Source organism: Triturus cristatus, chromosome 8 (genome assembly GCF_964204655.1).
Source record: "Triturus cristatus chromosome 8, aTriCri1.1, whole genome shotgun sequence".
Taxonomy (NCBI): Eukaryota; Metazoa; Chordata; class Amphibia; order Caudata; family Salamandridae; genus Triturus; species Triturus cristatus.
The window spans coordinates 1,561,203,547-1,561,275,635 of record NC_140591.1 but is presented as its reverse complement, the minus strand read 5'-3'; positions in this window follow the sequence as shown (position 1 = coordinate 1,561,275,635).

Below are 72,089 nucleotides of genomic sequence, written 5' to 3'. Positions count from 1 at the left end.
GCTGCCCTGGTGGTGTTAAGGGCCCTTTTCCTGGCCTGCCTAATCACCTTACTAGGATAAGCACGCTCCTCCAGTTTTTATGCCAATTCTTGTGATTGTTCTGTGAACCTCTGGGTCTGTGAACAGTTCCTGCGATATCACAGGAACTGGCCCACCGGCAAGTTGTCGCGGAGGGCACGGGGATAGTATGACCTGTAATGTAACAGGGAATTTTCGTCAGTGGGTTTCTGGTGAACATTTGTCATAAGTTTCCTATTCTCCGCACAGACATCAAGGTCCAGGTAGACTGCTGAGTTTCTACTGTAGGTCCACGTAAATATAAGGCTGGGGTCCAGGTCATTCAACCAGTTGAGGAAAGTATCTAGATCTTCCTATGTGCCAGTTCAGATACACAACACATCATCTATGAATCTCTTCCAGAGACAGGTGTTAGTCTGGAAGGGATTCATAAGGTGGTAGATACAGTTTGTCTCAAACTGGCCCACATAAATGCAGACCAGACTGGGAGCAAAAGTTGCCCCCATTGATGTCCCCGACACCTGTAGGTGCAACTGGTCCTTATATGCAAAAAACATTTTAGTGAGGGCAATTTCAACACATTGTAAAACAAATGTTTGGTGGACATCATAAAACCACTCGCAATCCCCCAGGGCCCATGCTGCTGCCACCAGCGTGGCCTCCTGGGGTATGCTGGTGTATAGGGACTCGATATCGATCGTGACCAGAGATTGCTGGTCCGGATTGAAGTCCACTGTGTCTAGGATATTCATGACATCGGACTTATTCTGGATGTACGAGGGTTGTGAAATAACATATTCCCTAAGGATGAAATCCAAAAATTGTGACAGCGGCTCCAGGACTGATTGAATACCCAAAACTTTTTTACACCTCGGTGGAGGCCGCTGTGCTTTGTGGATTTTGGGCACAATGTAAAATGATGGTACCCTTGGTTTCAAATTCACTAAGAAGTCTACCTCCTTACAGGTCAGCCATTTCTTCTCTTTGGCCTTTGTAACTATTCCGCTGATGAGCTCTTGTAGTTCTCCTGTGGGGTCCCTCAGCAGTGGTTGATAGTTCTGGCGGACCCCGAGAAGCTTAGCTATTTCTGCTTCGTAGTCCACAGTATTCCTAATCGCCACCGCCCCACCTTCATCAGCGGCTTGATGCTCACTGACGTGTTGTTCTGTAGATTTTGATAGCATTCCAATCAGTCCTACTCATATTGGTGTGTATCTGACCGGTGTCTGTATGTTCCAGGTTCCTATTATCCTGTAGGACCTCCTGTTCAAACACCTGGACTTCGGGGCCATCCATGTTATTAGCTGGGCAGAACTGGGAGGGGCGATGGAAATTAGTGGCAAAGACTGAGGGTGGATCTTGTTCTTTACCCTCAAAGAATTTACGCAGCTTTAATTTTTTCTCATGAGTCCATTTAACTGGTCTGATAAATTGACCATTATATTGTTCATGGGGGTATTTATATTGGGGTTCTGCCCCGACTGTGAGTGATTCTGAGGGAGAAAGCCTGCCATGTTGGATATAAATTGTGGTGTGCCCGTCCCCTTCCCCTTACTCTGTGGCTTCCCCCTCTCTGATCTGTTTGTTGCTGCCCTAAAAAAGAACAAAACAGTGCTCCCAGGTCTTTATTAGATCTTTCCTCTGGATTAAATCTCACCCTGCTGTGGTTGGAGGTAGAGGGTTGTTCGATGTAGTCGTCCTCTTCGCTACTCGTGTTTTCAAAGGTCCAATTGATGGGGGACCTCCTCCCTTGACGATGGCCTCCTCTTTGAACTTGTGTCTGATGTGTCTGTTCAGGGGCAGATTGATAATATTTGTCCTCAGTGTATGGGAAAGCCCAGGCCACTTGTACCTTTCCAAATTTCGTTTTAATCCCTTTATTTTTTGGTTGACCATATACGTCTTGTACTCTCCCAGGTCACTTTGTATTCTGGCTAGCTGTTCTTTGGTATCAATAATGGTAGTATCAGCTTTGATGGACTCTCCACTTTCAAGTATTTCTTTGAGAAGGTCCTCACTGAGCCTCTTGGCTGTATTTATTATTAAAATGAACCAATCCCTTGTGCACTTGTTGGCAATGTAGCTCCACTCCACCCGAAATTTCCTATCTTCTAAGAACATTTTGGGTTTCAATGCGGACAAGAAGACTGGCTGGTGCTGCACCTGCATGTAAATACTCAGTCATTAAAGCGCCATGAAGCGCTATTCTTATTTGGTGCTTTTTAATGTTGGATAATTTCTCCCATTCCTCCCGGGTGGTCGTGACGCCTTTTAGTGGGGCATCAGGCAGCAATAACGGGCCTGAGAATATTGCGGCAATATGATTCTCAGTAAATGCTAGGCAATATTTGTCCATAATCTGTGAGGCAGGATGTGTAAACAATCTATGTTGTACCGATGCGTGTGTGCCTGAAATTCAATGGGAATGTGTCCCTATTGTTTGACACAGCTCTGACGGCTAGTCTGCCATTCGCTACACTATTATCACAAGGGAGCTGAAGGGGTTTTAAGGAACAGGCCGCCCCCCACTCAAAATATATAACACAATAAGTCCTGGTTCTGATCTCAGAACAGTCAAACTTGGATTTCTAAGTATCACTATGTAGCTCCCACAATTTTGTGTACTGTGCTGGCAGTTATATATTTACTGTCTCTCACTGAGAATCCCTGTTCAGTTTTCTTTAAAAATCTAACTCGGCTCCCCCTGTTTACAACCCAGTGAGTGGTGTAGGAAAGAATAGAAAGGGTATGGAAAAGATTAGAGAAAAAAGATTAGATCACGGAAAGAACACCATGGGAACCCACTGTTAGGTTCTCACCAGTGGGCTCAGGTTCTCACCATCAGCACTACCAAACCATTACAGAAAACGTGCAATAATTGTGAACGTTGATAAATCATGTGGTGAGTATAAAACAGTTGTGACGTAAGCGCTAGGATGAATCTCCCTAGTGCTCACTGTTTCTGACCCCTAACTAATAAAGTGGAACCTAATACCTTGGGACCACCTCATTAAATTAAGAACGAGCTAAACCACCACTAGCTATCCTTCTTTATTTTGTGCCGTGGGTCTGCTCTCATGAAAAAGACACTCTGTTGCCTTCTATCTCCACAGAGGGCCAACATGTTTCATTGCCTACTGAATTTGATGGCGATTTCTTCAGGGCGAGGATCAGTTTTCACCACACTGCAGAAAAATCATGCCTGTATTTACCTGGGGGAACACATAAAAACACAAAAAACACACCGTCAGTACAACATTGGGGGATCCGCAGATCCCTGAACCATGTCCATTGAACACCCATCCTGCTGATGTATATTTACCACTTCATTGCCCCAACTGGGCATACCGGTGACCCCCTCTCAATTTAAGCGTTTATGTGGTCACACTCCATCGGTATGTCCCCTGGACTGCTTGTCATCAGCCTGCAAGTCAAATAAAAGTAACGATGAAATTTACCCTCCGCAACTGACTAGCGAGTGATTGTGATACCAAAGGGGATGATGGACGGAGCATTAGAACAAATCAAACACTCACCGAATTATTGTACCAGGCACAGGGGCTAATATCTAGTAGCCTTGCCCAAGGTTGCGAGGTCCAAATGAGGTCTAAGGTGTGACCTTTAAGGTGAGCAGGACGTCAACCAGTTGATGAAGGCCCATCGAGCTCATTACTGACTCGAATTGGCTGGCCGACGGTTCTCTCTGTATTTTATCCCAGTGATAGTTGAATTCGCCCAATCGTTCTCAGTATTTTATTAGCTTTCAGTTTTTCTTTAACATTATTGCTCAGAATATGACTATCTGAGACTAGGGTCAGAAGATCAGCAGCCCCTGATAGCCCAATTTTGACCAGGGGTTTTAGCCCCTGGCCCCAGTCGGACGCGGACGGGTGCAGACGGGCTTGCCTTAGAGCATTGGACCACGTTTGTGAAGTGCTGAGAAACTGGGGGGTGCTGGCGGCGAGGAACAGATTCTATTCAAGTTTACACGAGTGCAGTTTCAAGTAAGGACAAGTGCAATACAATGATTTTAAAAGAAATGTTAAAATGGTAGTTTTCACTTCAATACCAGTTTCTAGCAGCAAGATCAGGCTAAAACCAATTAAAATTGCAACATGAAAAAGGTGCTTAAACAGTGTTTAAAAACCCAACTGTCTGCATACCATGAGAACCGCCTTGTGAGCTTTGATGTGTCTCTCTTGCGCTGCGGGTCCGCTCCAGCATGTCAATTTCTGTATTCCCTTCCACCCACCAACCAATCAGCTCTGCTGAGCAGCAGCTGTTCTCCCCCTAACACTAGACCGCGTTCATGAAGCGGAAGTGCTGAGAAACTGGGAGGCGCTGGCGGCAAGGAACAGATTCTATTCAAGTTTACACAAGTGCAGTTTCAAGTAAGGACAAGTGCAATACAATGATTTTAAAATGGTAGTTTTCACTTCAATACCGGTTTCTCGCAGCGAGTGAGGCTAAAACCAATTAAAAGTGCAACATGAAAAATGTGCTTAAACAGTCTGTCCGCATACCATGAGGACCGCCTTGCAAGCTTTGGCGTGTCTCTCTCTTGGCTTGTGCGTCTTCTCCAGCATGTCAATTTCTGTATTCTCTTCCACCCACCAAGCAATCAGCTCTGCTGAGCAGCAGCTGTTGTCTTCCTGAGCACTAGACCGCTTTCGTGAAGCGGAAGTGCTGAGAAACTGGGAGGCGCTGGCGATGAGGAACAGATTCTATTCAAGTTTACACAAGTGCAGTTTCAAGTAAGGACAAGTGCAATACAATGATTTTAAAAGCAATTTTAAAACTATAGTTTTCATTCAATACCAGTTTTTAGCAGCAAGGTGAGGCTAAAACAAATTAAAAGTGCGATATGAAAAAGGTGCTTAAACAGTGTTTAAAAACCCAACGGTCCACATACCATGAGGACCGCCTTGTGAACTTTGATGTGTCTCTCTCTTGTGCTGCGCGTCCGCTCCAGCGTGTCAATTTCTGTATTCCCTTTCACCCACAAACCAATCAGTTCACTCTGAAGTTTGTTTGCGTTTGATTTTAGACTAGAAACTTTATGAGTTCCTTCTCTTTCTTTGTTTTGGCTTAGATAGATTGACACAAACCAGAAACCACAAAAGTAGCATGTGGTGCATTATCTGTGATTCGATAAAGGTAAAGAAATGTTCAGATGAGACTGAGATAAGATTGAGTGCTCACAAATTGAGTGGTCTGTTTGGTAACACATGCCCCTTTTTTCTTTTTATCTCTTCATTTCAGCTTCAGCTCACACTCCAGGTCCTGAGGATAACCCGAAAATATCTTTGGGTTTGAAACGCGTTAACCGTTAGGTTGTGTCCAAACAAGCAGTTCTTGTCAAATTGTGATATCTATAATGTGGTTTGACAACTAATGAAATTGATTTTTCGCATGACCTGAATATATACCTGTTTGGCCAGCTTCTTTTCCCCCCTGGGTTTACGTTGCACCAAAACAAAGTGGTGTATCCACAGTCTTTCAGCATTTCCCTTGGGTGTCTATTCTTTTTCTTTTCTTTTTCCATGTTTGTTGGAATCTGAGCTTTCCCACACTTCAACATTTTTTAAGAATGTATAGTGTTTTTGGTGTAATTTAATTACTCTATGTTATATGTTTGTATTATGTTTGTGGTCCTATGAATGGTTTAACCCCTTGCATGCTTATGACGAGCCCAGCTCGTCATGAGGCACAGTGGAGCTGTGCTCATGACGAGCTGGGATTGTCATAACAGTCGCGCCACTCCCATGCGTAATTAATTTCCCGCCTGTGCGGGAGAATCAATCAGTGGGCGGAGTTGTGACGAGCCCAGCTCGTCATGAGCACAGCTCCACTGTTCCTCATGATGAACTGGGCTCGTCACAAACACAGCGCCGCCGCGGGGGAATTACCCCCGAGGTGAAGGGGTTAAATATTCAGAAAAAATAACATGAACTACCCTTCATAAATAATGTTCTAAAAAGCTAAAAATATTTCAAAAGAAAATAAAACATTTATTTGTTTTCCAATTCATGTTGCATGTTAAGTGTGCTTGGTATGAGTGAACTAGAGAAAGAGTATCAGTATTGGCAGTTGTGTTGTTGTATCGATTAGAGATTGGTCCAGCCCTACTGATTACGGGCCAGAACCCTTTATTGATTTTCACTCTTCTCACATCACAACACATGGTCAATGATTGACTTCTGGTTGATCTTCAAGGATGTGCAGACCTGGAGCAGATCAATAACTCGCCTGCCACAAACTCCTTCCGACCATGCACCGGTTAAACACATCTTACAGGTTCCTTAAACTCTATCTTAAAAACTCACTTGGCACCTGCCACCGGAGGAAATACAGATGAAAATCATTCAATACTTTGAACAGAACACAGGCTCTGTGCAGTCCCACTCAGTTTTATGGGAGGCTTTTAAGTTGGCTATATGAGTTGCCTGCATTGCTAACCAACATGGAATCCTCAAACCTATACGTAGGTCACTCTTCAGACTTGAGGCTGATATTAGCGCCATAGAATCAGATTTTTCTCATGCCCAAGATGCCTCCGTATTGGCCAATATCCATGACAAAATGACAGAGTATCAAGAGTAATTGACTCCTAAAGCACATTATCTTGGCAAAGAGGCCCAAGCTCGACAATATGGTGAGGGAGGACACTGGAAAAATGTTAGCAGGGCTTCTTCACAAACCATATACCTCCACTTATGTTTCAGAGCTCCGTAATGCAGAAGCCCAAATTAACTCCTCCCTAACTGAACTCCTGAATGTTATATCCTCTTTTTATTCTCAATTATACACCCCCACCCCCATAGTCATCTTCAAGGAGCTCAACGCATTTCTAGATACTATACAAATATTATTCTTAGATGGCGCCCATCCTAAATACCTTGACTCACCCATAACGGTGAAGGAAATCTCTCAGGTGATTGGAGTATGCCTGGAGAGAAGGCCCCTGGGCTTGAAGGCTTAACAACACCCCAATCCTACCTCTCAGTCTCCTAGATATGTACCAGGATTCCCTGGTTGTGGGCTTGCTCCCCACTTCATTCCAAGAGGCTGTCAAAGTTACATTGCTTAAACCTGACAAGCCAGCCTCACATTGTGACTCTTATCACCCGTTTTCAATAATAAATATAGGTAAGATATTTGCAAAAGTTTTGGTGAACTGGCTGCTACCCTAATTGTCATTGATTGTGAGGCCTGACCAGTCTGGCTTTGTTCCGGGCCGATTGACATCACACAACCTCTGCACCATCTTTGCGGTGATAAACCACTTGCACCCGCAGGTATCAGCCTTGGCCACGTTATTAGACACCACAAAGGTGTTTGACTGTGTTAAGTGGGCATAACTTTTCCCATCGCTTGAGTGATTGGGCCTTAGCCATCAAGTTATTAAACAAATCCAACTCCTATACCCCCCTCAGGAGCCCCACGTGTAACTCAATGGTCTTATGTATCTAATCACGTGGGGCTCTGGGCAAGGATGCCCATTGTCATGGCTTTTACTCTCTATCGCCATAGAGCCCTTATCTACAATGCTACATCTACACCATGCAAACAAGGTTATGGTATTCACATCCAGGGGATTAGTGATATCCTTATATGCAGAAAACATCATCCTATATGTACATGAACCCCAGACTAACCTGGCCCCACTTACATGCAAGGTGGTGTGATACGGAGGATACTCTGGTATACAAATAAAGTGGTCCAAGTCTGTCCTTTTTACATTAACCAATGCCACCCTGCATTTCACCACAGAATACCCCTTGAAATGGGCAACTGGTCTGACCAAATACCTGGGAATATGGCAATGCAGGGACCCACTGGAGGTGTGGAAAGTCAATTATAACAGCACAATCATCTGGTTGGAACACCAGGTCCTGGTGTGGTCCAAGTTTCCGTTAACTATGCCAGGTCCGTTCGCGATAGCTGAAACGATTATACTCCCTAAATTCCTCAATCTACGAGGCGGGGAGGCAACATTGGGCTTCTTATGAATAGCTTACATTACCACATTCACAAAAGGGCTTGGGTGCACCGGATATGCAGCTCTATGCCATGTGTGCGCAAGCGTAGTTCTTATATTGTTGGCTCCACCCCACACCATTTCAACCACACTTGGCCATCATGCTCGATAATGTTCCCCCGGTCGCTCACAATAGCACTGTTCCTTCCCCATAAGATTCCTAGGGCTGAAAACACTGTGGAAAGCATACACTGGGCTTTGGATGGGCTCAGACGGTGGGCAGGTACCCCCATACTATATGCCACTCATTCCCCTTAGCCAACACCCCCTTACTTCACCTACTAAAAGATAAGGGTGCAATTGGCCATGCAACCACAATGGGCATAAAAACCTTTGCGGATATGTACAATGGCAACCACTTCCTTCACCCACCAGTGGCTACAGCCACATAGGACCCTGCTCTCCTCAAAATGTTCTTTTATTTCCAACTGTGAGTGACATGTCATGTTACCATTCCTGTCCGACTAGCAACTCTCACTGCTTTGGAATACATATATACTTACCCTCACAGCACAAGCTGATAACCCATCTCCATACGCAAATGCAACACACCCATCAAATTCTTCTACCAAAGGCTTGCGAGGCCTGGAACTCTGACCTGGGCCACCACTTGTCACATTCCCAATGGGCTTTTTGCTGTGGCCAATTAGAATTACTGTCACCCAATTACGGGCTTCGCCATATAGACTTCAAATACATCCACCGGTTATACCGCACACCAACACAGCTTTCCCAGATGGGGCTGTTTCCTGATTCTCACTGTCTACCCTGCCACGCACTACAGGTCACCTTCATGAATCTTGCATGGAACTGCCCCAAAGCTGCCGCTTACTGGTGCGAGCTCTACATCACACTGCATGATATCTTTGGAATGCCAATTCCCCTCAATCTGTTGATTGATTTACTTGGATACATGAAAGAGATACCAAAAGCCCACCACAAACTCACTGTTATACTACATCTATTGGCTAAGCGCAGGATTGCACTACATTGTGGAAGGAAAAAGGCACCAACAATTCCGGCCTGGCTTAAAGATGTGTCCTACTATTGCGAATAATTGTCAACATTTTTGGAACTTATACCATTGCAATCCATCCCTAAAGGTATTTGTGAATCCTTCAATGCCTATCTCCGACAAAGAAACACAGACTCACCTGCCATGGCAAGCACATTGCCAGAAATTGACACTGCTAATCCTGACTAAAGTTCCCATATTCATGTGCCATGCCCTCCTGTCCATGAGGCCCACAGTTCTTGACACACGTCATTATGCATGGTAGCCTACTAGTTGCCAAGCTCAGGGTGTAATGTATTCGTAGTGGTTCTGATGACCAGTTTTCTTCTGAATAAGACTGTGTAATATGTGTGGTATTTACTTATGTTCCTATTTCGCATGACTCCTAAAATTGGAAATATATCATGAATATGCAAACATGCCGACAAAAAAAACATGGAGGGAAAGTAAGCAACAAACTGCGTGACATGCCAGGTATGGGAACGCATGGAGAGAAATATTGCCTTTCAGCGGGAAATGGTTTCGTTCAAAGCTTTGTTGTTAATATAAAACCAGGTCCTTTGGTGGTCATATCACTGAAAATACAAGATTTGAAAAAAATGATTGTCTACGGTTGCTTGTGCATAACAATTTCTATGGACTGGAATCTAGAGAAAGCTAAAGTGATTCTGGTATTTTACTGACCTCTACTGGTCGTTTTCTATCAAGAAAGTTACATAGAGGCAGTTGGACAAACAGAAAGCAATTTTGGTATTTTACTGACCTCTACTGGTTGTTTCCATCAAGACAGTTAAACAGAGGCCTTGAATGGAAAAAAAGACCCTAACCAGGAGACAATCTCTAGGGCTGATCTCCAGAGCCCACAAAGTACATACACATATAAGTATATACTAAAGTATATACAAGAGGTCTCAAATGCTCGACATAAAAAAGGAAACAATGGGGAGAAGTAAGCATATTTCTCCTAAAAACAACTCTCTGTGGTAGGCATAATAATTTTATGCTTTACAAACCACAGTAAATTTGGAATTGCATGAAATCAAAGAGTGGATGCACAGGAATGCCAATGCTTCACCCATGGTACTCCTACCGCTAAGAAATGTAAAAACACAGCATAAGCTTTGCCATACATGTCCTTACAAAGCCCGGTAAAGTCAAATAAATCGATCCTTTCAAGACTTTATAAATACCAAATAAGCCTTTGTGTTGTCCGACGTCATCTCCAGCGATGCAATTGAAAAGTAAAGGCATACTAAATGTGGGCCATATTTATAGATGCAACGTGTATTGTATCTTGCTGAGCAGTTGCAGTAGCTCTCTGACTTGGGCAGGCACCTCCATAAGGCAGAACTCAAAGCAGTTGAGACACAGAAGGTCCTGAGATGAGGCAACATAGGTTCTCCACACCAAAGGCACTATAAACGTATCCACTCTTTAAAGATAATGGTGGTCCACCACCTGATCCAATGATTTCCTTTTCAAAACAAAAAGGGAACTGATTCCCTGGGTGGCAGATCCACAATATATTCTGATTTAGTGGTGGTTTGTGCCCAGCCTACCAGCAGCTCAGGCCTTATGCACCTACATGGAAATGTAGGTCCTTCTCTGATTGCTGACTCATCTATTTTCCTCAGGTAATTTTCAAACATCTCTGAGTCTTTAGGTTGTGCTGTGTGCCTCACTCTCTCACATGTGTTTTAGCTCTCTCTCTATCATTTTATTGTTTTAATTTCTCTCCATATCCCTCTCATACACATTACTTTGCCTTTTGTTCTCTCATACCTGAGAATGTTATATCTCTGTGCATGCTTTGAGAGAACTGTGAACACTTGAAACAACTCTTCCATTGTTATGTGCTTTGGTGGCATGTTTCTGTCCCTCGCCTCTGTAATTCAGCAATATCCTGCTTCCTATTTTCTCTTACTTCTGATCCTCTGATCTCTGTGTCTCATCTATGTGTCTATGAGGTGTTCTATTTCTGTTCCCTATCCCTCACCTTTGAAGATCTGATCCTCTCTTACTTCTTTGTATTTCACATCTCTTATGTATTAAGTTTCCCTGTGCCAGCATAAATCAATTGTTCTGTAGCCCCACTGCTTTGCACCTACTGATAGACCTAGCTAGGTTGCATTACACTGAAGGAAACCATAGGTCATGACAATGCCTCATCATCTCCGTTCATGATTAATATGCTTTCCTATTCTATTTGGGGAGTCTATCTTTGATATACAATAAATTTAGCAGCAGACATCAATATTTCATGCAGTGGAGCACAACAAGCCAACATACTATGCTGCAAGAAAGGAAAATTGCAGGAATGCACCATATTTAACATTATGCAGTGCATATCTGTTGTTTCCTTGTGCAGGCGCGCAATGTCGTGCCTAGCATCAATGCAGGCACCCTTGCACTGTGATGGCACTGTCCTGCACAAAAACAATCCTCTGAGGCACTTTCCTCTTTCTGTGTGTGCTGCAGAATAGAAAACACATGAAAAGGGGAAAATCCAGGAACATTTACGATATTTCAAAGGTTTCCTAGGTCTACCAGTAATGGCAAATCTGGGAGTGTGCCAAAATACATGGGTGGATATGTGGGAAGACCTATGCTTCACCTGTGGGCAGAGTAACGCAATGCAGCGACTGCGCTGCGTTACTTTAGATTTATCAAGCCACACAGGGCAGTGCAAGGTGGTCTTGTGTGGCTTGATAAATCCAACTTAGTAGTTGCATCCCCCTGGCACCCCCTTGCATGGCACAAGGGCGACACAACTTGTTGATAAATCTGCCCCTCTATCGCTAACTACTTGATTATCTTTTTACTAAATGACTTGAAGAAGTCCATTGACAATTTGTGATCAAAGCTCCATTTTTCTCATATTCAGAAGGCATGTTCTCTCAATATACTCTCAAAGAGTGCATTTAGTTGATGAAGGGACAGTTAGCTACATTTATTGGGATCAGAAAGAGCTGAAGTCCGTTATGATCCACATTCTGATTATTTAGTGGGACATAGGTATGCAACTCATTCCTAGTATCTTGTAGATATGTGGAGACAATTCCAGGCATTTCCAGAAGTACCATTGCAGACTTCACTGACTGACATAGAATTGCGAGGTCTGTTTTTATTATTTCCTCTGTTGCACCCTTTTCCTATCATGAATGTTTAACTCTTGTTTGCTTTCACAAGTAACAACAACTGTTTAACCTTCTTCTGCTTTTGCAATGTTTTTTGTTATTCTTGCTTTTTATCTCACTGCTTAGGCCCACTTCACAAAGGAGTTGTTTTGACTTATTCTTGTAGAACTCCTGGTTTAGTAATATACTTCAGGAGTAGGCCAGTAATATTCCTAGCTAGCGACAATACATTTAAACATGGGGTTCTGCAAAAGTAAGTCAAACCTACTCACTACATGCTAACAGGTGTAACAGAGAAGAATTATGTCTGTCAGAATATAATGTAGCAACATTTCAGGTGAGATAAATATTGTGGCTAAATATCATTTACAAAACCCTGGGGTCTGGATTTACCAAACTTCCATGCAACGCAGCAAGGGAGATTCTTGTGCTGCATTGCATGAGTTAGTAAACATTTGTAGAGCGCGTGATTGCGGAGGAGTCTTGGTGCTGACAGTTACTGAAAGACAAGACAGAATACCTATTATTGACTGGCCATGCTGTTGGTAAACAGCCTTGTCTTTAGGGACTTTCTAAGAAAAGAGTGGTTTGATTCCAGTCTCAGTTCCAAGAGCACTGAGTACCATAGTTTGCAGGCGACGAAGGAAACACGTCTCCCTCCCCATCTTTCTTTTTTTATTTTCTAGACAGAGAGGAGCCTTGAGGAACTCATTCGGAGAAGTCGGGAAGAGAAGATGCAATACAAAGATCTCTTAAAAGTGCACCAACGTCTATGGGCAGCTTGTGAGCTATACAGAATGCTTTGAATGTCATTCCTTTGCTGACAGGTATCCAGTGCAGATTCCTGATGCTCTAAGAGGCAAATTTGGGTCCATACAGGCAGTGGCATTTTGGGAGGGATTTGAGATTCAGAAACAAGCATGTATTTGTGTCTAGATACAAAGCATTGTAGTAATTTTGATGATACCAGAGTCACCACCGCTGTTTTCTGCAATTCTGATGGAGGGGAAAAGATGCAGAGTTGACCTGGTTAATTTGAGATGAGAAATGTAATTGATTATCAAATATTACTCCCAGTTTTTTTGCTTTCAGAACAGGGCTAGCAAGCTGACCAAGATTCGTTGGCCACCACGAGTGGCTGGAAATCTCATAAACATTGGATTATATCGATAACACCATTTGAGTATCATCTGCATAGGATACTGCCACAAACCGATAGGACAGGATGAGTTTCATCACAGGGTAACAAAGATGTTAAACAAGAGAGGAGAGAGCAGACATTGACCATATTTACAAAGATGTGGCACACTTCTGTCTGGTCCTTGCACTGGTTCACTTGTAGAAGCTAAGCACTGACCTGGCACCCTTGCCTCACAGCACAAGGATACCTGTGTTGTGGTAAGAATAGGTTTGATGCAAGAAGGTTACCTTCCTGCACAAAACCTATTCTTTGAGCATTCTAAAGAGGAAAAATTAAGATGTTTCTCCACATTACACCAAACTCAGTAGGCACAGCATGTTGCGGCCCGCTCCAGTTTACAGACTTTTGTCAATCTGATTTGCAGACTTTAGGAAATCTAGATTTGCCTCAGAATCCATAGTTGTATGCCCACGAATGGGCATGCTTCACCAATGCAATGATGGAATGCTTCCCGACACAAGGTAAGGCAAGATGATGCAATGTGTTGCTTTAATTCGACTAGGCTACGCAAAGCAATGAAAATCAGGCCTTGTGTGACTTAGTAAATTCAGAAATACAATCTGCATCAGGGCTGCGTCAAAAAAAGTGACACAACGGAACGCAAAGAATTCGTAAATCTGGGCGTGAGTTTCAATTATTATTCTTAACTTTAATTGGGTGATATTTTTGCAAGTGATATTTAGGACATGATATTTTGACTTTCACATTTTCGTACTATTTTAAGTAAAGGGAGATTTAGAAAAAAATGTAGCTCAATTTAAAATCAAGAGCTTGTACGTTACTTACATTAAAATCTTAGGGGCCTATTCTATTTTCAGTTAGTGGTACACTACTATCATTAGGTCAAAGTTTTGAGAGGAAGTTAGATGGATCCATCGTCAGTAAGTAGCAGGATTGATCACAAAATATTGCAGTCAAAAAAGTGCACCAGGTTACCCACAGGTTTTCGCAGTGTAGATGTATTCTGCAAGACTGACATAACGTGACTGGAAGAAATTCTTTCGTGTCAAGAATATTAATTCATAGGCCACGATTTATTAAGACTTTTCCGCTGTTCTTGCCAGGTAACACAAAGGCTTAGGTAATATTTACAAAGCCAGCTGATTTGTGTTGCCTTGCGTGGCTTTGTAAAGAAATGTATTGCAACTCAAAGTGGTAGGCGTTGCATGGGTAGAGTTTGGGTGTTCCTGTGCATCCACCCATGGAAGTTGATGCAATCCTGGAATTACTGAAATCAGTAAACCTGGAATTGGGCTAAAATGGTAGGCTACAACGGCCACAGCGTAACAAGGAGAAATATGTTTTTTATCCTTGTTTTTCCCTTTCGCTATGTTGTACCCAGATGATGGCTCCAAACTATCTTCCATTGGTGTCCTTCCAGGAGAAGCAGTTCTAATGAATATCCGGTACTGGAAACAAGTTCATATTTACTCACACAACAGACTGTAATTAAGTGTACATCTTCTGCCTCTTCTGAATGTGCGTGCCTTGGGACTGGCACGGTTTGGCTGATTGTTTATTCTTCCCATGGTTGAGCTGAAAACATACTTAAAGTCATACCAAGAGGACAAGCAGCACCAAGTGTTTTTTTCAGGATGGCACCACATCAGAAATCCTCTACATTTTAAGATTAATGTGAGGGGCAGGAGATGTAGCATTTCAAGACTAGGGTCAATTGCATTAATTGGTGTTCTTGTTCCAGTGTTACTCAAGCCCTTCAAAGGATAGCTTCAATTGACATGAAGCCCTTTTTATTTTAATCACTGCTTCTCGGAGTTCATGATTATTAGCTAACCTCACGTGTCTACTACTTCTCGCCTTTGATCTCTTGACATCCATCTCCTAGTAAACATATGTATTTCAAAATGTTTGCTGTTCTCAAAAAATTGAGCAATTCTTTGACACAAGAAATGTAGCTTATGCACCTGAATTTGGTAAGCATTATGCAGAAATATATTTGAATTTATTTTTTGACTACATTGTTCACATATAATGACTTCTCAAAATGTCAGGTTTGTGTCAGAAGGAAATGGATTTTAATTATTGGCCACACTGAAATAGTCTGACTAAGGACAATAATCTGTTTACTATATAGGATTGTAAATAACAACCCACAACTGTGTTCATGTGAACTATGAAATTGATCACACGTGTCACTTCCTTAACACAAGAATATTCCAAAAATAAAGAGCTTCAATAATTTTACCATTGGCCTATTAGGGATTGGATCAGTTGAGATGCTCCATCACACATGTGAGTGTATAGTGTAGGCTCTATTCCTACTAACATGGCCTAGTCGGCACTTATGAGACAGTTCATGTTTCAGACCTTACCTTGGTAAGGTGGTACAATGACAATATGATAATGAACATCTGCCCCAGAAGGACTGAGACCATGTGTACAATAGCATCATTCCTTATCTGAAATATGTCTGAATAGCTAACTTCAATTCTTTTCGTGTAGACTGTAGCAGATAGTTATGAAGCCTCAGTGTTTCTCTAAAGTGCAGGTAAGCCCGTCAAGGTCAACCAACATGCATTTTCATAACAGAATGTATAGATTGAAACAGACAGGAGTTTGTCCACATTGGTGACAGAGTCACACGTACACACAAATGACATTTAGATGTCCTTTGTGATGTTCAGATTTGAAAGTAATGATGTTGAAAAAAGTGATGCTTAATCGTACAATTGCAGACGGAAGATCCCACCACATGGAATTCTGGACTATCCCATTTTAATAAGTCAATATCAGGGACAAAACATGTTCCTTTTGGAAATGTGGAAACATTTGTGCTCTGTACTAAAGTGTCTTAGTAATCTATCCAGCCGTATGTATTTAATAATGCTGTCAAAGCTATTTGTCATGAAGGCAAATACTAGTGTATGAGAAACAAAAGGCATACATGATATGGGAGCTAACATGGGGATTTTCTAGACTGTGAGCTAATGGTGTGTTGAATACTTCCCTACAGGCATGAAAAACCGATGATTAAGAAGGCAAGTTTGAATGCCTTGAAGGAGGTTTACTATGTAGACTTGGAAATGATTTGTGATCTTTGTGCCTCTCTGCTTACTAATGTTTTTAATGTATTAACCCAAATAGGAATACCATAATGCTGGAAGAAGGCTGTCATCATCCCAATGAATAGAAATGGGGATATGACCAATCCTAAGAATTACAGGCCAATATCCCTTCTGGATAGTATAGACAACCTAATGGGGTGGCTAATCCTGAATAAGCTAGAAACTTGGGCCCAACAAAGAAACACCTTATCTCCTGCCCAATATGGGTTTAAAAACGGAAAGGGCACAGTTAACCAATGTTTAAATTTAAATTTGTTATTTGCCAAATACACCAAGGCTATGAAAGGCCTTTATGGACTTGTCAGCAGCCTTTGATTGTGTGATTCATGCAAAATGTTTCTTAATAATGAAGTCCATGGGCGTCAACAAGTCCATAATTAATTTAATCTGAGAGATGTACACTGAGACCTCAGCTTGTGTCTGTTATGGAAAACATGGTGAATGCACAAGTCACTTTAGGATCACCTGCAGTGTGAGGCAGGGTTGTGTCCTGGCACCGTTTTTATTCTCTTCATATACCAATGCTGTAGAAACAGTCCTGACTGGGTCCACGCGAGACGTCCCTATAGTCGGTCGGTCTCGTCACGATACTTTAGTACACAGACAATTTGGTCGTATTGGCCTGAACAGGCAATGCACTACAAATCTTAACCACTTGTTATTTTAAATTCATGCATAATTTGGGCCTTGGAGTTGAAACATTTCAGTCCTATGTGTTGGTGGCAGGGCCAAGATTGAAAATAAATCCTAGACTGACCATAGAAGGGAGAAGATTGGAGGTAGTGGAAATCTTTTCTTACCTGGGAATACTTTTTGATTCTAAAAATATATGGAAAAATGGTGGGGAACAGAGCTCTCCATATGCAAAGAATTTTAGGAGCATTGTTTGGCTTCATAAAGAAACTCAGCTCTAAACCAATTGTACCAGTCAAAAAAATCTATGATGCCAAAGTGACTTCTGTTGCCACCTATAGAGCCGCTTTATAGGGGATAGCTAATATTTCTATCCTACAAGGAATTGAGGATAATGTTATAAAGAGTCTAGCAGGAGTCCCCCAATCTTGCTCCACTGAAAACTGCCACTCAGAATTGAATGTACCATTTATCTCAGATAAAATCAGCATTGCCCCTATATTGCTAAGATACTCTGTTTGGAATAGAGATATACTTAAGACAACTCAAGAAATTCTCCAGGACTGCCTAAAACTAGATGGATTAACCATGATTGGGTGGCTTCAATATGTAGATAAACATTTATATATAATTGAGAAGGGGGAATAATTTGACAGTCGAACATTATGTACCACTATGTCGAAGTCTGAACTAAAAGAACTATTAATAGGAAAATGCATGTGAGAAAGGTGGATTAATAACTGCACTAAGTCTAGGGTAATTCAGTACAACTTAACACCCTTTTTAGATAATACTGAGAGCAACTGTCTAACTTTTACCATAAGGCCCCTACATAGATATCATTTGTTGAGGTTTCAGCTAAAACTGACTCCCTTTATGCTGGGTTTCCCTCCAAAATTGTATTCTGCTAATGAGCTCACATTGTGCCCTAGTGACGGAAGTTCTGACCAAGGAGACCCCATCTATTGTGTTTCTGCAGGAGAGGAGAGGAAAAAGTTTATTTTACCCTTACTGTGCACTCTTAACTTTAGCCAATGTAGCCCTGCTCTTTACTATTTACAATCATTAACAGAGCCATTAGCCTGCTATTTTATAGCCTCGTTTTTATGTTGTGCTTTTAAAACTAGAAAACAACTCTTTTACAACTATATCATGGTATTAAGTATATATCAAATTATAATGTTCATTCTTGCTACAGTTAACTATACTGATATAAAGAGTACTAATGCGTTCTCTACTGGGACTAGAAGATGGTACTAATACGTTCTCTACTGGGACTAGAAGAAGCAGAATAGACTATATTCTCATTGGTTTAGAGCTCTGGCCTAGACTTGTGGATATGATGGTACACAACAGACCGGAGAGTGACCACGACCCATTAGTACTAACCTTAGCTAGGACGGGGTTGGATCCCACACTGGCTGACATGAAAACTGCAATAGGAGAAGTAACTATGTCACAAGATTGCCGACGGCTGAAATGGGCCGTGGTCTTAGAAGATGTAGGCACTCTGACGCAGATTAAGGCAATGGTGAAAGAAACTTTACTAATGCTTGGCTCATCAGATTCTCCTGATAAATCCTTTTTAGATTTTAAGAAGGCTTATGAGGATTTATTTGCAAAACTGAAGACCCTGTTCACAAAAAATAGGAAACCAATTAGGCACTATACAAAAAAATTGGCCAACTGGTATAATGAGGCTTGCGGAGTTGCATTTAAGCATCTTTCAAAAGCAATCAAGAAAGGGGATCCTCAAGAGGTCAAATTAGCAAGGGTAAATTACAAAAAAGCACAGATACAGACGAAGAAGGATTTTGACGAGGACAGATGGGTGAGCTTAACTAATGCTAGTAATAGGAAGAATTGGCCAAATTTTGGCAATTAGTCAAATGGGGCAGTGGTGTGATAGGGCCCACACCAGTGAACAATGTACCTCCCGAACTCTGGGTGAAATACTATCAAGTACATGTAGGAGATTGCCGTGCACACCATTATTTGTACTCTTACTCATTTTAACACATCTTTCCAATTTTAATCTGTATGCGTGCTCACTGGATGACGTGATCTGCTCTCTTATCACGTAAGTAATAAACAGCGTTCAAGTATGGAGCGAACTTGCACTCCAGATCCAGGGGCACAGCTGAATGTCACCTGATGGATGACTTAAATCTTTCTTTTCCGTTGACATTAATCCAAAAATAATCCATGTAATCCAAAACTTTCAATTTAGTTTCTTTTTATTTGTTCTTTCCACACGTGATTGGCATTTACGTATTTTCAAAGCTTCTCATGCCATGGATATGCACATCCATGCCTTTTTCCAGGCACGTCAAAATACGTAAAACATCCTCAATTGCTAGTGAATATGGTACCCAATGCATTTCGGGCTTTCAAAGCCCTTCCTCAGGGGTTCACTAAAAAATAAAAGAACGTGACTGTTACAATTTGGTTTCGAACCTATATACCTAGCATGCCAAAACTGTGCTGTATATCGAGTAAACCCGTGTATGGCGCTTTCCCTCTAATACAGTAGCTACAATCTTACCATGTCTAAACATGAAGAAATAATAGTGCCACCCTTTTTGCCACCCTTTTTACCATAGAACCTGAACCTACCTTCTCTTTACATAACTACCCCTCTACTACATCGTTATTCTACTTTTTTGTCTCTGCTTTTACATTCCCTCAAATCTACCCCAAGAATCCCTTATACTCAGTCCCATACCTGTGTAACTTCGTTCTGTGTACTGGTTTTTCACCACTTTTCCCTCTGAATGGCAGCGTTGTAATGCGCGCCATTGTTTTCACCTGATTTATTGACCGCCCTCCCCCAATCAACCCCCATCAAGCCCCTGATGTCTGACTTGGGATGTACCTCCTTCTATGAGGCTGCGGGATTTGGACCCCTAGCCTACTGGAGGAGGCTGTGGACTACTCCTGAATTGACGTCTTACGCCAATGCACTAATGCATATTAGAAATGCCGATCTGTCCTCTAAAATCAAATGGCTCCAGAAGATCAAGGGTAATTTGTCTGACATAGGGCTTCGTCATTTGTGGGAAGATCCTATAGGGAACTTATTTCGCAATAAAAATGAGTACAAAGAACTCTACTGGGTTATGATTACTAAAAGGACACTGTCAGGTGTGAGCATTAGTTCGCTCACAGGTATCATTCTGGAGCACAAGCCTACAATGAAAGCAGAAGCCTACTGGAATCTGATTACAAAACCTGGTGATAGGAAACTATATCCCCAATTCAGAGTGGGCACTCTCCCCTTAAGATCTTTCACTGCAAAATGGAATGAGGCACCAGAATCCAACTGCCCTTCGTGTCCATCTCAGGTTGAGTCGATAACCCATGTATTGTTTGTGTGCCCAGCCTATAATGGCCCCCGTCGAAGGTGGCTCAAGCCATTGTGTTCCAATCTAGGTACCAGATCGTGTATGACAGCTTTGCGTATCTTGGTATCGAATACAAGTCCAGATATTGTGATCACGATGGCGAAATCTCTTAGCTGGTTCTGGGCACTGAGAAGGAAAAATTTGGAGGCTGGTCTGGTAATTGCACATATTATCTGACTATATTATTGGTAAGCAGGTATCCCTTTGGTCAACTTGTGTAGGAAATGGTTTTATGGATGTATTAACATATTTATTAAATTAGTCAATGATGTTAGGAAATTCGATAAAGCTGATATTATATTTTCTAAGGATGTAAGTTTTGAGGGTGCTATTATTTTTTTAATGACATTTTATGACACTTTTATGTTTGTATTGTGTCTTTTAAGATTGTAAATTATCGAATAAAGACTAATTGACTGACTGACTGAGTACTGGCATAACATATTTTATATTACGGAAACTTTTATGATTGTATATTGTAAACTTTTTATACCACTTTTCTGTAATGGTGAAATAAAGTGATTGGATCGGATTGGCTTTCTGAGGGAAGCTCATGTTCAAATCGCTTTACCCAGACACCCTATAGCTGTTCTATCTGTCTTTACAGCATCATCTGGGCAAAGCAAAGGTGACAGTGGCCATGTTGGTGGGGAAGCAGCTTCCCACTGTGGTCCTGGTGCAGACTCCACTGAAGGACCCAGTGACAAGGAGGGTGAGGGGACTGGAGTGATGGCCACAAGTGACTCAATATCAACTTTGGAGGCCTCAACTGACGACCAGTCCCTAGTGGTGGTGGATCATACTACTAGAGTTCCACCTGAATTGCATCCACCACTCACAATTCCATCTCCTCCCTCCCTCTTGCTCACCCCTAGGTGGCCGTAGCCTCTCCACTAAGAAGGACAAGGTCAATTTTGCTGCAGGCACTTTCGTCCCTGCCCCTGTCTCCCAGAGTGAGGACCATTGCTGTAGACCAGACTGCAGTACTGAATGCCATCCAGGTGCTTAGTGGTCAGATGACCCAAATGTTGGCTTACTGGGATGGTATTCACAATGCCATGCCTGGGTTACAGCGGTCATTCAAGGGCCTGGTCCCCTCACTGACCACAGCCTCCCACCTGCCCCAACCAAGTGCCCGAATAACCAACCCTTTCCCCATCCCAAATCACTCTTCCCAGCCCTATCCAGAGCCCAAGCATACCTTTCCACACACTCACTCAGACACACACAGGCAGCACATCCTCAAAACACATGCAAACACCACAAGAAACACAGTCACACACACACACAATCAAACACCACCCCCCACCACCACAACCACATGCACACCCACAAACACCAGACCCAACACAATACAAACACCTACACCTAACACCAGCACCTCTGCAGAAAACACACCCAGCATGACACAAACACCCACACCCACCACCACAACACACCCATCAAAATACACATGCCCTAGCATATCTGCAGGTATCACAAACACACACAGCACCTCTGCAGCAAATACAACCACACACTCTCCAACTGTACTAAAACACTCACACAACATCCACTCATTAATAAACCAAAAACAGAACATACACCACATACACCAGAACCTCAGCAGCCACACCATCAACAGACTCATGCACAACAGACTCTGCCAATCCTTCTACCTCCCAAGCCCAACTCCCTCCCGAGCACCCTAACCATTTTCCAAAGGGATCTTATATCTGCCCTGGACCTGGCATCTTCCTCATCCCAGACAATCCCCTCCCAAATGTCTTTCCTTTCCCTCCACATCTAAAACCAACCCTTACAAACCTAACCCCATCCCTTCAACATCCCAAACCACTCCTTCCAAAAACAAACCCACCCCAGCCAAACTAAAGCCCACCTCTTCCACATCCCTATCCACCCCTTCCAAATGCAAACCTACTCCTCCCAAACCCACAACTCCCAAATCAAAACTTACCCCTCTCAAGCCCAAACCCATACCTGCCAAACCCAAACCCACCCCTCCAAACCCAAGGAAGAATATTGAGGCACCTGCTCTCTGCCCCAGGTATGCCCCTGCTAGATGAGGTTTATTTTGGAAGTGTAAATCAAAGGCATGCTATGGTTATGCAATCCTGACTGAAATGGCCTAGTGCCTTTGGTTTGCTTTTATTTTTTTTGATTGATCTCACTCAAAATATAATAGAGAGTTATCTCATAGTGATAAAACACATTTTGATTTCAGTATACCTAGACTTATTCTCAGATTGTTACTAATTGTTTGTTATTCCTGCTAATGTGTGTGTCGTGCACGTATTCACATTTGTGACAGTGACAACAACACTTTGGACATTTCAGATATTTTAAAAAAAGCATGCATTAGTGTTGTACATTTGTGATGGATGTGAATTTTAGGGTAAGCATTCATCAAGTTACTGGCCACTTACATCAAATGTATATGTATTTCTGTTATTGTGACTGGAGAATGCATGTGTGTTTATTTTAGCATGATGTCTCCATAATATGCACATATTCAACACACAGGGAAACTGACACTTTACAGTTAAATTACATCTAATGTGTTTTATTAATTGCACAGACCAAGGGGACATGTGACCTTCATACATCTCTGAAATGTTTGCAGCTAATAGGTCAGATTGTTTGTACATTCTGTGTACACCCATATTGCAGTGCAATTGCTACATTTCATGGCTTTGTGTAGTTCCTATTGAGTATATCATTTATGTCTATGATCTGGTAGTTTTAGGAACATTTTTGCACACTCCTGTATGGACACATTTCTATTTGTAATTAACCCCTTTGCTGCCAGGCCTTTTCCCCCTCCTGTGCCACGCCTTTTTTTGGCTATTTGGGGTAGTGCACGCTGAGGCTCCTGTTACTTTTTTACCACATAAGGTATCCACACCAAATTTGCGTCCTTTTCCTCCAACATCATGGGGATTCTAAAGGTACTCAGGGTTTGTGGATTCCCCTGAAGGGGTCACAGAAATAAGCCAAAATACAGCAAAATTTAGTTTTTGGGGGGAAAATGGGAAAAACGGTCTGCAAATGAAAGCATCTGGGTTTTTCCCTACAAACGTTATCAAAAAAGGGTTTGTGGGGCTGAAATCACAATTTTCCCAGCTTTTAGGGGATACCAGACATTTGTCAGAAACCCAACATTTTTTACACAGTTTTGGCATTTATCTGGGACATAGCCTATTTTTGCTATTTTTTGTGCTTTTGACCTCCTTCCAGTTAATGGTAGAAATGGGTAAAAAAGCAATAATGGATCCTGGAAAGCTATACATTTTAGAGAAGTAGTCAAAATTCTGAATTCAGCAAGGGGTCATTTGTGTAGATCTATCAAGGTTTCTTTATAGAAACTAACAGTTAAATATAGGATAAATTGAAAATTTGTTAAAAAAAATCCTTTTGTGTCAACATTTTCACCTGTAACTTCTTCTAATTATGACAGCTGTTTGAAAGCAATATACTGTTACATCCGCTGGACATTACTGGTTGTGGGGATATATAGGACTTGTAGGTTCACCAAGAACCCGACGAACCCAGAGCCAAAAACTGAGCAGCAACTTGCAATGGTTTTTTATTATGTACCGGGTATATAGTAATTATTCCGTAAAAATTTGTACATGGAAAAATTGGTATGAAATACACCTATGTATTTCTGAGATGGGAACAAAATATAGAGTTTATAAACAGTAGATATTTGCACATTTCCGAAATTGGGAATACTCATACTAGCATGAGAATTACCAGTCATTTTTTAGAATGACTTCTTTATTACACAATGTCTTTCATTTAGAAGGCAGAAATGCATCGAAAGTCAATAGGTAATAACAGTTCCTTTACAAATCTGAATTACCCTAAGTCTCTCAATAAAAATGGTACCTCACTTGTATGGGTGGGCATAGTGCCCATGACAGGAAATGGCTCAAAACCCAACGTGAACACACCACATTTTCACAATGCAAAATTACCCTTTTTTAGCAAAGTGCCTAGCTGTAGTTTTTTAACCCTAGCTCTGCCGGCACCTAGGGAAACCTAGCAAACCTATACATTTTTGAAAACTAGACACCAGGGAAATCCAGGATGGGGTGAAATGACTGCCTCTCACCAGGTTCTATTACCCAGAATCCCTTGCAAACCTAAACTTTTGTAAAAAAAACACATTTTCCTCACATTTCTGTGGTGTAAAGTTCTGGGATTTGTGTGGATCCACAAATGTCCACCCACCCCGTGTTTCTCAAAGTCTTCCGAGAAATATGGTACCTCACTTGTGTGGGTTGGCCTAGTGCCCGCAACAGGAAACGGTGCAAAACCCAACGTGGACACACCTCAATTTCGCAGTGAAAAATGACCCTTTTTTGGCAAAGTGCCTAGCTGTAGTTTTTGAACCATAGCTCTGCCGGCACCTAGGGAAACCTAGCAAAACTATACATTTTTGAAAACTAGACACCCAGGGGAATCCAGGATGGGGTGACTTGACTGCCTCCCACCAGGTTCTGTTACCCAGAATCCCTTGCAAACCTAAAAAATTGCCAAAATAAACACAGTTTCCCCACATTTCTGTGGTGGAAAGTTCTGGAATCTGTGTGGATCCACAAATTTCCACCCACCCCATATTCCCTAAAGTCTTCCGAGAAAATTGGTAACTCACTTGTGTGGGTCGGCCTAGTGACCGCGACAGGAAACGGCGCAAAACGCAACGTGGACACACCTCAATTTCGCTGTGAACAATGACCCTTTTTTGACAAAGTGCCCAGGTGTAGTTTTTTAACCATAGCTCTGCCGGCACCTAGGGAAACCTAGCAAACCTATACATTTTTTAAAACTAGACACCGAGGGGAATCCAGTATGGGCTGACTTGACTGCCTCCCACCAGGTTCTGTTACCCAGAATGCCTAGCAAACCTAAAAAATTGCCAAAAAATACACATTTTCGCCACATTTCTGTGGTGGAAAGTTCTGGAATCTGCGTGGATCCACAAATTTCCACCCACCCCGTGTTTCCCAAAGTCTTCCGAGAAAAATGGTACCTCACTTGTGTGGGTCGGCCTAGTGCCCATGACAGGAAACGGCGCAAAACGCATCGTGGACGCACCTCAATTTCGCAGTGAAAAATGAACCTTTTTTGGAAAAGAGCCTAGCTGTAGTTTTTTAACCATAGCTCTGCCGGCACCTGGGGAAACCTAGCAAACCTATACATTTTTGAAAACTAGACACCGAGGGGAATCCAGTATGGGGTGACTTGACTGCCTCCCACCAGGTTCAGTTACCCAGAATCCCTTGCAAACCTAAAAAATTGCCAAAATAAACACAGTTTCCCCATATTTCTGTGGTGGAAAGTTCTGGAATCTGTGTGGATCCACAAATTTCCACCCACCCCATATTCCCTAAAGTCTTCCGAGAAAATTGGTACCTCACTTGAGTGGGTCGGCCTAGTGACCGCGACAGGAAACGGCGCAAAACGCAACGTGGACACACCTCAATTTCGCTGTGAACAATGACCCTTTTTTGGCAAAGTGCCTACCTGTAGTTTTTGAACCCTAGCGCTGCCGGCACCTAGGGAAACCTATCAAACTCACACATTTATGAAAACTAGACACCCGGGTGATTGCAGGGAGGTATGGCTTGCGTGGATCCCACAACGTTTCCTTACCCAGAATGCCCTGCAAGCCTCAAATTTAGCTGAAAAAAATCAATGTTTGTGTGGGAAAGTTGTGGCATCACCGGGCTGAAAGGCTGTAATGGTGGCGGGTGGGTGGGGGCATTGGCGTGCCCATTTAGAGCTGCCCCCACCCTAAAAAACCATAAAAATAAATCCCAGGTGTTTAGTGGGCTTCCTGCCCCTCCCCCCGAAGGGGCAGATTAGGGGCCACTGCACCATCTACCCCTGGGGGGGCCAAAAGACTGTAATAATTGGGGGGTGGGGTGGGGGCAAAAAGACTCAATGGTGCCACAATAATCAGGGGGGAGCAAAGGCCCTTGCCCAAGGGGCCTCCCCCCCCCTCCCTGGTGTCTAGAGGGTGGATCCCTGCTTTGGGATCGCCCTCCTGTGGTGATCCCCAAGCAGGGATCCACTGGAGAGGGGTACCATTGGAAAGGGGAGATTCTCCCCTTTCCAACGATACCTCTCACGTCTTTCTACATGATCAGGGGGATGAGATATGCCCCCTGCACGTAGAAAGCCTCTTGGCCCATTTCAGTTTCACTGTAATGAGGTCGGCACGACGTGCGCGCCAATCGTCATTACAGGGAAAGCAGGGGCGGGGGGGGCCTCGGGAGCTGGGGAAGCTCCCGTGGCTATTTTGAATTAAAGGGAATTCCCAGGGAATGCCTCATGACGAGCTGAACTCTTCATGGGCACACAAGAACTGTGTGCCAGTTCTCGTCATGGGCATTCAAGGGGTTAATGTGACTTTTTGAGCAAATGGCCATTTCCATGAAAGCAGTTTGTACTAGATTGGTAGGTGTTACTAACATCTTGAGGCATGTTTTTACACATTTTTCAAAGTTTGACAATTCAGACATATGCATTGCACATTATTGTAGTATTGCTTGCAGGTTTTTCTTAAACATGCTCGAGTCCAGTGCTAATGTACAGCTACAATTCCAATAGATATCAGGTTATTCAGTGACTTAAGTGCACCAGTAATATCGGGCTTGATTTGCCTCTTGGTCCAGATGCAGCAGCAAGGGCAGGACATCTGTGATCGGATTCAGGCATCAGGAGATGGTAAAATCAGTGAAAAGGTAAGGTTCATGCTTATATCACTCCCAATCCGTAAACACTTGTGTGGTGGCTTAGCTACCACAGTTAGTTTGGTGGGAATGCACATCGTGGTTGGCTTGGCAGTAAAAGGCTGCCCCACTGCCAGACGCATTTCCCTATGGTGCCATCGACACTGGCGGTGATTCATAACGATGACTGCGGTTCATCGGCGGTTCATCAACGGTCTTTTGTTTATGGGATTGTCAACATCTAAATCGGGCTAGCGGAACACCAAGTCGAAGGATGGGAAATCCAATGGGGGTTATTACTGCAAAGATCTAAATGAGGCTCTAAGTATATTATGGTTTAAATCTTGTTCATTAAAAAACACACAAAAAGTGTTATTTTAGCTACACAATAATAAGAATGTCATACATAAGAGATACCATTGTTGGCTAATGTGCAATCCACAAGTAAAAGATGTTAAGTGTAATAATGAATGGGCCTGGCCACAATGGAGGAGCACACAGCCTGAACCAGCTCCACAGCCGTACCAAGATAAACCATGACATCCTGCTTCTTATTGCCTTCCACAGGGCCCCTAACTGGGGAGGCTGATGTTGGGGACACTAGAGATCCCAGAGATGACAATACTGCCAACCTGGGCTCAGTGCAGTGCTGATCTACATACAGCAGGCCAGTCCTGAGTTTGAGGAAGTTAGAAAGATCCTAGGACGTGACAAGGCGATCTGCAGCAGCACTAGATGAGGGCCCTGTACCACATGAGTGTTACACAGTGAGACCAGAAAGTAGCTGCTATGCTAACAGTGAGGTCAATGGGAACCCTTGGCCCAATGTTGAAGTGTATTCAATTGGAGGGTCAGCTTCCCCAGAGTTGAGAGGAGCTGGCCTTTGGGACACCAAGAAGTATACAAAGAGAGAAGGATGGAAGGCTTGGATTGATCTCAGCCACTGACAATTACTTAAGCTATATCCCAAATTGTTCATGAATTTTTTTATGAAAAATCACAATGAAAAAATATAGACATAATGGCAATTGGCGACAGAGCTTTTATCTGTAGTTTATTTTCCCCTCATCACCAATTTACAAAAGTAATATACTTTTGTATCTATTAGACTGGAATATGTAGTAACCTACAATTACATCTGTCAGGCTGGTATATATAGTATTTGTTGGTTGTCCAACAACATGCAATGCTGAACTTTAGTATTTAGATTTGAAACAGCTACAGCCCTTTACAATACAAAATTGTTGAATGTGCTACTTTTAAATCCTACGTGCCAATGGTGTATTCTGAGCTACATACTATGGACTAACTGGAAAGTTAATGATGTCAATTTGGGCCTTATCTAATTTCACCATATTTTACGGGTCAGAGTATATATGTTGAGGACTGGAGGTGCGTACCACAGAGTGTTGCACTCAAAAACAACCAACAAATACCACCAAAAAGGGGGTGATCATGCAAAAACAGGTGTTTTCTTACATTAGTAAGTATATCGTTAAAGTGAGTTTAAGCAAAATAGTAGCTAATCGGGTAGAAGTGAAAATTGTAGTTAAATGAATAAGGTTTGCTGTCTTTGTGAGCAAATCAATGCTTATTAAATGACTATCATTCCTTTTGGTGTATTGGTAATGAAATTCATAAGAGATTTGAGACTATGGTAGCTGGGGGGTGGCGAGAGGCTGTAAAAAACCTGCAGGCTTCTTTTGGGGTAGTTTGACCTGGGCACAAACTGAATATTAAAGTACATATCTTTCAAAATTGTTGCTCACTTTGAGGAACTTCAATTTTCGATCACGATCGAATCGACCCGCCATTTTGTAACCCGCCACCATTTTGTGTTGCCATCACTCAGGCAGCACGGCGAACGAAGTCTATTCTGCTTTTCCCGTAGCTTGGTGTCGAAATACATCCTCGGCCTTGTTTGTGAAGCTGATGTTTGGACTAGCCGAGTACACTAATCTGTGTCTGGCTTTCCTAATCCCTGTTTCAACTGTCTGTAGGCTCACACCATTCTTTCCCGATCATATCTTACCTACTGGCCTTCACTGTCTCTTGCTAGCATTTTCTTGTGTCATGCCTGTCCTCCAATACACACAAACGTATCTCACCACCTGCAAATCAGTTGTAATCTGTTAATAAATTAGTTTGGGGGTGGGATGACAAACACCGTTGGAGGAGAGGTCTCTTCGAGTCATCTGATCTTTCTATTTTCGAACACTTCTTACTGGTTCCGCTTTGTTTTCCACTTACCCTATTGGCTCTTTTCTTCTTTGCTTGGGGCGTGTGTTTTGTTAATAATTCTGTATTATATGGTATTTAATCTGATGCGCCACAGAGTGAAGTGGCTGTCTCCTGAGAACCTACTTTGTGTACTTCTAGGATAACTGTACTAGCTGCAGCTAAATAAATCCAATCTTCTAACGCCGACATTGTGTCCCGTGTCTCTGTGTAACGAAGCAGGTGAACCCAGAAGACGGAGGGCGTACCCTGCGCCGCCAGGTCCAAAAGGTTCTGGTTCTTCAATTGGCGGCCAACGTTGGGCGGCTTCAGTGGTACCGGTTCTGCTCGAAGGTCGTGGGGAACCTCGCAAGAAAATTCCGGAAGGTTCGCGAACCACACTAAGCGACCCCTGTATGTCGAAAGTGGTCCGAAGGTCTTTTTCAGCGCGGTTACTCCTTCCCGACGGCTACTGGCGACCGCTGCCCTGACTGCTGCCCTGCTTTGGCCCATTCCTTTGGTGATGTATGGTAAAGCGAGATGATAGACGGGCCTCTGTTGGTGGAAGAAGACGGCCTTAGTTAAGTTAAGTATTTTCGTGGGTCGCGCCCACAAATTCTGGTTCTTTGTTTGATGTCCTTAGGTTACTTAGATTTAGTTTTTGCAAAGACTAAAGCTGAGGGTAAGTGCATTTGTGCTGCGTAAACTGAGTTTTACTCCCTTGGAGTTTGTGAACAGTCCAGAGACATTGTGAAATGCCTGGTCTGACTAAGTTTGGAAGAATTTGTTGTCTTGGTTGTAATAGGGACTCCCGACTTGAGGACTCTTGTCCGATTCCTTCGGTTGGAACTCCCACATATGAGCTCTACTCGAAACATGGTATCGGCCCCATTGCCTTTAACGAGACATGGACTCGATACACGAAGAAAGATGGTGTTCTTAAATGGCCAGAAAATGGTAGTTTTGACCCTGATGTGCTAGATAATTTACAAACAGTTTTGTTCAAAAGAAAAGCCCGGCCGGCAATGTTTGACTCTCTTCGCCTTTGGCGTAAGGAAGCCAGACAGAAAGAAATTAAACAAGCAAAACGAGCTAGGAAAGCACAGGGTATGACGATTATACAGGCTGCCCAACAGTTCAAGAATGATGAAATTGACAATGCGACTGAAATTTCAGAAAGACAACATCGTATGGCGATAGATAAATGATATCCGTTGTTGCCTGTTTCTCCTTCTGATAACAAGAAATATATAGAAGAAGATCCCCTAATGTCCCATTTATTGATATTGCCTCCGCCTTATGCGCAAAATGCCAATGTGCCTCAGCCATTACAGCCTACTCAGTTGCTGGTAGTACCTCCGCCGGTTCCGGCTCTTCAGCATTTGCCTCCTCCAGTACTACCGCCCTTGCCGGTTTCACCATTAGTCTCAACTTCTCAACCTTCATCTCCTGATCTTAGCTCTCCTTTGCCTTCTGCTCCTCCTGTAATTTCTAGTTCTCCTCTTGATAATTCTCCTAATATTCTGTCTCCAGTTCTGATGTCTAATTCACCGTCTATGCGTAAGCGTCTCACAGATTCCGTCACTAGTATTCTATCTCCTTTCTTTGGAGCTCTTAATGCGTCTCCGGCTTTTGCTCGAAGACAATCTCGTAGTCAGTTCCCAGATTTCGAGGAACGAGAGAAGCTAGATTCTCTTGCACGAAGATGGATCAAGAAGGGTCCACAATATAGTATGTCTGATATTATGCCTACCTTTTTGCAATGGAATGCACCTACACAAAGGTATGTTTTTAATGTAATGTGCGATATTCTCATTAAAGAATGGGAAGATGTGAGTTCGAGTCCGATCTCACAAGATTTATTAGATGTCCAAGCCGATTTTGAAAAATGACTTATTGTAGGTTCCAAAGTTGAGGAAGCTGTAAGGACACTCATCTCTTATAGAACCTTATTGTTCTCTCAGATTTTTCTTGATTCTGATCCGTCGGTTAAACTGACATTGAAAAATTACCCTATGAGAGAGGTTCCTCCAGTATGGAAGGAAGAGGTTGCGGGAGTAGTTGCTAATTCAGCTATTCCAGCTCACTTTCAGCATATATGGGTACATGTACATGATCTGAAGTTTTGGCCCTTAAGCAGACTCTACCAGATCCTCGTAAGAACCCTGCAGGTTATTACAAAGAATTATCGCAGACAATCGATGCTTGTATTATGAATCTGGCAGATATTGATATGCTAATGGGTAATGTAGTCCCACAGACAATATGGGCTAAGATTCGTAGAGAGGATCACGCACAGGAACTGGGTGCTACTTTGGATGTCATAGCTGATACAGATAGAGACCAAGTGGGTGGTGCAAAGCCTGACGCTTTGATCTCGGAACTTCCTGGTAGAATCATTACGTTAATGAAAACTATGATGCCTGCATTGAGAGTGAATTGGGATAAGCTAGCAGCATGTAAACAAAAGAAAGATGAAAGTGTCTCTGATTTCTTTACTCGTTTCGAGGAGACATTTATTGATCATAGTGGTCAGGACATGGCTACCGAGGGTGGACAGCGACTATTCATGGACAAATTTGTATTCAATTTGCTTCCCGAGCTGTCACACAAATTAAAGGATTCAGAAAGTTCTTGGGCTGTTTCTTCCTCTGCCCAGATATTGGCTACTGCACAATATTACGAGAATAGGGACAAAGAAGAAAAAGAAAAGCAAGAGAAAAAGACGAAAGATTTAAAAACAAAGGTTCTCTTGCAGCAAGCTTATCCGCCACGTTATGTTCAGCCTCAGCCTCAACAGCCACCGCAGTTTCAGAGATTGTATCAGAAACCTGAGCCATACATTCCGTGACCTTTGTTAGGTCCTAATCAATGTGCTTATTGTAGAGAGGAAGGTCATTTTAAGAGCAGTTGTCCGGTTTTATTGCAGCGCCATGGAGCGTCATCTGCTCCACGAGGTCGTGCTGGCCTCCAGTCAGCAAACAGAGGTAGAGGTCGAGGTATGTTAACTCAAGAACAGCGTGCCCTTCCTTCTCCTAATTCCATGAACTACTTTGATCAGCAGAATGTGAGATCCACTCAATATTATAATGAGGACCATTATGTTGAAGGCGAAAATGAGAGTCTTCATGCCAACTAGGACAGCCATGGACAAAGTAGAGGAGTTGTGCCAATCCCAGTAGATCAAAATGGCCCTTATGTCAACGTCACTACAATGGGTGTATCAGAGCCATTTCTTCTAGGTACTGGAACAATGAGAAGTTCTATTATTCATTCTAAACTCCCTGGGGCACCTTTGTCTGGCTTAACAAATGTTTCTGTAGGATTTTCTGGCGCCCCTGTTCGCAATCCCATCTCACCCTGGGTCAGAAGTTGATTTCCCCAATGTATCAGTCTAAAGATCAGTTTCCTCCTGAGTTGCTTTCTCTTCCGACAGCACTTTGGGCCACAGGTCCGAAAGATGTGGGTTGTCTTGAGATACCGCCTTATGTTGTTACTCTTAAGCCCAATGTTGAATTACCACGCATCCCACAATACCGAATCTCTGCAGAGGGTGAAAAAGCGCTTTTGGAAATCATTCATGATCTTATTCGGAAGGGTGTGGTCGAAGAAACGAGAGGCAACACATGCAATAGTCCTATTCTTCCTGTTCTTAAACGTACTGATCCTTCTCAGCCTCCTGTGTACCGGTTTGTAATTGATCTGCGAGAAGTAAACAAAATTGTGATTCCACAATTTCCTGTTGTTCCAGAAATCACTGCTTTGTTGACTATGATACCTTCCACAGCGACTTGGTTTTCTGTTATTGGTCTAAAGAATGCCTTCTTCAGTATTCCAATTGCAGAAGAGAGTAGGGACATTTTTGGTTTTTCTCTTGGAGGCCGAAGCTTCCGATTTAAGCGTGCACCCCAAGGGTACTGTGAAAGTCGCTCCATTTACAGCCAAGCTTTGAAATGTCATCTTGATACTTTTCATTTGCCATCTGGTGCCGCCCTTATCCAATATATGGACGACTTGTTAGTCGCCGCCGATTCAGAAGATATCTGCAAGGATGTCACTGTAGCACTGTTGCGTCACATGTTTAAGCTGAATCACAAGGTTTCACCTTCCAAACTACAGTATGTTTGTCGAGAGGTTACCTACTTGGGTCATCTCCTATCAAAGGAGGGACGACGATTGACACAAGAACGAATTCAGGCGATTGCTCGAATGTCTGTGCCATCCACACAAAGGGAAGTACGTGCTTTTCTGGGAATCACTTCTTAATGTAGACAGTGGATCCCTAACTTCTCTTTGATCGCCAAACCTTTGTTGGCACTCACTTTAAAAGATACGCCTCAGCCCCTTCCTTGGACTGAAGAGTGCCAAAAGAGTTTCACTGATTTACGCACTGCTCTGTGTTCTGCTCCTGTACTAGGTACCCCAGATTACACTAAGCCTTTTACGCTGTATGTTCACGAGAAAGAAGGTTGTGCATTATCAGTCTTGGCACAGCAATTTGGAAATAGACAGCGGCCATGTGCTTATTTTTCGGCTATGTTAGATCCGTAGCTAAAGCATTGCCTAGTTGTCCTAAAGCCACAGCAGCCGCAGCGATTTCTATCCGACAGTCCGCTGGGATAGTGTTAGATAACATTCTCATTGTCATGGTACCACATGCAGTGGATACCTTACTAAACAGAACGAAGACACAGCATCTCACGAGTGCACGTTTAACTGGTTACGAGCTGACGCTATTGGCTAGTCACGTACACATCAAACAATGCAATACTCTGAATCCAGCTACTTTGTTGCCCCTTCCAAATGAGGAGAGTGTTGAGGATCAGCATGATTGTTTCTTCCGTACAGAGGAAGAGACAAAAGGAAGAATTGATTGGAAAGACACACCGTTAGAGAATCCAGATGGGACTCTATGGGTAGATGGTTCTTGTTTTAAGATGCCTAATGGAGATACGGTTTCAGCCTATGCTGTAACTACCTTACATACGATTGTGGAAACTGCACGTGTTAGACACAATTTAGCGCAAGCAGCAGAGTTGATAGCATTGACGAGAGCTTGTGTATTATCAAAAGGGAAAAGAGTGAACATGTACACTGACAGTCAGTATGCCTTTGGTGTCGCGTTCAATTTTGGGCGTCTCTGGAGAGAGAGGGGTTTTCTAACTTCACATGGCACTAAGATACAGCATGGTCAGTTAGTGACTGATCTCCTTAAGTCACTTGCTTTACCTGTCCGAATAGCAATAGTGAAGTGTAGTGCTCACAAGAAGATTACGGATGATGTTGGACGAGGAAATGCATTTGCTGATGAAACAGCAAAGAAAACAGCGAAAGATTTAATGAGTCGAATATATATGGCAGGTCCTGCGAATTGGGTCAGAGAGAGAGGACTGTGTGAGAATACAGTGGAAAGCGTGAAAACGATTCAGAAAGAAGCTACAGAAAGGGAGTTAAGCAAGTGGAGAGAAAGTACGGGAATGTTAGATGAGATGGGTTGTTGGGTAGAATTATCCGAACATCAACGTTGGTTGTTACCGGAAGCTTATGTACTCCCAGTGGTTACTATGGCTCATGGTCCAGCTCACCTTAGTGCAAAAGGCATTTGTAAACTTCTAGCTCCAGTTTGGCAGAATGAAAATATCCCGAAATGTGCAGACAACGTAGTAAAGCATTGTATTGTTTGTCTGATGTATAATCCAGGAAAGGGAACCCCCACTCCAGCAGGTCACTTTGCTCCTCCGACATACCCATTTGAAGTGTTGCAAATCGATTACATTCACATGGATCGATGCAACAACCTCAAATATGTTCTGGTGGTAGTATGTGCCTTTTCGAGATGGATAGAAGCATACCCTTTGAAAGACAACACAGCTTTATCCACAGCCAAAATCCTTCTAAAAGAATTCTTTCCCAGGTTTGGATTGCCGCGCATTGTCTGGAGTGACAATGGGAGCGAATTTGTTGGCCAAGTCATGCAGAAAGTTTGTGCAGGTCTTGGAATCAAGCAAAAGTTCCACGCGGCAAATCATCCCCAATCAGCGGGTTTAGTAGAATGTTACAATGGGACCTTGAAGTTAAAATTAGCGAAGATTCAAGCAAGTACGGGACTTAATTGGCCTGATGCTTTACCGTTAGCTCTGCTATCTACCAGAACTGCAGTACACTCTCGTCTGGGACTTAGCCCTTACGAAGTGGTGTTTGGCCGTCCGGCCAACATATGGGGAATACCTCGTCCTAAAAAGTTCTCAGATTTGCCCTACCCAATGTTGATTGACCATTTGCATGACCTTACAACTAAATTGCATGTCCTTCATCGACAGGTTCAGAGTGCTTTGCAGGAGGCTTCCACAGATCCAGGTCACTCCATCCGACCAGGTGACTGGGTCTGCACCCGAAATTTTCAGAAGAAGAAGAATTTGGAGCCCAGATGGCGGGAGCCCCGAATGGTCCTACTAACGACAAGGATAGCAGTTAAAGTTGAAGGAAAGAAAAATTGGATTCACTATGTGCATTGCAAGAAAGTACCTTTGCCCTTGCCTTTTGATCAGTGGGTTCGTAGAGGGGTTGGTGACTGTGAAGGCGAAACAGTTCCACGATTTGTACCCTTTAGCGATGCACACCTGAATGGGACATTGTCTGAAAAAGAGGACGAGGACATTTTACAGGAAGCAATTCCATTGCATCGTCGCTTGAATACGACTGAACCAAGAACATTGTTTCAAGATCAGAGTGTTCTAGGGAAGAAGCGCTACAATCTTAGGTCCAAACAAAAGAACAATTGAACTTTCTTCTTCTCCCTTGTGAAGTGTTCTGTTTAGGTTGCAGGGTCACGGTAGGAGTCTAGGTCACGACCTGAGTAGTGACAATAGGTCTGCAGGATTTTCACTGTCATAGGACGGTTGAGAATCGTGACTTCAGTGATTGAGGAAGATTGCCGTGAGCATCCACTAGTGAAAATGGAAACTACACCAAGTAATAAAGAGAGAAGAAATTAAATGAAGAAAGCATCTTGTAAAATAATGTACAGTCGTTACAGTGTAACTCTTTGTGTTTTGATATCATTATGTATTGCTTTGGCGATTATTGGTTGGATAGTTTATGTTTTGCAGCCAAGAAACACCTCCCCTTCCTCCTCTTTGCCTTCTTCTACTATCTCTCCACACCTCTTTCATACTTTTCCTTCACATGAACTTGTCAGAAGAACCGAGTATTACAACAATTCCTTTGTCCAACTATTACACCAGCATCAATTAGTGGTTAACACAACTGATTGTTGGGTATGCGGTCTTATGCCGCATACTACTGAGAAAGGAATACTATTTCTAGTTCTTCCTTTCTCCTACGAGGGTTCTGCTTGGGCATTCTTTGTTATTTTCTCAAATGCATATCAAAGTAAATTCAGACGGTCTGTTGCTTCACAAATTAATTATCCGGATTTTAGTCATAGTTCTTTGATTAAGGGTATGGTAGTTATGGCTAAAATCATGGAGAATAGCAAGATTTCTATCTATGAAAGAAAAGCCTACACCAATTGGAACGTCACCCAATACATGTCGAGTCTTAATAATAAAATGGGAAAGGAGAAATCCTCACCAATCTGGACTATACCGCATCAAGGTAACTTCTGTTTAAAAATAAACGATCGCTCTTCTGACACTGCCCCAAAGAGTAACTGTTCCTACACATACATTTATTCCTCTCTGAACTCACCTCCTCTAGTACCGTCTCAAGGCACCTATTTCATTTGTCATGATAGAGCTTATACCTGGTCGCCAACGGGTTTCTCTGGTACCTGCTACATAGCTTTCCTTCTTCCTCCTACTTACACTGCTTCTGCCAATTATCACCGAACCCGTCTCAGCCGAGGAATTATTGACTCAAAAGACACCACGGGACAAGAGAGAGGAGATTTCCTTAAAGGTTTTCTTCCCTTCTGGGGTCCAATGGCCAATAGCAGAAATATAAGACAACTGGTCCGTGTCATAGAAACTACAATAGACATCACTGTAGGAGCCTTGAGTAATATCACGGCAGAACTACAGGCGGATCGTCTTATGACCTTGCAAAACCGAGTTGCCTTAGACTTTATTCTTGCCGATCGTGGTGGAGTATGTAAATTGATCGGGTCAAGCTGTTGTATTTTCATTCCTAATGACGCTCCGACAGTATACCAAGCTATTTCCAAGTTGCATATAATCTCAGAGTCTATTCATCAGTACGAAGGAGATTGGTCCTTAACGGAATGGTTTTGGGGACTACAGTCCAAATGGGGTTGGAAAGCATTGACATTCCTTGGAATAATCTTGACAATCGTATTTTCCTGTTGCCTTTGTATGCACTGTGGTCCCGCTATCTGTGATCTTTGTGCTACCATGTGCATTTCAAGACCCAAACCTCAAGTAACAGAAAACATAAGGATGATGTTACAACAACAGCTTGATGATCTCGTGGCTATTGATGTGGACTCAGATTAACGTGAGTCTATCTTGCCTGAGTTCTGGCAAAAGGAGGGTCTGAGGAACTTTGATTTTCGATCACGATCGAATCGACCCGCCATTTTGTAACCCGCCGCCATTTTGTGTTGCCATCACTCAGGCAGCACGGCGAACAAAGTCTATTCTGCTTTTCCCGTAGCTTGGTGTCGAAATACGTCCTCGGCCTTGTTTGTGAAGCTGATGTTTGGACTAGCCGAGTACACTAATCCGTGTCTGGCTTTCCTAATCCCTGTTTCAACTGTCTGTAGGCTCACACCATTCTTTCCCGATCATATCTTATCGACTGGCCTTCACTGTCTCCTGCTAGCATTCTCTTGTATCATGCCTGTCCTCCAATACACACAAACGTATCTCACCACCTGCAAATCAGTTGTAATCTGTTAATAAATTAGTTCGGGGGTGGGATGACAAACACCGTTGGAGGAGAGGTCTCTTCGAGTCATCTGATCTTTCTATTTCGAACCCTTCTTACTGGTTCCGCTTTGTTTTCCACTTACCCTATTGGCTCTTTTCTTCTTTGCTTGGGGCGTGTGTTTTGTTAATAATTCTGTATTATATGGTATTTAATCTGATGCGCCACAGAGTGAAGTGGCAGTCTCCTGAGAACCTACTTTGTGTACTTCTAGGATAACTGTACTTGCTGCAGCTAAATAAATCCAATCTTCTAACGCCGACAGAGTGTCCCGTGTCTCTGTGTAACGAAGCAGGTTAACCCAGAAGACGGAGGGCGTACCCTGCGCCGCCAGGTCCAAAAGGTTCTGGTTCTTCAACTTTTGGCCACTAGAGCTCTTGAGTTATTACTTCTCTGGTCTGGATTGTGAGTCTAGTTTTCCTCTTTATTGGCACTGTGCAATCATTGTGCCTGTTTTTAGAAAGGAGAAACATGGGAGCTCCAGCAGTTATCATTTGATCGCGCTGCTGAATCTCGTTGGGAAAATAATGGGCAGGAACACTTGAAAATCTAGCTGGGTCAGAACCAGAACTGTGTGGATGTAGGTATGATGGAACTATGTCTCAATTTATATCTTTTGACTGTCAAGTCTTTAATTGCCAAGCATAGTTCCATCTACTTGGCCATCACTGATTCTCTTAGCCTTCGACAGTATTATGAGGTCAAACCTGTGAGACATCTTAAAACATGTGAGGATTGACAAGGGAATGGTTGATTTTTTACGTGCTCTCCATTATTTTCCATTATTTTCTTGAAGCTGTGGTCAGATGTAGGTCTAATGTAGAATGCACAGTGCCAATTAAGCTTTGTTGTTCATATGTGTAGGAATACACCAATCTTGTTACCCTGTTGTTATGGTACTCGATATGGTACAACCCGCAGGCTATCTTTAACAGGGAGGTTATTGAAAATGCTCTGTCTTGTAGCCTGTGGTGTCAGAACCCACGGCTCTCAGATAGCGAACAAACTACACAGAAGCTGGGTAAGCCGTCAATCTTCTCCACTACCAGGGCATTAAATGTCAAAGAAATGGGGTAGCTAAAAAACAATTTTATAGCCCAGAAAAGGGAGAACATGGAAGATGCATATTTAATTAGGATATTAAACATTAAACATCTTGAGTTATGCACAATCTTGCGTGTAGCGCCATAACTGGATATGGTGGTTTACACAATAGTTCGGAGGCTGTGTACTAAATTAGGTTTGGAATCATTAGAAGGTATTGATTGTTTCCCTTGGGTCAGTTTGATTGGACAACTATCATAATAATAATAATAATAATAATAACAGTCTTTATTCTGAAGCAATCACAGCCATAAAAGAGACAATATTTACAATCACCATCAAGTTCATTGGTTAGCCACATATCACCTAAATGTGCAAAAATCGCAAATTATCCTTATAACATCAATCCCATCTGACATTTCTTGGCCTCAGTACAGTTCATAAATAAGTAAAAAACAAAAAACAAATTGTACAATCATTTGGTTGAAGTAAAGTAGGGGTATACGTACAAACAGTAGTCAGAACCCTAAAAGAGACCACAATTAAATTAGTATGAATGGATCTCAAAAATATGCAAAATCGCAAGTACCCTTGTGTTCTTCAGTCACCTCTAGATTTTCTTGATATTAGTGCAGCCCTTAAAAAAATTATAACACAAAAGAGCGTACGAGCATTGGGCAGAAGATGCAGATACAATAAAGCCACACAGGCATGTTTCAGTCTCAAATCTTTTAAAAGCAGTTTAAGAAACAGGCGCCTGGGCTGCACAAAAGATTTGCAAAGGAAAATGAAGTGTAGGGTATCCTATGGAGAGCTATTGTCGCAGCCACGGGGACCTCTATCTTCTGTGTGAGGGACAGCAAAGAGGAGATAGCAATAAGTGATGAAAGAGATTCAATCTAAAACGGGTAATTAAAAATCAATTGTGAGCATTTGTTAAAATCAATAAATAAGACTTCACTAGGACATGCCCTCTTACACTGGGTATCATAAGCTCCTTCTCCTCCCTGGAAGCCATTCTTTGACAATATTCTTATTCTGTGGCTTCAGTGTGTCACATCTCAAAAAAATATATGCTCTGCCCAAAGCCATGAGGGTTTCCTTAACATATCTTAACCATGGGAATTTAAATTCATTGAGGAGTGAAAGGCAATTCTGTATTACTAATCGGTTAAAGCCTGTCTCCTGACTAGACCAACTCTTCACTCTACATAACAAATGTTTAACATCACCAAATCCAATACGTACTTCATACCTAATTCTTCATGTACCGAGTACGAGGGGTATCCTGGGGTACTTTCAGAATTCATATAAAATATTTGTTTTGCGCAGTCTGTAATTTGTTGGCCACCAAATAATCCCATACCTCACTTCTATATAATGCATTAGAGATACAGAATTAATTATACAACATTGCAATTACCCCCGGTGACCATGTGCCTAGTCTATGGGCATAATTTGCAATTGCTCCCACTGATGTTTTCATGTCCAGTACCTTTCCTTCCAGCAAATGTCTAAAATTAAGTATCTTGTCAATTAAGATGCCTAGATAAGAGGAGGCCGGGACATTTGCTATGCTTTGTGTGCCTACTTTGTAGGTATTATGTCTAATGGCTTGCTTACAAAATTCCATGATATACGATTTGGTCAAATTATGTGACAAGTCCACCCCATTCATGAAGGCCACAAACCCATCAAGTAAAACTTGCACACCCAGTGGAGTTTGCACTAAAAATACTGCGTCATCCGTAATCAACAAGACAGGGATTGGTCTCCTGCCTAATACTGGGATATCAGCCTGTAAAGCTATCAAGGATGCTTCTAGTCCATTGATGTATAACGTGTACAAAAAATGGGCTAGTATACTTCCTTGTCTGGCTCCTCTAGTACATTTAAAATGGTCAGAGATGTTCCATTCCTGAGTGTATCTCACAACAGCAGTAGAATTAAAGTGTAGGGTCATTAAAACATTTGTGATTGCCGAGTCCACCCCAAGGGTACCAAGCAGAGACCACAGCTTGCTGTGGTTCACCTAGTCATATGCCGTGGTGAGATCCATAAAACCCTGGAAGAGAGCTCCAGGTTTGGCTATTGTGTATTTCGAAATTGAAAGATAGAGATTTAGCCACTGGTCTGTTGTTGACTTTTCAGTGCGAAACCCATATTGCACCTCTGAAATAATTCAATTAGTATCCGCCCAATCAAAAAGCCTATTTATTAAAACCCGACCAAGAACTTTGACAGTAGCTTCACTAAGTGATATGGGATGATAACTATGAGGGTTGGCCCTATCCACGTTCTTGAAGATTGGGACGATAGTGGCGATAGACCATGTGGGAAGCATCACTGTCATAACTGCGGAATTTAGTACCCGGGCCCAGACATCTAAATTGTCAGAAAAAAGGTCCGGAGGAAACCCATCAGGTCCAGAAGCCTTATTCCGCAACAAACCCTTGATACCCATCCTAACCTCATCAATGGTAAAGGTAATAGATCCAGCACTAATGGGGTGACTTAAATCCTTGCTAGATTGCTCACTATGACCATGATGACAAACACCCTCAAAGTGAGCCTTCCATTGCTCTGAAGTGATGCTGTGAACTGGGCCAGTTTTATCTGGTCCTGAGAAACAGGGGCTGTTAATAACCCTCCAAAAAAAGGTTCAGGCTTTTTGTTCACATACTCTGTTAGCTCCTCCCATGCTTGAATTTGTAGAAAGCGTTTCCTGCCCTTGATAGCCCCCTTATAGTTACTGCAACAGATTGCCATCTGACCTAAGACCTTTCCTGTGGGGTCTGTTTCAATCTTAATTTGCCGTGGAGCAGAGGAGCACTTGCTATCAAACCATCTCGGGGAGTCATCTCGAAGAGTAGCTATCGGTACTGTTAGTAAACTGGTGACTGATTGTGCAATTGCAATGAATGTGTGTATGGATTCTTCTACAGAAGCTAGAAAGTCTAAATACTTTAAATCTCCTGTTGTCTCAATCTAAAGAGAGCATGGTTAAAAATGGGAATATCCAGCTGTGACCACCTTAAGTGCCTCCCTTGGTCAATTGCACATTTACCCTGTGAGGCAGAATCTGGTTTCCCGGCATTTCGAGCCCCAAGAGCAGAGGATTTTGGTCGCTAAAAGGACTAAGTCTGTTATTAAAAATCAACATAAACCGGCTCAAAAGTAAAGAAACAGAAAAAAAATCAATAACGTTTGTGCATTCCCTACCTTTATAGGACGGCGGTAAAGGGGTATCAGGGGAATTCACAACCAAATCCAGAGTATGTATTAAAACAAGGGTGTTTAGAAGAGCATTCAGGTCATGTCCTTCTAGGAAGTGCTCCTTATGCACTTCCGCTCTAATCATGCATGTGGACCAATCTTGCATGTATAGTGCTAGTTATGGGCATTGCTGAAAGTTAAAGTCTCCAAATAAAATTAGATATGCCTGCCAAAGACCATCACCCTGCATGAATTCAAGGCGACCACTTAATGCTGCAAGGCTTGAGGGCCCATAAGTTAATGTTAACGTTAATAAGACTTGTTGAGCTCACAAATACCCAGGGGTGTCTTGGCGCTAATGACTGTGGTAAATTCCTCCTGGTTACTCAGTTCTGGAAGAGCCAGGTTTTTAGCTTTTTCCTAAAAATGGTGAGGGAGGCCGCTCCTCTAAGCTCGACTGGTAGCGTGTTCCACAGCTTTGCGGTCCCATAAGAGAGACTCTGGCCGCCCCAACCCATGGTGCGTATTCTGGGTACTTTCATCAGTCTTGTGCCTGAGGACCCCAGCTATCTGGCTGGGTGGTACCAAACAAATAGCATTTTAAGCGATAAAGGTCCTGTATTATTCAAAGCCTTGAAAGCTAAGCAGAGGGCTTTAAACTCAATTCTTATGGCTACAGGGAGCCAATGGAGTCGGCGAATTTCCTTGGAAATTGAGTCATATTTGTGGATGTTACCCAGCATTCGAGCAGCTATATTTTAGATAAATTGGAGCTTTTAAGGAAATGCTTGCGCATGCCCTGGTAAAGACTATTACAATAGTCCAGTTTGGCCTGGATCAGTGCAGTGACTACCAACTTTCTAGAGTCGGTAGGGATGTAAGGCATGATTTTCTTGAGCTTTTTATCATAAAATGTGAGGCAGTGACAATCACATTAGTATGATGTGACAGTGCTAGCTTGTTGTCAATCCACATGCCTAGATTTTTTGACTTAAGCACCGGTTTCAGTGCTTTGTCCATCTCTGCTGGCAACCAAATATTGTCCCATCTAGGTTTTAAGTTACTGAATATAATGACCTCGGTCTTTTCAGAGTTAAGCTTCAGGCAGTGTAATCCCATCCATCTGTTGACTTTTCTCATACAGTTCTGGAACTGTAGAGAGGGGCAGTTTTTTTATTATATGCTGCCACAACTATCTGGGTGTCGTCCGCATAGGATGTCAAATTAAACCCAAACTTCCAAATCAAAGGGGCAAGTTCTGCAACATATATATTAAAAAGAGATGGACATAAGGATGATCCGTGGGGAACTCCACAGGGCAGGACATAGGGTTTCGATTGGAAACTGTCCTTAGTGACTGTTAATCTCCTTTCTTTCAAGAAGGAAGCCAATAAGGTCAGTGCTGTTCCCCGAACTCCCGTCAATTCCAGTCCTTTTTGCAGCAAATTGTGATTGACCGTATCAAAAGTGGCTTATAGATCAAGGAGGATCAAGGCCGCTGACCCTCCTCCATCCATCACGTTCTGATTTCTTCAGTAGCATTAATCAGTGCAGTCTCAGTACTGTGTTCCCTCCTGAATACATACTGAGAGTGGTCGAGACAATCATTATCTAAAATAAAACTGAGATAGTTGCTTGTTCATAATCTTTTCAACTATCTTAGCCGGGAGTGGTAGACGGGCAATGGGTCGGTAGTTGGCTGGATTAGTCGCGTCCAGGGTTGGTTTCTTCAACAGCGGAAGAATGGAACAGTCTTTCCATATGAAGGAAAATTTCCTTGATTGAACATAGTGTTAAAAATTAGTATATAGCTAACCACCTCTGTTATCTTTTTAAGGGCAGTAGGAGGACAGGGATCGTTGGCTAACCGGATTTGGCTTCTAAAATATGCTTTGCTACCACCTCAGACGTGATTGAGGAAAATGAACATAAAGCATTTTTTTCAGATTCATCATATGTGAGTGATTCTATAGGATCATGATCATGATCTCGCGTAGTTAAAAAAACACTAAAAATATTCACAGCTTTGGATTTAACAGCTGATGCAATAGAATCACAAAAATGTTGGTCCCATTTTGTCGCATCAGTCTTTGGCATTGAGGCTAAATTATTGACTATTTTAAACTGTTCTTTGGCAGTGTGTTTAGCTTTCTGAATTTGTTGAGTGAAGTAGTCCTTCTTAGCATTTTTTAATAGGTTTTTATAGTTGTTTAATACAGTTTAATACAACTCTTTTTCTTTTCTGTCGCAGGTAGCTCTCCAGTGCCCTTCTGTTCTATGGCACAATTGTTTTTCTTTACGTAAAGCCTCCGAGAACCAGGGGGCTGATTGCGTACCCCGGTTCCCTGGGGTTTTTCTGATAGGCACTGAGGTTTTTATAGCTTCATTTTACCATTCCGTATGTTTAACTGCATTTGAATCTGTACATAGATTAAATTGAGGACATGATTCCTCCAAGAAAGTTTGAAATGAGGCCAAATCTATTTTGCTCCACACAGTATAGGTCGAAGAGAGTTTTTTTGTCTTCTTAACTGACTGAGCACTAGGGGCTACAAGGTTGAATTTAATCAAAATATGGTCTGTCCAAGTCAGAGGAAGGACTTCTTTCAATGTCAGTCCTGCTAAGGAGCTGAAAATTCAGTCAAGTGTATGTCCTGCGTTGTGAGTGGGAGTTGGGAAAATCTAATAAAGGCCCAACTCCCCTAGTGCATCTAATAGAATAATAGTCTCTTTATCTTTCAAGTCTTCTAACTACATATTTAAATCCCCAAGGATGGTAAAATCATTACTAACCAGAGTGGGTTCCAGGAGTCCATCTAGATTCTGCACAAATGTGCTCCTGGCACTGGGAGGCCGATAGAGCAGCATACCTTTAAATGTTATCTTAGAGGTTATTTCAATGGAGAAGTGAAGTTATTCAGAGAAAGGAGTAGAAGCTGGAGCAAACTTGGTTGCAAACTGCTCTCTCAGGATAATTGCTACTCCACCACCTCTTTGTATGGTCTATCTATTCTAAACGACCGAAAGCCGGTGGGCGTTGCAGTGACAAAATCAGGGTCAGAGGCTGTATCGGCTCATGTTTCTGTGATAAAGAGCACATTGATTTTATGGGTGGTTATCATCTCAGCTATTTCATACTTATGTTTTTTCAGAGATCTCACATTAATGAGTCTGCAGGTTATATCCTGTTTTCTATCCTCAGACTGGGCCTTTTTGTTCAATGCTGTTTGTGGAGAGCGAAGTACCCTGATCTTCTACTCTGGTGGAAGAGTGAAACAACAAGGGCAAATTAATATGTTTTCAGTTGTAGCTAAATTAGAGTTTGCTCTGTTAAAATTAAGAGTTATCAGTTCCTCCTTTGAGTATTGCTGAGATGAAATAGGAGTAGAGCCAGGGGTTCTGGCCCTAGGCCCGGGCCAGGCACGGACTGCCGCAGATGGGCTTTCCTTAGGCCCGCCTTTGGCATGCCGGCGGCGTGCCCGCTGCGCACATCTGCTGTGCGTCTGCGGCATCGGCGTTTATATGGTTTTTCCCTTCTGCCTGCCGCCTAGCGTCTGACATGCCAGGGGGTGTGTCATGTAGGTCCGTCCTCCACTCAAGCAGCAACAGCTGCGGTGGACCGGGGTCAGTACAACACGAGCACGAGGTAAGAAAAACGAATGCCCCAAAAGTGCTGCAAAAGTTAAAACAGGGGTGCGGGTAAAGTCTTTTGTTTCGCGTTCAGATGTTAATTACTGTGAAGTGGAACAATTTACAAACCGCTAATGTAAGTCCTTGTACTATGTTGGAATCCCAGTTCAAGTTCTTTAAGGATCCACAGATCCTGAGGTCTATAATTATAATTAGGCCACCCCTTACTCTCCCCGTTCTTGAACCCTCTGCCTGGCAGAAATAAGCTTTATAACCCTCAAGAAAATAGTTATTTTCGGTCTCCTATGTCTCCTGGATGCAAATATTATTTAAAGATCTGATAAACTGGAGCCAACTTTCATCAGCAAATTTTGCAATTGAACTGCCACATTCCAGGAAATAATATTAAAATTTTCACCCCTGCCCTGGGTATAGTTGAAAAATGATGCAATGGAACCCAACTTTGGGCCACTGAGCCCTGTGCTACTTAAACAACTGGAATAATGGTCTACATTTACATCAGACTTTGTCTCCCTAATCACCAATTTCTGAGCTGGTAAATCCACAGGCATAACAATAGCCTTACTGCTACCCTCACACTCTCGTAGTCAATGTGGGTCATTAAGGTCCCTCAATGGAGCATAGGGGTTAAGTATTGTCTGTATAACCCCGATGGAGAGAGAGCCTCCGCACTGCATTAAAGGATTGTTACTAGTTATGAAATTATGAGAGGGCCTATTAAAGAAACCCAGTGGTTAATACTAGATTCAAGATAAAGAGGTTGGGGGGTTTGTTGCAAGATGTTTTGTGCTAATTCTGGGAATCTAAATGTGACTGTCACACAATCACTCTTGAACATTGTCCTAGAACATCCTATCCAAGAAACTTCCCAGCCATCAGAATGTGCCTATGGTCTTCCACTTTAAATTTTGTATTACTTTGTTAATCAGTTGGTCAGTGAATTCATCCCTATGAGGACCCAGACCTTGCATGCCTACCAAGGCCATAGTGTAGGGGCATCAGTCAGGAGGGAGGTCAATTACTGGTAAACTTGGACTATTGGTGGCAAATGAACTTGCTGTAACTGCTCCCCTTTGCTATCACAGCGGGTGCTACTTGGTCTGGTTTACGCTGAGGTTAAGGGATGGAGACCGGGTACCCTTTAGCTCAGTTTCATGGTTCCTTACTCCCGCTGTCCTAGAGTCAAAAATAAGGGTCTGACTGATGATTGGAGTGCTGATCAGGATATCTAAATGAGGGACTCCAAATTCCCACTCTCTGTTGCTGTGAAATAGCAGGTGGGGATGTTTGGTTAATGGAAGACAGAATATTTTCAACTCTGCCTAATGTAGCTCTAAAGTCTGACATTACTTTAGTAAGTTCATTAGAAAGCCTGAGCAATAAATCAGTCTGACAGTCAGTAATGTTTTGTTTTAGAGGAGCCTAGAGCTCATCTACACCCCTCAGATTGATATTTGCAGTTCCTTCCTCATGCCCTCCAAATATCAAAAAGTACAACAGGGACCAGTTCAGCCCCAATAATCTAGTGCTCAATGCCCAGGTACTCACTGTAAATGCATCCGCCAAACACGACTGGTCACGTACACCCAATGATTGACTGGGCTCTTCCAGGTGATAATTAATTGCCAGACCAAAGACCCAAAGCACCAAGGGACTAGGCCAAGCCTCTGTCAGCTGTGGACGGGCGCAGATGGGCCCACCCTTGGCACAGTCCAGGCACACCCATGCACGTCCCAGGCTGCGGGAGACCCGATCCACAGATGAAGCGCCTCCAGGCACGTGAATGATGCTGATTCTGTGCGGCGACTGCCACTATCGATGCTGGGCATTCTAGTCTCCTGCCCCTCTTCCTGCCAAGACCGGGCAAAAATATATACCCCTGCAATAAACTATCTGTACAAACCCCATTGAACTTTGCACTTTTTGTGAAAACTTCATTATGTATTTAGGAAAATATTTTTATCTCTGTACTGAGAAGGACTAGTATTGTAAAATGCAAGGCTGCTCCACTGTTTCTTCAACAACTCGTTTTATCTTTAGTGTGTATTAGTGTTTGTTCATTTTTTAAATCTGCTTCATGTCATAGGAGAAAACCTATGTTTTGACTTTTATAGTAATCAAGAACATTTATCTCATTTTCAATTACTGGGATAATTCCTGGTTGGACATTAATTTCCTCATTTTATGGTGAGCCGTTGTAATTCCAAATTAGGTTTTTTAAAATGTATCTTGATACTACTAAAGTTTCACATATGCTTTTCTCTTGATTGAATCCTGTGCAATTCACTCTGTTGGATTGAGAGTTTAATAGACGTATGTAAGCTGCTTTAAGATGATCTTTGCATCCTCATGCAAAGATCATCTGCATGTGCAGGAACTAAAATGGAGGGTGTCAGTTACATGGCCTAAATGTGATCTCATCATTTAACCCTGAGAAGAAAAGTGATCTTAATATGTGCACCAGATTCATACATATAGTTGGAGCTTATCCATAAGGTAAATTTAGGTGTGAATAAATCTAAACATAAAATACATTTTATAGTTATTGTGCTTCTTCTGGCTATTTACCATTTCCTATTGTACAGTGTAGACCTACATTTCCTCACTTCCTCAGTTTACAAGGAGTAATCCGCCTAAACTTAATTTACAAATCTGAATTTATTACTGATAACTTTAAACCCTTACTTTACTTGTGCACGCTTTGTGGAAAATTCCCCAAATGGGGTTTAGACCTCCACGGCTGTAGTGAAGAACTCTGCATGTGGGAGGGAGACCCGCATATGGAAGTAAATAGGAAAATTATACGCACCTGAATTAAAGTATACAAACTTGACACCTATTTTCATCCAGCACAATATTAATGCCTGCACCCTAGTATCTGTTTTTTCCTATTTGTTTTTTCTCATGGAAAAACAGATTCTGCCTGAAGAATGTAGCATCAAATCTCAACAGGGGCTGCATTTTCACTGGGGATGAAATAACCTTTGTATTTATATTTGTGGTAAAATATGAAAAAAATATTTGGGCTGCCTCTATTCACCCTCAGTAGAACACAGACATCTGCCTGATTACAGGAGTTGACAGACTGTGTAGTATTCTTATGTTATGCTGTAATGTTCCCTTTCACCTTGTCCCTAGCTGCTCAGCCAGTGCGAGTGTTCCGTGTACAATGATGGCGTGATTGACATGAGTGGAATGCTTGGGTGCCTGGTGTGAGTGTTGTCAGTTGGAGGATGGGCTGAGCAGCTAGCAGGCTGCTCCTGGTGGGGCTCGTTGTAACTACTTCTTAAGGACTTAATGAACTACTTGAAATTCATGTTGGCTACGTCTACTTTGTCTAATGAACACGTGGGGCCAGCCGACTACACTCTGTGAATGCATTCGACGCAGAGGCACAGGCTGTGAGGATATGTAAAAAATGCAGGAGAAAAGAAGGTGGGTGAAGAAGAAGTATGTCAGTATTTAGCTGGCACAAGCTCTTCGTGGCGTGTCAACTAGATTCAGTCTCTGTCTCACTCGCCTCAAGGGAAGCGCTTGTCTAATACAGTGTTGAATTACACAATATTGCTAAAATAATATTGTTCAACAAAATATAATCATTCCATTCTTAAACAAAAAAACACCAACATCTTTGACACAATTATTGCTATAAAAATATGTAAAATAACAAATGGTAAAAACCAAAATACAAATAACAAAATATTGAAATCAACAATATCAACACTGTCTATAAAAATATATATATATATGATTATAATTAAATGTTAATTAGGAATACCAATGCATAACATCACAAAATAACTTTAATACATAAAATTAAATTGCAATAACATTATGAACTAACAATATTATAAATGAAATTATATATGTATCAACACTTTATAAAACAAATAACCCACCTCCACAAGTGCGCAAAATATACTAACAAACTTAAAGGCGGCTTGCATCATTTTTTCACGCTTCTCCTAAAATATCGATCTAAAAAGCTGTATCCTGTTTATATCCTAAACTTTAGCAAACATATCAGACAAGAAAAAAGAATGTAGTCCAGCTCACCAACACTGCCACCTTCACAAAAGATAACCTTATCAAGATACTTTAAAAGTAGTAAACTAAATAAAAAGCTAAACAAAGAGCAACTCCTAACTGTTAAAATTAAACCAACAACCCGACGAGCCCTAAAACAAAAAAGAAACCTGCATTTTGAAAAAATAATTAAAACTCCAATCAAAACCTTATGGTGGACATTACATTGGCTAAACTTATTTCCCCCCCCCCCCCACCCCAAAGCAGGCATAAAGGATCTGGGCTGCTCGTTTTACGCAGACAACACACTTGTTATGAGCCACACAAAAAAAGGTCTTGAACAACTGCTTGTGGTGAATTTACATAAAACTAAAACAATGATTATGGAGAGTAGAATCAAAAAGGTGGACATTTTTTTAAAATGGAAACAATATTTCCAAAGATAACACCTACATGTATCCAGGCATTTTAATTGACAGCCATGCCTCATTTCTGCTCCAAAAGAAATACATGTGGAACAGGGTAGGAGCGCTCCAGAATGCCTTTTGAAAACTAGCAAAATGCGTGTCTGGACCCTCATCGAGGCCACTTGCAGATTTAATCAGAATATAACTAATGGCAACCATTTCATGCTGGTCTGAATCCCCACTTAGCTCGGATGTGCAGCTTCTTGAGAGCCTAGTTTCCAGCACATATAGGAAGGCCTTCAGGTAACCGCATGGCACATCTCCACACTAAATATAGCTGGGGTTTGGGCTCATTAGCCAAAATAGAATACTTTAGGGGCAGTAGGTAAAACTGTGCCACAAACTCCTCAGCTCAGAACCTGACTCTCTAGACCAACTCCTATGGTCAGAAATCTTTACAACTAGGGGACCTCTGGATCTCATCAGGTTCCTTATTAACCTCCAAAACTGCAAACAGAAAAGCCATGCAGTGGCTTCCTTTCTCCATGAACAAAAACATGTCAGCAAGGCGATTTCATAGCCACCTTGTTATTAACTGCTGCATTGCCCTGCACCCACAACCCTATTTTCCAGCTGGCCTGTCTTCCACTACATTTTAAAACTTTAATTTAACATTTAAAAAATGCGTAAAATAGAATATCACTTCCCTTAAATAATAATAATATAAGCATGCACTTTTAAAAATATCATAATTAGCTTTTACATTAATTTGAGCCATCATATTACAAAACATTATCAACATTCCAACATAAGAAAATTACAAAAATATTGATAAAAAGGATGCTACTTCGAACAATATATTTTCTAAGATAATATTTAACAACAGTACATTTAATATTCCTGTCAACAACATTTTTCATATTAGGATATTCCAGAGACCATATTCTTGTATGAATATATTGAAAACTTAATATGCAGCCCAAACACTCCCTCAAGAAAGCTGTCATCTCCACAATGTTTCACTAGCTGCTATATGGGATGCATCTTTCAGATAACACTAATGTGATGCTAGGTAAGACTATAAACCCTAAACTTCTCTCTCACTAAAAGCAAACTTACTCATTCATCCATATCTGTCTTTCACCCACACTTACATTTTATAAGCGCGCATCACATGCATACCTCTCTAACAAATACCCTACAAATAACTATACATTTTGATTATCTTTCTTTTGTTTCTACTCTTTTCATACAACCACTATTTTGAGTATATATGTCCAACTGGGAGAGCAGGGCAGCACACCGGGCAGATCTCACAACAAAACTCCACACGCATAAAAGTTACATTAAAAACATAAAATTTCAAATTCGAGACACAATCAGCTTATACATAGAAAACAGTTCATCCAATACTAATAGAACAGATAGAATATTTAAAATCAGCTCTTTTCACATACGAAGTCCAGTTATATCCAAATAAATGCATCATCTAAATATTAGTCATGGCACTAGTTTATACCTTATTCTCACTACTAAAACTGTATGTATAAAATGTAATGGTGCACATCATATTTGTGTGAGTCTCAAGTCATTTTAAGTATATCATACCTTGCTTATGACATCTAAGAGTGGTTGCTTGCAGGATTGGCACTAAGAATCATTTTTGTAAAGTGGTATATAAAGTGCAAAATAATGTAAGATGGGTAGTAGTTAGCAGAGACATGCTGTCAGAGGGACAGTTTGACAGGCTTATAAACAAGCCTCCCTGATAAGAGAAGGCTACCAAGAAGTGCAAAGTGCTAAAGTGAAAGTGAGTGAAAGAAACGTTTTGTAATTAATTACTTGATGTAACTAATTAGGATTCTATACCAAGGCAAGTTATATGGGGACTATGTGAGGGCACAGTCAGCATATTTTAGGATTGTTCTGCCCTCTCCTTTATACACTGGTTTGAAAACAAGCTTTTAATCCTTGATTTGCTATTATTATCAATCATCTCAATATTAGAGAAATATTCTGGAACAACAATCTCTATCATGGACTGTTTAATAAATATGACACCCACGTTGTTCTCCCTTTTCATTAAAGAGGTTGCCACATTCTTATCTCTGACAGCCACTGATGCCCCGAGTTCCCTTTTTAGGTCTCGCTGAGCCCAGCGCATGCGCTGGCTCGGAGAGACATTTTGTATGTGAGTATTCAAAGTGCTGCTGGCTGGCCTAGCACTTGCGTTCATGCGATCGTGCACGCGCGCCAGCCTTCAGCAGCACTTTGAAAACTCGTGCTTTAGCGCGTCATCACGATCACTTTCGCTTTCAGAGCGATCGCGATGACTTTTACTGCCGCACGGCCAATGCTTGTAATTACTTTTCTTCTTTCTAAAGGAAAACGTGCACATCGACAACCCAGCAGTAACCGAAGACCATTTTAATTCACTTCCGGTGAATTTGCACCGATTGAGGCAGCCTTGCAGAAACGCGGAATCCCACTTCCCCCCTTTGAGTTTGAAATGCAAACCGAGGCAAAGCTGCCTACCTTGTGCTTTGGTAACATGCTGCTGTGTCGTTGTTCAGCATAGGCATGTTGGTGGACTTGCATTCTCATCTCGCGATAAGAAAACCTCTGAAATGTGTAAATAAATGCAGAAATGCCAAAATCAAACACTTGGGTCACTGAATAGAATGGAAAGGCTGAGATGTTTACGGGTTCTTTCTTGCGCTTCGTTAATCCCTACCTAGGCATTTTAATGTATCACATTCTAAGTTATACAACACTCAATGCATTAAACGTAATTTCTTTTTATTCTGTTTGCTTTAACTGCATTACGGGAAAGATTGACTGGCATAGAACCAGGGCGGTCAGACCAATGATATAGTTTGCTGTATAATTGTATACATTTTTTTCATGTCTACCCTATCATTTTAAAAACAGAAACTGCGCACAAAATTCATCCGCGCAAGTGTGTACCATCACTTATGCAATACACGTAGCACTTGGCTTAGTTGGCATTGTTTGTAGTGTCTGCGGTTGTCATACATGTGCCTTTGCACATTATGCTTTTGAAGTTGGATTTGACACAAATTTTTTTTCTCTTCAGCCGTGCACCTCTTCCTGTGCACACTGTGCATGAGTTTGACAGGGTGTACAGTGGGCAACTCTGGCAGGCGAGTGATACTGTGAAGTGGCGAGAGTTTCAGCAGCTGCTTGCATGTGAAAAAGGAAAGATCAGATATGCTGCATTGTTAGTCTTGGACAAAGCATTATGGTCTAAGCTCTGTAAAAATGTACACATTATTCATCAGTTGCAAAGCAAGCCTTTCATGATCGGCTTTTTTTCGGAGGCGCAGCTCTCTGGCTGATGTGAACTAGCATGACATTGGTTTAATGGTCAGTAAATGAATGGGAGTGCTTTGAATTTGAATTGCTGCCAATTTTGAACCAACAAAAGGGACTGTCAAAAGAAAGAACAATTTTATGCGAAAATGTGAAGCACACGCACTGCTTGAGGGAGATGGGGGACAGCCCAACAGAGATATTCTTTAGTGCGGCTTAGCAGTGATACTAAAATTATAAGAGATGTATCCGTTTCACCGGATTCCTGAGCCACAAACCAGTACTGTTCTATCTAACACTCTTTAAAAGATGTTGTACACACTGGGCTCTGTTAGGAGGCATCCATCTGGAATTTGCAGCGCTTTGTGTTTTTTTTCTGAAACAAAGCACTGTGCCTTAAGGGTCTGTTGGCAGAGCATGCGAGATGCCCATTGTTGGAGATCACATGCCTCCCTCTGTCTCTTAGGGTGAAATTGTAGTTTAATCAGCTCTGGCATTTTCAGTGTGTACCCTTCATCAGGAAGCCAATTTGTCATGACCGTTAGGAAGCAGGTTGCATCTGCTCTCCCCTCCTTTGGAGGGCATAGTAAGTAGGGAGCCAACTTGTTTTTATTAATTCTTCCTTTTGTTTTCTGTTTGTGTTTGGCTTGTTGGAACCCCAAAGGGTACAAATAAGAGTCCTCAACAGAAAATTAAGTTATGGTAGTCTTCTTTTTTATGACAAAGTCAAACAAACGACCTGCTGTTGATACCCATTCACTAGTAAAATACAACACCTGTACACACTTAACCCAAAACTTGTCTGAATGTCCTAACTCCACCTCAAAACGCTTTTATGTCCCCAAAAGAGCCATGTGTGTGTTTACCCATTTTCTTGTTTTAATATCTCTGGAATTGCAAAATATTTATTTAATTGTGTTCCTTTCTGTTTTATGTAAAGCACTATAAAATCTTCTTGCATTATGTCTGTTCTGTACTATCTAAAAACTGAAATAAATAAAAGGAGTGAATTTGAGAGAATAACCACAATAAAGCAAACTTACCCAGAATAGGCTCACAATTATGAAGACCAGACATCCAGCATCCATTTATTTTTAAGATGATACATGTCCTAATAGCAGGCGTGAGACGGGGGCGGGGGGTGGATATCCCAAAAAAAGAACGGGATGGCCTCACACACCTCCTGCTTTATCATTGCCTATCCCGTGCTTGCCAGAGAATGCTCTAGTAGCTTGTGGCCCTCGCAGCAATTAGAGGGACTATTCAGGGATGTTTGTGAGGAATGGGGATTCTAAAAGGTAAAATCCCGTACACCTGCCAATGTTTTAAATTCTGTAATTTATTATTGGGTGGTGTAGGGGTGATTGAAAGTAAATATTGGACACTTGAGACACTATTATGCGACATGTGTCCTATCTAGGTCGACATGTTTCAGCCCACCAAGGACCCGCATATGGGTCTGGGGCGTTCTTCACTACTAGTGTTTTGTTTTAAACACGGACAGGTTGTTTTTAACAATGCCAGGTGTACAGGGTTTTTAGCTTTTAGGATCCCCCATTCATCACAAACATCCCACTGGAGGTGGTAGTCGCCCCGTTTGGTGTTAATATCGTGAGCTACGCTGACGACACCCAACTGGTCGTCTCTCTATCCCAACCCGACCACGGACTGGGCTCCCTCCACACCTGCCTATCAAAAGTATTTACCTGGATGTGTGAATCCTCCCTGAAACTGAACGGGTCTAAGACCGAGAATATGCTACTAGGGCATAAAGGATCCACCATATATCTGGCCCACTTGTTTGGGGGAGCCCCCCCTCCCCAAAAAATGAGATCAAAAGTCTGGGGATCTGGATGGAACAGGACCTCTCATTTAAGACCCAAGCAAAATAATTGGCGGGAACTTGCTTCGGCCTCCTTCGATCGGCTCGGAAAGTCCTGCCTCTCCTCCCACAGCCCTCTCGGAAGCTCCTTATCCAAGGACTTATCCTGTCCAGATTGGATTACAGCAATGCCATCTTCCTTGGGGCACCGGAAACCACTTTTAACAAACTCCAACAGATCCAGAACGCTGCAGCATGGCTTCTCACGGGCACCCCAGCCAGAACATCAGCCAAACCAGCACCAGTTTGCATTGGCTCCCAATACGCGAAAGGGTGAAGTTTAAATCCCTATGTTTGGCACACAAATTGTTGCAGGATAAGGGCCCCCCCCATCCTAAAGAACATAGTCGTGCCCTACAAAGCCAACAGACCACTCCGCTCAGATCATGAACGCCTAGCCACAGTGCCCAGAGTAAAAAAAACACGTGCAGGAGGACGGCGATTCTCAGTCAACACAGCCAAGCTATGGAATTCCCTTCCCTTCAAACTCAGGATCGAACCCTGCCATCTACGATTTCGGAAACTCCTAAAAACCTACCTCTTCCCTTGACCCCTTCCTTTTCCCTGATACCCCCTCTGGTCTCTCTGTTTTGGCTTAGCGCTGGGATGCTTTCGGGTAACTATGCGCTCTATAAATCCGCATTCATTCATTCATTCATTCAATAGTCCATCTAATTACAACGAGGGTCGCCTGCCACTAGAGCATTCTTAGTTCTTTCAGCCCTCAAAATATTTCAGATGTTCACCAAAAATACATATTATAAGAACATAGATAAATTGCCCATTTCTAACACATTTACAAAGCCATCAAAGCTAACCCTCCTGCTTATCTTGCAGACAAGCTAACCATCTCTGGTGGTTCGCAGCACGCCTGCAGCCTGGCCACCATCAGACTGCAGAGCGTGAAAAAGTAACAAGTCAGTAGACCTTTTCCATATATACACCCAGGATCTGGGACAACATTCCTTTCAGGCCCTCTTTAAAGAACACTATATCACAGTGCAACAACCATCCACAAACCCAGCTACCTCTCCTATCACTCGTTGTTCAATTAATGCTTGTGTTTCATCCAGCTGCCTTATGGTTAAGTTGCGCTATACGACTACCATATACATACATGCACCTTTCAAGAGAGCCTGTTATTTATTTGGCATCCCTTTGCGTTACATCTTTTCGGGGCAAAGGAGGAGCGTATCGTATGTCAGGAGCCAAACACCATCCCTTAAAATCATATTATTCTATAGATAGTCCTCAATCCTTCAACTGTTTGGATTTCTCTCCGAGATTGTTCAGCCTTCGACACCATTTACGTAATAGGAAATGCTGCGTCTTTATTATGTGCATTGCCGGCTCATTTGAATTCCGGTGGAAGATGTCTTCTTGGTCCCAGTTTAGCGTATCAGGGTGGGAATGCTGACACTCCGAAGCCCCTCTGAAAGGTTTACTTAATTCCTACAGTTAAAATAGTTACAATTGGTCGCAGAAATCATCTGATAACATTAGTACCTAAATTCAGTTTATGCTTAAAATGCACTTTTACACAACCCCAGGCCTGGCCATAGGGCCACGAAATGTAGAAAAAATTCTTAGAAACGAAACCTGTTCTTATTTAAAAAAAAATCCATGTGTACGCGCCTCAAAAGCTGTTACTGTTTAAGTTCCTGTTCTGCGGTTATTCAGTACGGTTCAAGAAGGCTTTTCTCTTGATTGACAAGCCCAAAGGACGGTGAATGGAGATTTGAATTGCTTGTCATGTGTGCATACCGGAGTGGATAGATTGACTGACTCAATGCGAGGTTTTAATGCTTGGCTCCATATCTGCACAGCTCCGCCCCCAGAAACAAAACTAGAAAGCAAAGAAACACTGCCCTGATGATTATTGGGTATGCTAGCTGAAAAATAAGGCCCAGGAATAGATACCATAAATACATCCCTCATGTCTACACAGCAGTATGTCAGTCCAGCTGAGAAATATTCCCAACCTTTACATATATAGTGATGGCACACTAAAGTTGACGCCAACTCCATGCCTGGAAAAGAGTGAGGTGTGATTTTTCAAGCTGCCTTGAGAGGGAAGAGAGCTGTATTCAAAGCCCTCAAAAAAATGCCAGAGCAAAATCTTATTTAAACTATACTTTAGAAATCACCAATTTAGATAGTAACAAACACCTCTGCATCTTCTGACCAGTTTTAATGATGACCATTATAGTACCGCAAAAGCTTGTAAAAAAGTGAGAGCAGAGGAGGCAATGAATGACTTGGAAAGATATATGTCTAATGTAATATTTTGACAATAGTTATGGGGTGTTACAAATAGTCACAGAGTTAGATGTAAGGGACAGATTGTATGTCAGAATATCTCTAACAAAAAATATTGTTTGAGGTAAATATAGGGACCTAAATATAGGTCACAAAATGTTTGTGTACCCAATAATTACTACATAATATTTTTCTAAGACGATATTCAGGCCACAATATTCTGGCACCATATCTGGCATATAAAAGCAAATCCATTTAGAAACAAGCATTGGCATAGCCAATAGATCTCGCTTTTGGGACCTTATAAGTATTTAGTTAAGCAACTGTTGCATGGCTAAACACTTATAAGGTCCCAAAGGTGAGACCTATTGGCTATGCCAATGCTTGTTTAATGTTTGCCGATAACACGCTTATCAGCTCAAAGACACCTAGTGGATTGCAGCATGTGTTGTACCTATTCGAAGACTTCTGCAAGCTAAGAGGGCAAAAGATAAATGCAGATAAAACTAAACTAATGAGTTTTAATAAACATCAATCATAGAGGGGAAAAGTTGTCATTCAGGGTGTTCCACTAGAGGAAGTGGATGCCTTCACATACTTGAGTATCACCTTGGAGAAAAAGATGAAATGGAGGCCCCACATTGGAAAAATGGCACTAAAACACAGACAACTAGTGGGAGTCTTAAGCAAATAATTCAGCTCATCTTCGACTAACCCAATAAGCCCAGTATTACAAATTTACAGTGCAAAGGTGGTTAGCTCAGTCTTGTATGGTTCAGAATTTTGGGGGTATGGGAACCTAACCCAGCTAACCCCTGTTGAAAATAAATTCCTACGCACAATAACTAGACTCCCAAAAAGAACTCCCTCTCTCCCCATGCCTTGCAACATGGGAAGGTATTCATTGGTGGATATAGCGAGACTCCGTCTCATATTATGTTGGGGCAGAATATGGAGTACGCCTGAGTTGTCCACCTATGCGAGCGCTCTTTGGGAAGTTTTAGAGGCAGACCGCTTCCACAAAATAGGCTGGCTCAGGGACTTCAAAGGAAAGCTGATCTCAATGGGCCTGACCAACCTGTGGGACGATCCAACAAATCTGCTGTCCTTATCCAAGGAAGCACTGAAGGAAAGATATTAAGAAGTGGTGAAGCTAAACAGTATCAGAGCAAGTGACAGTGTCACGCTGACTGGGAGGTTCTTATTAGCCAAACCTTGTCCTCGCCTTGAACCTTACTGGGACATTATATCTAAGTCCCTCGAAAGCAAATTCTATTTTTAATTTAGAGTGGGCGCTCTGCCCCTAAAATCTTTTACTGCAAAATGGACACCATTGGGAGACAGTAAGTGTCCATATTGTGTTGAACACGCTGAAACATACTCTCGTATTTTCTTTGTGTGTCCAGCTTATGCTGCTCCCCGAAGGACCTGGCTAGTGCCTACATGTAAGAACTTGGGCAATAGGCGAAGTAGAGAAGCATTAAGAATCTTGATGATGGCGATATAATTCCTGTAGCCAAATTTCGAAGGTGGATGTGGTGCATCAGATCAAAATCTGTAACAAGTGAGAATAATTTAACACCTTCGCCAACTGGATTTTCCTTTGATCGGTCATCAATTCGAGCTGCTTATAGGGTGCTATTTGAACCACATTGCACAGAGTACCCGCTTGTCTGCACTTTTAAACGTGTTTTTATTCTCTACCTATGATTGGTGTTTTAAATATACGTTGTTTTTAATTTTTATCCATGATTGGTGTTTTAAATATATGAATGATTTTATTCTTACTTGATGTCCTGTAACAATATGGCCAGTTATATGCCCCACGGACTTTGATTATTTGTGCTGATTCTCTTAATATGGCGGTACAAAAGGGTGGTGGTGATGGACGGAGCATCAGAAACAATCAAACACTCACACCCAGTCAACAGATCTGGGTTTGATCCATCACCGTTCTTTAGCCCACTCTGCCACCCCAGTTCAGACATGGCCATATGCAAATCAGTCTGACCATGTGCCTCATGGGAACAGTCCAGCCCGAACTGCAAAGCCATGCCTTCCCTGGACCGGAGACAAGCTTCCTAGGACCAGTTTCTAGCATTTCAGCCGTCTTCAGCCAGGCTTGCTTGAATCCAGTGGCAAAGTGAGCAAGGGACTCATGTCTGAGCATACCCTGCCAATTTATGGCGAACAAAGCGGTACAAAAGGGGCGTGGTGATGGACGGAGCATCAGAACCAATCAAACACTCACACCCAGTCAACAGATCTGGGTTTGATCCATCACCGTTCTTTAGCCCACTCTGCCACCCCAGTTCAGACATGGCCATATGCAAATCAGTCTGACCTTGTGCCTCATGGGAACAGTCCAGCCCGAACTGCAAACCCATGCCTTCCCTGGACCGGAAACAAGCTTCCTAGAACCGGTTTCTGGCATTTCAGCCGTCTTCAGCCAGGCTTGCTTGAATCCAGTGGCAAAGTGAGCAAGGGACTCATGTCTGAGCTTACCCTGCCAACTTAAGGCGAACAAAGCTGTACAAAAGGGGGGTGGTGATGGACGGAGCATCAGAAACAATCAAACACTCACACCCAGTCAACAGATCTGGGTTTGATCCATCACCGTTCTTTAGCCCACTCTGCCACCCCAGTTCAGACATGGCTATATGCAAATCAGTCTGACCCTGTGCCTCATGGGAACAGTCCAGCCCGAACTGCAAAGCCATGCCTTCCCTGGACCGGAAACAAGCTTCCTAGGACCGGTTTCTGGCATTCAGTCGTCTTCAGCCAGGCTTGCTTGAATCCAGTGGCAAAGTGAGCAAGGGACTCATGTCTGAGCATACCCTGCCAACTTATGGCGAACAAAGCGGTACAAAAGGGGGGTGGTGATGGACGGAGCATCAGAACCAATCAAACACTCACACCCAGTCAACAGATCTGGGTTTGATCCATCACCGTTCTTTAGCCCACTCTGCCACCCCAGTTCGGACATGGCCATATGCAAATCAGTCTGACCCTGTGCCTCATGGGAACAGTCCAGCCAGAACTGCAAAGCCATGCCTTCCCTGGACTGGAAACAAGCTTCCTAGGACCGGTTTCTGGCATTTCAGCCGTCTTCAGCCAGGCTTGCTTGAATCCAGTGGCAAAGTGAACGGTGATGGATCAAACCCAGATCTGTTGACTGGGTGTGAGTGTTTGATTGGTTCTGATGCTCCGTCCATCACCACCCCCTTTTGTACCGCTTTGTTCGCCATAAGTTGGCAGGTTATGCTCAGATGTGAGTCCCTTGCTCACTTTGCCACTGGATTCAAGCAAGCCTGGCTGAAGACGGCTGAAATGCCAGAAACCGGACCTAGGAAGCTTGTTTCCGGTCCAGGGAAGGCATGGCTTGGCAGTTCGGGCTGGACTGTTCCCATGAGGCACAGGGTCAGACTGATTTGCATATGGCCATGTCTGAACTGGGGTGGCAGAGTGGGCTAAAGAACAGTGATGGATCAAACCCAGATCTGTTGACTGGGTGTGAGTGTTTGATTGGTTCTGATGCTCCGTCCATCACCACCCCCTTTTGTACCGCTTTTTTCGCCATAAGTTGGCAGGGTATGCTCAGATGTGAGTCCCTTGCTCACTTTGCCACTGGATTCAAGCAAGCCTGGCTGAAGATGGCTAAAATTCCAGAAACCGGTCCTAGGAAGCTTGTTTCCGGTCCAGGGAAGGCATGGCTTGGCAGTTCGGGCTGGACTGTTCCCATGAGGCACAGGATCAGACTGATTTGCATATGGCCATGTCTGAACTGGGGTGGCAGAGTGAGCTAAAGAACGGTGATGGATCAAACCCAGATCTGTTGACTGGGTGTGAGTGTTTGATTGGTTCTGATGCTCCGTCCATCACCACCCCCTTTTGTACCGCTTTGTTTGCCATAAGTTGGCAGGGTATGCTCAGATGTGAGTCACTTGCTCACTTTGTCACTGGATTCAAGCAAGCCTGGCTGAAGACGGCTGAAATGCCAGAAACCAGTCCTAGGAAGCTTGTTTCCGGTCCTGGGAAGGCATGCCTTGGCAGTTCGGGCTGGACTGTTCCCATGAGGCACAGGGTCAGACTGATTTGCATATGGCCATGTCTGAACTGGGGTGGCAGAGTGGGCTAAAGAACGGTGATGGATCAAACCCAGATCTGTTGACTGGGTGTGAGTGTTTGATTGGTTCTGATGCTCCGTCCATCACCACCCCCTTTTGTACCGCTTTGTTCGCCATAAGTTGGCAGGGTATGCTCAGATGTGAGTCCCTTGCTCACTTTGCCACTGGATTCAAGCAAGCCTGGCTGAAGACGGCTGAAATGCCAGAAACCTGTCCTAGGAAGCTTGTTTCCGGTCCAGGGAAGGCATGGATTGGCAGTTCGGGCTGGACTGTTCCCATGAGGCACAGGGTCAGACTGATTTGCATATGGCCATGTCTGAACTGGGGTGGCAGAGTGGGCTAAAGAACGGTGATGGATCAAACCCAGATCTTTTGACTGGGTGTGAGTGTTTGATTGGTTCTGATGCTCCGTCCATCACCACCCCCTTTTGTACCGCTTTGTTCGCCATAAGTTGGCAGGGTATGCTCAGATGTGAGTCCCTTGCTCACTTTGCCACTGGATTTAAGCAAGCCTGGCTGAAGATGGCTGAAATACCAGAAACCGGTCCTAGGAAGCTTGTTTCCGGTCCAGGGAAGGCATGGCTTGGCAGTTCGGGCTGGACTGTTCCCATGAGGCACAGGGTCAGACTGATTTGCATATGGACATGTCTGAACTGGGGTGGCAGAGTGGGCTAAAGAACAGTGATGAATCAAACCCAGATCTGTTGACTGGGTGTGAGTGTTTGATTGGTTCTGATGCTCCGTCCATCACCACCCCCTTTTGTACCGCTTTGTTCACCATAAGTTGGCAGGGTATGCTCAGATGTGAGTCCCTTGCTCACTTTGCCACTGGATTCAAGCAAAACCTGGCTGAAGACGGCTGAAATGCCAGAAACCGGTCCTAGGAAGCTTGTTTCCGGTTCAGGGAAGGCATGGCTTGGCAGGTCGGGCTGGACTGTTCCCATGAGGCACAGGGTCAGACTGATTTGCATATGGCCACGTCTGAACTGGGGTGGCAGAGTGGGCTAAAGAACGGTGATGGATCAAACCCAGATCTGTTGACTGGGTGTGAGTGTTTGATTGGTTCTGATGCTCCGTCCATCACCACCCCCTTTTGTACCGCTTTGTTCGCCATAAGTTGGCAGGGTATTGCTCAGATGTGAGTCCCTTGCTCACTTTGCCACTGGATTCAAGCAAGCCTGGCTGAAGACGGCTGAAATGCCAGAAACCGGTCCTAGGAAGCTTGTTTCCGGTCCAGGGAAGGCATGCCTTGGCAGTTCGGGCTGGACTGTTCCCATGAGGCACAGGGTCAGACTGATTTGCATATGGCCATGTCTGAACTGGGGTGGCAGAGTGGTCTAAAGAACAGTGATGGATCAAACCCAGATCTGTTGACTGGGTGTGAGTGTTTGATTGGTTCTGATGCTCCGTCCATCACCACCCCCTTTTGTACCGCTTTGTTCGCCATAAGTTGGCAGGGTATGCTCAGATGTGAGTCCCTTGCTCACTTTGCCACTGGATTCAAGCAAGCCTGGCTGAAGACGGCTGAAATTCCAGAAACCGGTCCTAGGAAGCTTGTTTCCGGTCCAGGGAAGGCATGGCTTGGCAGTTCGGGCTGGACTGTTCCCATGAGGCACAGGATCAGACTGATTTGCATATGGCCATGTCTGAACTGGGGTGGCAGAGTGAGCTAAAGAACGGTGATGGATCAAACCCAGATCTGTTGACTGGGTGTGAGTGTTTGATTGGTTCTGATGCTCCGTCCATCACCACCCCCTTTTGTACCGCTTTGTTCGCCATAAGTTGGCAGGGTGTGCTCAGATGTGAGTCACTTGCTCACTTTGTCACTGGATTCAAGCAAGCCTGGCTGAAGACGGCTGAAATGCCAGAAACCGGTCCTAGGAAGCTTGTTTCCGGTCCAGGGAAGGCATGCCTTGGCAGTTCGGGCTGGACTGTTCCCATGAGGCACAGGGTCAGACTGATTTGCATATGGCCATGTCTGAACTGGGGTGGCAGAGTGGGCTAAAGAACGGTGATGGATCAAACCCAGATCTGTTGACTGGGTGTGAGTGTTTGATTGGTTCTGATGCTCCGTCCATCACCACCCCCTTTTGTACCACTTTGTTCGCCATAAGTTGGCAGGGTATGCTCAGATGTGAGTCCCTTGCTCACTTTGCCACTGGATTCAAGCAAGCCTGGCTGAAGACGGCTGAAATGCCAGAAACCGGTCCTAGGAAGCTTGTTTCCGGTCCAGGGAAGGCATGGCTTGGCAGTTCGGGCTGGACTGTTCCCATGAGGCACAGGGTCAGACTGATTTGCATATGGCCATGTCTGAACTGGGGTGGCAGAGTGGGCTAAAGAACGGTGATGGATCAAACCCAGATCTTTTGACTGGGTGTGAGTGTTTGATTGGTTCTGATGCTCCGTCCATCACCACCTCCTTTTGTACCGCTTTGTTCGCCATAAGTTGGCAGGGTATGCTCAGATGTGAGTCCCTTGCTCACTTTGCCACTGGATTCAAGCAAGCCTAGCTGAAGATGGCTGAAATACCATAAACCGGTCCTAGGAAGCTTGTTTCCGGTCCAGGGAAGGTATGGCTTGGCAGTTCGGGCTGGACTGTTCCCATGAGGCACAGGGTCAGACTGATTTGCATATGGACATGTCTGAACTGGGGTGGCAGAGTGGGCTAAAGAACGGTGATGAATCAAACCCAGATCTGTTGACTGGGTGAGAGTGTTTGATTGGTTCTGATGCTCCGTCCATCACCACCCCCTTTTGTACCGCTTTGTTCACCATAAGTTGGCAGGGTATGCTCAGATGTGAGTCCCTTGCTCACTTTGCCACTGGATTCAAGCAAGCCTGGCTGAAGACGGCTGAAATGCCAGAAACCGGTCCTAGGAAGCTTGTTTCCGGTTCAGGGAAGGCATGGCTTGGCAGTTCGGGCTGGACTGTTCCCATGAGGCACAGGGTCAGACCGATTTGCATATGGCCACGTCTGAACTGGGGTGGCAGAGTGGGCTAAAGAACGGTGATGGATCAAACCCAGATCTGTTGACTGGGTGTGAGTGTTTGATTGGTTCTGATGCTCCGTCCATCACCACCCCCTTTTGTACCGCTTTGTTCGCCATAAGTTGGCAGGGTATTGCTCAGATATGAGTCCCTTGCTCACTTTGCCACTGGATTCAAGCAAGCCTGGCTGAAGACGGCTGAAATGCCAGAAACCGGTCCTAGGAAGCTTGTTTCCGGTCCAGGGAAGGCATGCCTTGGCAGTTCGGGCTGGACTGTTCCCATGAGGCACAGGGTCAGACTGATTTGCATATGGCCATGTCTGAACTGGGGTGGCAGAGTGGGCTAAAGAACGGTGATGGATCAAACCCAGACCTGTTGACTGGGTGTGAGTGTTTGATTGGTTCTGATGGTCCGTCCATCACCACCCCCTTTTGTACCGCTTTGATTCAATTAATATGCTTGTTCACTATGCTATCATTCAACATTGTGTTTTGCTATGTCTTAGTGCTTTTACTATTGATTTGATTTCCGATTTTTAATTTTGATGAATTGGAATTTTTTTAACACTTATTGGTGTCAAGGACTAACACTTTTGTTAAACTTAAATTTGAAGCTGTATCTGCTTTTATGACAAGTACAATAGGACTCTATGTAAAAAAGAAATTGTCATCTCTTTGATGAGATGCAGAGTTAAAGTGTCCCCATATACCCACCCTATGTGCCCTATGTAGAGCTACTGGAATACACTTACTGCTATACAACATGGGCTGACTTTGTCCTGGCTTATTAAGGACGAAGTCTTTCAAGTTCACATGCAAAAGTATTGTCCTGTACCAAATTACCTACCATCTGGGGTCCCTCAGGGTTAAAATTTGAGCCCAACTTCATTGTCTGGGTAAGGCCTTTTTTGGACATTGTAAAAGCATGTTGCCTCACTGTATTGTCTTCTGCAGACGATACTCACATTTTTGCCTGCTTGTCTTCCCAGGAGAAGCATAGTGTGGAAGCATTAACTAGCTGCCTCAAACAAGTTTCTATTTGGATGAACACAAACTCATTGAAGTTAAACGGAGATAAGACAGATGTCCTATTGCTAGGCAATTGTTGCCACCTTTGGTGTCTCTATCTGTGGCCAGATGTAATGGGTGATTTACTAACCTCGGGCTCTGTAGTCAAGAACCTGGGAGTATGGCTAGATAATAATCTTTCTATGAGCCACCAAATCACAAGAGTATCTGCAATTTGCTTCAGCATCTTAAGATGGCTTAGAAAGATCCTAGTGTGTCTCCCTGACTTGATCCAGACAACAGTCATTCAGGCCTTAGTCATATCAAGACTTGAGTACAGAAACATTCTCTATGTAAGGTTCTCAATGTATCTTCTTAGGAGACTACAGGTAGTGCATAATGCTGCTGCTAGAGTCTTACTGAACCCACCCAAGTTCCATCCCACTGCTTGGCTGTGTCGTGGATTGCACTGGCTCCCAATTGAGTAGCGGGTTCCATTCAAAGTGTTATATTATATACATAAATGTCTTTTCAACTATGGTCCTCTGTATTTAAGATCTCTGGTGTTACCTTATACAACAAACTGGACCCTGCAATCTAAGAACCTAGACTTAGCTGCAGTTTCCAGAGTTAAGAGATCCATGCAAGGAGGCCATGACTTTTATTTCTCAGGCCCAAAGCTGTGGAACTCTCTCCCTCTTGATCTTAGAGCATGTAGATTGCTCTAAATTTTCTGTTAGATGCTTAAATCTTGGTTGTTTTAACCATGAACGTCAGGATTAGCAATCAGAATATTCTACTGTGTATTTATGCAGTGACATAGTGCTGGTAAACCCTTGGTGGAGTAGCCATGCACTCTATAAATCTGGTTAATAGTAATAATATGACTGCAATATCACCTTCAGGGTTCTGTGACCGAGCTTCATGGCAAAAAAGCACCTCTTTCAACCTTGCAAATTGCTTCAATCTGATATTAATCAGATGTCCCCACTCAAAGAAGTCTCAAACATAATTCCCCAAAAATTGAATGTAGGACCATTACTAACCTCCACCCCACAAAATAAAATGTGACTTAAATTGCAAATTTCTCAGTCAACCTATTATATAAATAAATGCATACCATATGAAAAGCCTTTTTGCTGGTGTTAATTGCTTTCATTTCTTGTATGTATCTGTAATTTGTTAGCACTTGTGGTCATGATTATTTTTTTTAGATTGACAATGTGTTTAGAACATATTTATATAATACCTTTTATGATCTGCCTAACAGTAACAGTTACAACTGATATACCGGAGCGGTAAAAAAACTCTGCTGTGCTACGCAGAGTTCCGCAAGTGGGCAGATTTGCTTGTCCCGCCTGCTTGTGTGACATTTCTGCCGTACAATAATGCGGATTGCATGTTTGGGCTGAAAAATCGTGCATACTGCATCACGCAGGTCCATCTCAATTATAGTGCTGGGGCCGACTTTTGGAATCCTTCTCTAATCCTTTCAATGCTTGATTTTCAAAACCTAAAACCTTTTTTTCTGATATTTTTTATTTATTATCTTTCCCTCTGTCTTCCTAAGTGTGTGTTTGAGTTTTTGTTCTACATTTTTGTGTGTTCTAGTGAGTTTTGCACAATTTTTTTCTCTACTTCCTTCCTATTATTTTTTACTTCCTTCCCTCATCTTCCTGCTATTTTATACTTCTACATTCATCAGGCTGAGTATCACTGCTCTGGGGTCCGGTGCACCCACAATCAGCTGACGTACCGGTGGTCCGACATCCTGGACAGAGAGCAGGACCTGCTGGACCTGCTTGGGATTGAGGTCCCGGTGAGTAGCTAATTATTAATATTATTACTTGTGTGTTCTATTCTATTGTTAATATTTGTTTATCAAATAGCATGCATGTTGCTCACAGGCAGGTAAGTTACGTTTACAAATCTTATATTATGTGATCGTTATTCTAGACAGGTGCTTAGCGCTACATAATTGTACTTGTTTGCGGCTTTGTGCTCGCTTGGGCTGATTATGTAGGAACTCTCATGCCCACCACCAGGGGGCTGAATTGTGGGGTTTTCCAGTGTTCTAATATGCTTCCAGTCACTCCCCTGCATGCATATCCTGATTTACAGGCATTTGGACACTATTTAGGAATTGATATGTCAGGTTTTGTGGAAGCCGGTCAGCTCATGCTGGAAACTCCATTACCTATATTCCCCTGCTCACTGCTTCGTCTCCAGCCCTGCAGGCCAAGTATGGGTGGAGGAATTCAGCTGTGCTGTGGCTAGCCTGCTCACACCTGATGCATATGATTACTGTGAGCTCTTTTAAGCCCCAGCTCCCTTCAGTGAAGGGTTGTCATTATAGCTGTATACCGGTGAGACTGATCCTTGTTTCCAGTGTTTCCTGATCTTTTGTTATCCTTGATTCCTGAGCTATAGTTAATCCTTGTTCCTTGATTCAAGAGATATAGCTAGTCCTTGTGCCTGAATTAGCACTGCCTGCAGTGCTACCTTGTTTACTGAGTTCCTGAGCTAAAGCTATTCCTTGTGCCTCAATTAGCACTGCCTGCAGTGCTACCTTGTTTCCTGAATTACTGAGTTATAGTTATTCTCTGTTCCTGTTCCTGGGCTTCAGCTATTTCTTGTTCCTGATTTGCACTGTTTGCAGTGCTCTTTTGACTCCTTGTTTCCTGAGCGGTAGCTATTTCCTGTTTCCTTGAACCAGTACTGACTGCAGTGCTACCTTGACTCCTGAAGCTTTAGTAATTGGCTGTTCCTGAACTAGCACTGCCTGCAGTGCTACCTTGACTCTTCAAGCTTTATCAATTCCCTGTTCCTGAACCAGCACTGCCTGCAGTCCTACCTTGACTCCTGAGCCTTAACTCGATTCTTGTTCCTGCCCCAGCGAAGCCTTACATGCTACTTTTTTTTCTTGCTTCCAGAACCCGGCACTATTCTAGAATACATTTGTAGTCTCCCCATCTGTATATCCTTTTCCAGTCCCTGCCTTTCTTCCCATTTCATTGGTTCCAGTTCCTAGTTTGCTGTCTTTTTATTTCTGCTGTCTTGCTTCTGTTGACTTATATGTTTGTTACTTGCTTTCTGCCAAGTGTGCTCTGTGATTTCCTTCCTTTCCTATTAAGCACTCCCCTTTGCTAGCTCCTTATCTATTGTGCTTGTGTTTAGTTCTACCCTTGTGCTGTTACTGCCTTGTGTGTTCCTGTTTGATTGCCAGGATCCATAGGCACAGCTGTCTACCTAGGTGGGGTTTCGTTTTCACTGTGAGTATTGTCTTTGAGTTACAGTTATAACATCACCATAGGTATAAGCTCCACAGACCCTGTTTTTGCATACATAACCTATATGTGGGTATTTTCAGTCAGAATCCCCCACATTCCCTTTATTGTTAATGTTGTATTTTATATATATATATATATATATATATATATATATATATATATATATATATATATATATATGAATCCATGTTTTGTCCTGTGCTTAAGGGAGCACTCCACGGCAGGCAATTCTTGTGAATTTTAACAACAGGAGAACCGGCAAATTTCATGCTGAGTTTATTTTCCGCCTGATGCGTTTCAGAGCCCCCAGCTCCTTTTTCGAAGGCTGCCTGCAGCTTCGCAAAAACATCCAAAGTTCACTGTCATTAACAAATTTATTGCCCTTCAGTGGGAACAGGTGAGTATTACACAAAGGATTCTGGTACCCGTAGTTTACCTTGGTGACAATCCAGCCATTCAGTAGGATTTGCGTGGCTGCAGACAAATAATTAAATGTTCAAACCCTCCAGTGGGCCTCAGGATGTAACTTGCTCAGTCCGTTTTTTCCGCACTGCTATGTCGCAAAAAAAAGTTAAGGAACAGTTCTTTAACTTTGCGCCCCACGTTTCCATAGTGGGTGGTGCTCTCCTCTACGGCCAGACTGCCGCATTGAATATGAATCCATGTTTTGTCCTGTGCTTAAGGGAGCACTAAACGGCAGGCAATTCTTGTGAATCTTAACAACAGGCGAACTGGCAAATGTCATGCTGAGTTTATTTTCCGCCTGACGCGTTTCAGAGCCCCCAGCTCCTTTTTCGAAGGCTGCCTGCAGCTTCGCAAAAACATCCAAGGTTCACTGTCATTAACAAATGTATTGTCCTTCAGTGGGAACAGGTGAGTATTACACAAAGGATTCTGGTACCCGTAGTTTACCTTGGTGACAATCCAGCCTTTCAGTAGGTTTTGCGTGGCTGCAGACAAATAATTAAATGTTCAAACCCTCCAGTGGGCCTCAGGATGTAACTTGCTCAGTCCGTTTTTTCCGCACTGCTATGTCGCAAAAAAAAGTTAAGGAACAGTTCTTTAACTTTGCGCCCCACGTTTCCATAGTGGGTGGTGCTCTCCTCTACGGCCAGACTGCCGCATTGAATATGAATCCATGTTCTGTCCTGTGCTTAAGGGAGCACTCCACGGCAGGCAATTCTTGTGAATTTTAACAACAGGGGAACCGGCAAATTTCATGCTGAGTTTATTTTCCGCCTGACGCGTTTCAGAGCCCCCAGCTCCTTTTTCGAAGGCTGCCTGCAGCTTCGCAAAAACATCCAAGGTTCACTGTCATTAACAAATTTATTGCCCTTCAGTGGGAACTGGTGAGTATTACACAAAGGATTCTGGTACCCGTAGTTTACCTTGGTGACAATCCAGCCTTTCAGTAGGTTTTGCGTGGCTGCAGACAAATAATTAAATGTTCAAACCCTCCAGTGGGCCTCAGGATGTAACTTGCTCAGTCCGTTTTTTCCGCACTGCTATGTCGCAAAAAAAAGTTAAGGAACAGTTCTTTAACTTTGCGCCCCACGTTTCCATAGTGGGTGGTGCTCTCCTCTACGGCCAGACTGCCGCATTGAATATGAATCCATGTTTTGTCCTGTGCTTAAGGGAGCACTCCACGGCAGGCAATTCTTGTGAATTTTAACAACAGGGGAACCGGCAAATTTCATGCTGAGTTTATTTTCCGCCTGACGCGTTTCAGAGCCCTAATTACCATTTCCATTTTCATTAGTCTTTATTGTCGATTTGTTTCATCATAAAAAGACAGTTTACAAAATCATCAATACATACAATATTAAATATAAAAGAAGTCTGGGAGACACAAATCAAATAAGAACCATAGTTTATCAAATAAGAACCATAATTAAACACACTCTACAGACTGATGTTTCTTGTTTCTAATAATCCAGGCCCATCCCAAGAATTTGGCCACGGCCACTACGATACATTCGGTAGTATCAAATCTTAAGATTTTTAGTGCCTCAAGTCCCTGTCTAGAGCCCAAAGTGCGACATATGGGTTTAAGCCATTTAGTCCGTGGAGCGGCATAAGCCGGACAAACGAAGAATATATGACCCACTGTTTCTTTACATTCTGTGCACCAGTGACAGGAATCAGAGGTCGCACCCTTCCAATTTTTGGTAAATGTTTTAACAGGAAGGCTGCCAACCCTAAATTGATGATCGAGTTTTCTATCGATGGGCCTAGTGACAGTGTCCCAATATGCTTCTAAAATAGGGGCGTTTTTCTCCACAAGGAACCTGCCTGACAAGGACTCCGCTGAGACTAAGGTAAGTTGTTTTTGGTAAACCATTGCCCAGTAAAGGCTTTTAAAAACTTTTTTGGGAGGAAATGGATTAGAAACTGGATCAGACCAAAGAATACCCAGGCCCATAAAATCCAATAGTAAGCTAACTTGCTTAAACCACA